This window comes from Rhipicephalus sanguineus, chromosome 8 (genome assembly GCF_013339695.2).
Source record: "Rhipicephalus sanguineus isolate Rsan-2018 chromosome 8, BIME_Rsan_1.4, whole genome shotgun sequence".
Classification (NCBI taxonomy): Eukaryota; Metazoa; Arthropoda; class Arachnida; order Ixodida; family Ixodidae; genus Rhipicephalus; species Rhipicephalus sanguineus.
The window spans coordinates 8,293,100-8,365,031 of record NC_051183.1 but is presented as its reverse complement, the minus strand read 5'-3'; the positions used below and the strand labels follow the sequence as shown (position 1 = coordinate 8,365,031).

At 45.3% G+C, this 71,932-nt stretch overlaps 2 protein-coding genes and 1 long non-coding RNA gene across 5 annotated transcripts in view; 2 read left to right on the top strand and 1 right to left on the bottom strand.

Moving 5' to 3' along the window:
• The window catches only part of LOC119401283 (uncharacterized), an 80,197-nt gene extending 77,384 nt beyond the window's left edge, over positions 1–2,813 (top strand). For 2 of the 3 annotated variants that reach the window (XR_007417307.1, XR_007417308.1), the window contains exons 4-5: positions 1,298–1,560; positions 2,352–2,813. This is a non-coding gene — a long non-coding RNA (uncharacterized LOC119401283). The remainder of the gene's footprint in view (positions 1–1,297; positions 1,561–2,351) is intronic. The other variant, XR_005185416.2, reaches the window with a different exon arrangement.
• Positions 2,814–22,776: 19,963 nt separating this feature from the next.
• LOC119402530 (uncharacterized) lies at positions 22,777–29,877 on the bottom strand. The gene is made up of 4 exons (XM_037669680.2): positions 29,281–29,877; positions 27,578–27,727; positions 24,200–24,379; positions 22,777–22,920 (listed from the first exon to the last, which is right to left on the bottom strand). The coding sequence occupies exons 1-4, from the start codon at positions 29,428–29,430 to the stop codon at positions 22,816–22,818; spliced, it is 585 nt and encodes a 194-aa protein (XP_037525608.2). The 5' UTR covers positions 29,431–29,877; the 3' UTR covers positions 22,777–22,815.
• Positions 29,878–39,813: 9,936 nt separating this feature from the next.
• LOC119401282 (transmembrane protein 62) lies at positions 39,814–70,105 on the top strand. The gene is made up of 14 exons (XM_037667970.2): positions 39,814–40,382; positions 40,942–41,053; positions 41,177–41,314; positions 42,382–42,427; positions 43,076–43,223; positions 50,703–50,821; positions 52,014–52,136; positions 52,920–53,075; positions 56,629–56,778; positions 59,121–59,244; positions 60,966–61,047; positions 62,976–63,104; positions 64,700–64,818; positions 69,670–70,105. The coding sequence occupies exons 1-14, from the start codon at positions 40,152–40,154 to the stop codon at positions 70,006–70,008; spliced, it is 2,016 nt and encodes a 671-aa protein (XP_037523898.1). The 5' UTR covers positions 39,814–40,151; the 3' UTR covers positions 70,009–70,105.
• Positions 70,106–71,932: the final 1,827 nt, after the last annotated feature.

Here is a 71,932-nt window from a genome sequence, read left to right as displayed (position 1 = left end):
GAAATCTTGACAGGTAGGATATGTAGTGAAGAGTTCGACGAAAGTTCGACTGGTCAGGTAACATTAGGATGAAGTTGCGGTCACTAACCAAGTCAAGGCGAAAACGCACGAGGGACGTTTACGGGCTTGTACGGGTTCCTTGATCACGCTAAAGCAGGCAGAAGACGTCTCTTATACTAAAATATGACTTAGAGAATTGGTGTCGTCAGCGGACAGATTTCCATTGTTCCTGTTGGCGGTGTTGTCGACTGAATAAAAAATTTAGAAGTATTCTAGTTGCTAGATTTTTCTCCTTAGCTGTTGTATTGGAGTCATCCAAATCGATGCGGTGACCGCGAATGTCTGCATGCTCAGCCAGGACGTTCGATGCTTTCTTGTTGCCGATTTCTCTCTGACGCTCCTTCAATATCCTCCTGAACTTGCCAGTTTCGACGATGTAGCTGCAGTCTGCACATGGTACTTTGTCGACAAAAGGGAATTCTCGCTGTTTATCGGATCCCCGACGTTAGCAAGCTGATTTTTCAGTTTGTTGAACGGTACGCGTGGATTGTGGATGTCGTATGTAAACATGCGGTTTAGAGCTTCGCTCACACCTGGAACGGACGGAACACCGGTGCGCCCTGCAGAAGGCCTGCTTTGAGACGGCTTTCGATAAAACGAGAGATAAAACAGCGGAAGGCTTCTGGCAAGCCTGATGGCATGAATAGCCGGTATGAGTCCTTCCGGGCGCCGAACGAGAGTCTGTTCCTGTTCACTCACGCAGACGTGGAGGATGGAAAGGATGTTATCCAACTTGTATTCTGCAGTGAACTGTTTATATGGTGTTGAGAAGATTCAGGAGACTTGTTGCGTCTTACACTTGTATAATGCTGAAGCAGTCGTCTACATAACGGACGAAAATATTTGGTGTGGGCGCAAAGTAAGTATTAGGTGAGGGCGCAAAGTCTGTTCCCAAATTGCCGGTAGTCATGGAATGGAAGATCCCATGGCAATTACGACCGTTTGCTGACATAACCGTTTCCTGTAGGAGGACTATGTGTTGTTCAAGCACATCTCAAGCTCCCTTACCTGTTCACTTAGCCATTCCCGATTAAGTAATTTCCTGCAGTAAAAGAGCTCAATGTGGTAATTTTCAACATGACTGTTATCGCAAGATTGGTCCTGTAATGCAAGGTTTTTGGCTTGCAATTCCAAGGAGTTTTGTTAAGCCACCGTATAGCATGATTTCTCCTTATAGAAGCAATGGTGTGGTTTTGTCTTTCCACTGTAGAAATATGCGTGCTCGTCTCCTTCGCAGGATCCGGAGAGTAGCAGAATTCGCGATGTGTCCTGCGCTGCCCAGGGGTTCAGCTGTTTCGACAATGCTTCGCAGCGGCTCGGTTACCCATACCAGCGTACTTGGTGTCTTCTCCATCTGGTACTCTGGGGTTCTGTCGATCAAGTGTTCTGCACGACCGAGCGTGCTTTTCTGCGAGTTGCGTTCTCACCGCAATCGAGATGTTCAACCATTGCAGTAACGGTGGACCAAGAGCAGCAGAGTTCAAGGACTATCAAATGCTGGTGCGTAAATACATTCACCGAGGTGTATATTATCTATTGAGGACCAATAATTGCTTGCGTGTGGTTTCGCTTTTGAATTGTTCAATTGCGAAAGCGTATGCTCATTAGTTTGCACATTGAAACTCTTAATGAATGATGCATACGGAATAAAATTTCTGCAGGCTACATTCTATTACCACCGTAGGAGAATACTGGGCAAAAAAATTATACCTTCAGTTCCGTAATAACTTTCAACGAATGTTCGCACTAATGTCGTTGCGTGGGCAGTTGCCAACCGTATGCAGCTTGAATTTGACGTGTGCGGAAGTAGCGTAGACGTTAGGGTGAGTCGGGTGTAGCTCCATGTCGTGATGAATTGGCAACACAAAACCAACGAAAAGAACTGTGTTCTTTCTCCAGTGTGACTGCATTAGTATTTCGCGCCTAATTCATCACAACGTGACGGTTACTATTCGTTCAGAACTATAGGGGTTTAAGTCGAAGAACGCGTTGGTTCGTAGCGTCAAGTAGACTATTTAGGACCATACGACGTCAGAACTTGAGGCGGACGTAACGATAGCCGTTCGTTGTGTGAGCCCTGAACGCATACCAGTGCAAACTTGTGTTACGTAGTAGTGCTGCGTGAATATTCCGAGCAGGAAAGACTAAGATAGTGCACAAGAAATGCTGGTGTTGATTGTTTAATCACACTTTGAAGGACGTTCAGTTCAACTAAGCTTTGATTTGTCACACTTACCTGAACATGTGTGTTTACTAATAGGTATTGTGGTTTTTTTTTTGCACTTAATTAGGGTGAAGAGGAGAAGGCTGGAGGTCGGCGAAAGTGAAGGTGATTCCGTGAGCGGCTCCTGCGGTGTGCGTCTGCTTCGAAGGAGAACTCGCTCAAATCGGGGAAGAAGCGTCGATTAAAGGCAGCCGCGACGTCAACGAGTGCTTACGCGAACGAATGCGTGACCACCCTGTACGCATTGGATATGCCCCTAGACTCTGCGCTATATTTATGCGCTGGACGTCGTATATGTACATATTTGTCGTGATTATTTTGGATTATTTTGTACTGCGTTATTCTTTTTAGCTGGTCTTGTTATTGTTTGTTTAGTAGCACGACCATGTTCATGGATGGGTTAGCCGGCTAGAACATTGGCTGACCTGCCATGTTTTCCGTGTATAAGATTACAGAAAAGTTATTAAAAGGTGCGTGTGGTTGTTGGTGCGTCACTGTCGTTCTTCCAGGCTCAGCCAGAACAGGTTGGCGTAAGGGGAACCTCTGAACAACAACAACAACAACAACAACAACAACAACAACAACAACAACAACAACAACAACAACAACAACAACAACAACAAACTTAGTTTGCTGGCGCTTGACAGATTCGTCCTGCGCGCACAGCAAACTTCGTTTGCTGGCGCTTGGCCGACTCTGACTGAGGTATGACAGATTCGTCCTGCGCGCACAGCAAACTTCGTTTGCTGGCGCTTGGCCGCCTCTTACTGACTGAGTGATGACAGATTCGTCCTGCGCGCACAGCAAACTTCGTTTGCTGGCGCTTGGCCGCCTCTTACTGACTGAGTGATGACAGATTCGTCCTGCGCGCACAGCAAACTTCGTTTGCTGGCGCTTGGCCGACTACAGATTCGTCCTGCGCGCACAGCAAACTTCGTTTGCTGGCGCTTGGCCGACTGATGACAGATTCGTCCTGCGCGCACAGCAAACTTCGTTTGCTGGCGCTTGGCCGCCTCTTACTGACTGAGTGATGACAGATTCGTCCTGCGCGCACAGCAAACTTCGTTTGCTGGCGCTTGGCCGCCTCTTACTGAACTGAGGGGAGTATGTACAGAATCGTCCTGCGCGCACGCAAACTTCGTTTGCTGGCGCTTGGCCGACTCTGACTGAGGGGAGTATGTGACAGAATCGTCCTGCGCGCACAGCAAACTTCGTTTGCTGGCGCTTGGCCGACTCTGACTGAGGGGAGTATGTGACAGAATCGTCCTGCGCGCACAGCAAACTTCGTTTGCTGGCGCTTGGCCGACTCTGACTGAGGGGAGTATGTGACAGAATCGTCCTGCGCGCACAGCAAACTTCGTTTGCTGGCGCTTGGCCGACTCTGACTGAGGGGAGTATGTGACAGAATCGTCCTGCGCGCACAGCAAACTTCGTTTGCTGGCGCTTGGCCGACTCTGACTGAGGGGAGTATGTGACAGAATCGTCCTGCGCGCACAGCAAACCGCGTGTAGAATGTGCGTCGTTACGGCCTCACGAATCGACTGCTGCAAAAATTTTTGAAATCGGTCCGGTAGAAGCGGAGTTATAGTGATTTGTCGCGCTCGCATGATAACAATGAATGTGTACATGTGGACGTTTTCCGGGAGTTTCTTGTTGTGATTTTTTCTACTTTCTTATTTAAAAGGGCGCTTTACAGTATGACGTTCAGGTTGGTCGCGAATAGGGGCCAAAACTTCTTTAACTGGTGTATTTTCATTTTATAACTGACAGACTGAGTCCCTGGCTTTCGTGTGGCTCTGATCCAGATGAGCTTTCTAGCGACCGTCCGTCTCTCTTTTGTCCCTCTCCCACAGTAGTGAGGTTGTCATCGCCATCACAACGACAGGCCTGCGTTTTTTATCAATTCAGCGGGAAGTCACCCGCCAGTTTTCTTGAGCTGGTTTAACCGCTTTTAGGGTCCTTCAATGTTTCAACTCCCATCGCTCTCCCTTTGCAGTGAGGCAACGGCCCCAGAACTCAAGGGCATTTCTCGGCACACTCTGCGAGAACTGTTTTCTGATTGTTTACTTGTAAATTTACCTGAGTCTACTCTTTTCTACCAAGCTGTCAAGATGAGAAAGGGAACTACAGAAATTCAGCAAAGTAGGGTACTTGTAAAGAGGTATGGGAAGACATTCAACGATTTTGAAAGACACAGATGTTAGTATTCAGATTAAAATTAACCATAAAAATTTCCCATTTCATTACCTGATTTCTGTGCTGCAAATGCAGTGGCTTCTAGTTGTAAGCTGACTTTGTACACGATATGTTTCTTGCTCGTAGGGTGCTGCGAAAATCATGCCCTTCAAACTCATTACACCCACAGAAACACGAAATATGTTTCTGCATAGATAAAATGACGCCCCAATGCTTCTAGTTAGGTTGTACAAAACAATAGACGTAGTGAAGCGAGCCTTACTTCGCCTTCAAGAGTAGAACGCGACAGCATAATCGGGCCCCGTGCACATCGTTTTCAACCGTGCCGCGCGGAAACGAACGTTCGTGCGCGTAACATTGGCTGTTTCGAACTATCCTAGAATGTCTACTGCAAGTGCAGTTGCGAAGCGCCCACTACGCCATTATTCTTCCATTTGCTAATTTCCGAAGTACTCACTACGCGTCAGTTAAATGCCACGCGCATCTGTGCACTTTGTAATGGTTGGGCAGCTTTAAAGGGACACTAAAGGCAAATGTTAAGTCGACGTTGATTGTTGAAATAGCATGTCAGAAACCTCGCAGTGCTTGTTTCGTGCCAAGGAAATGCTTATTATTAATGAAAAAATCAGGTTTAGGTGGTCCGCACAGCGTTAGCGCATTTCAAATCATGCACCTGAGAAGACCTAACGTAGCATTTGCCTTGCGCAACATTGCCCGCCTTTACTGCCCGGCAGCGGACGTCGTGGTTTCTGCTCTCAAGGCCACATTACACAACATCGCATGGCCACGGCCTTTTGTCGGAGTCTCCGCTAGAGCGACTTTCACGAGCGTGCAAGGCACACACAGCAGTACGCGATAACGAAACTACCACTGAGACGCGACCGCGCGAGCGGAGCGCAGCCCGGCGAAAACGAAACTTTTGCACAACCCGTGTTGCACAACGTCTTGCAAATCTCGGAATGTTCTTTTTTATAATGAGTAGCTTGACTACTAGTGATAATTTGTACTCGGAACTCTTGAAGCCATCGGACTCGTTCCAAAACGTCCCACTGCTGGCGCATACAGTGTCCTACATTTACCTTAAAGGGACTGTCTACCGTCCTTCATCGCTTTTCTGTTTTGTACCGCAATAGAAAGCGTACCGTCTGAAGTGTCCAACCTTGCAGCGGTTTCTCTGGACAGTGAGTAGAAATTTTTAAAACAGAATTTTTCCATCTGCGTTCGGTCTTCTTCCATTGGCGTGAAACATGCCCACAACACTGGTTGGTGGACGCGATGACGATTGTTGTGCCGGTAAAAATTAAAACCGAAAGCACATCTGATTTCTGTAGGATTACTTTATTTTCGCTGAACACTATGAATGTAACAGTGGTTTTCAGCGCGCTAGTGGTTAAATAATGCCTTATTATACGATTACAGAACACTTGTTTTTCTGTAATCGCAGTCTATGCGTTTATTTTAGCTCTGCTGCCGCAATCCAAGCCAAGTCGATTCATCAAAAAGAGACAATATATGCGCGCCTTCACAGCGCAGGACATGTGAGACATCCTATCAACAATACAGCGGCGCAGTGCGACCAGCGCGGAGAGCCGCATGGCATAGCGCATGAGTTGAAGCAGAAAAAATCGAAGACGGCGCCGCAAGCAGCGCCACCGGGCGCCTTTTTGGATGCGTGAGGAAAAAAAAGGCATAAAATTACTCTCTGACGCAACCGAAAGGTGCCTCAAGTGCGTAAAATACAATTTCACGTTATACATGTTTGTTTTTAAGCAAAATGAGTCTACTTTCGAGGATTTCTTGTCATACCAGTGGATTGAACCACATCGCCGTTGGGTGACGCTAGCGGTCATTCTTTCACGATTTTCAACATCGAATTAATAATATATTTACTTTTTTGTGGGGCAAAAGCATGCTCGTTGCCGCCGATGTGACGAACGATCTTCTCATTTTCACCACAATCAGAAAAATTTTTCCGAGCGGTAGACACTCCCTTTAATTTCTTGATTACTAGAGCACTGCTATTTATAATATTGACGTTTTAGGCGTTCTCAAACATTGACCTTTCACTCTGACGTAAATTTTTATTTGCCTTTAGTGCCCATTTAAACCACCCTCTCTTTGCTCAATTCAGATAATTTGACGCCTGGCGCGATTCTAAAATTCTGCCACGCAATATTAGGGTAAGGCGGGGCAAAATGAGACGCGGGGCAAAACCCGACATTTTGACTTTGCCGCCCTCTACAGCTAATACAAAAAGTACCTTTTCTTCGTTTCTCTATTTCAGCGATAGGTGCCGGTAGTTTTCGACGTTTTTGTGTAAAAGTTGACGATCGCTCACAGCGTTCACGCGGGAAAAATTGCGCGGCTGATGTCAGCAGTGTCAGTGTGTTCGTGACCCGCCGAAAAGGGGCGTAATTTTGATGCGTGCATGAAGCTACTCCGGCGTCAGTCCAACAACGCAAATATTTACGTTGTTAGGTACATGCCCCCAAAAGTTTAGTTCATTCGGTGCCATGGGCCAAAGGGGAAATATTTTTTGAATATGGACATGTGAGAGGGGCAAAACGCGACAAAAAGACATTGAATTGTCTTAGAGAGTGTCTTATTGAGTGAACCATTTATTTACGCTCATTATGTATAATATTCTTTTGTTTAGGATGGTGCGGACGTGCACCAGGATATCATCTAGAGCTTCCTGCGTAGAAAACGACTTGAAAAATGAACTGAATGTTGTTCGAGAGTTTTGGAGTAACACAGCGCCGGGTTCTATTGATTCAATGCGTGGAGTGCAAAGACTGTGTTCATGAAGACTGCGTGAGGGCCCACGGAGTGAATTTCATGTGCTGTAGTGTAAGAACTGAAGGGATGAAATTTTTTCACACCGTCTCGTTTCGCCCCACGCAGCGTCTCGCTTTGCTCCGCAGATTGGGGTAAAGTGAGACATCTGGTGCATTTTTGTTTCATTTTAAAATAAACTTTTTTCTTTTTAAATAACCTTTTGTTTTCTTTTTTTGTGTTCTTGTTTTTTTTTCGTGTTTCTAATATGCTTTCATTATGCTATCAATACAATATCGCTAGGAGGTCCTCCTGACAGTGTTTACTTCGGGACCTCCTTCTGTAATACTTATGAACCATGTCACGTGTATTTTCGTGATGTTAGAATAAACTTCAAACTTCAACAGTCCCAACATCGCCATATTTATGTAGCACATACCTCGTACCCAAAAGAAAGTTCGGGCGTTGATGTTTTATGGTGCGTAACAAGTGAAATAAAAAATAATATTCACTATTTTCACATTTTTGTCGCATTTTGCACCGCCTTACCCTACATGTTTTAAGGCGACCCCTCCCAATACATGACATTCTTATAGCGTTATTTTACGAAGCAGTTTCAAGCACTGGTGTGGCTTCGTGGTTGAACAGCAGCTTGTCATGCACAAGGCCTGGGTTCGATGCTCAGACGGGCCGAAGATTTTTTATTATTTACTTATTTGCATCTGTCTCGAATTTTAGCTCACGGACAACGACGCCGCCGCCAAAGCCGACACCGACACCGGAATTTCTGTGAAACGAGCTCTTTAACGCTGTCGCGTTAACATTGGGGCAGCTCCGTACTATGGTGCGAAGACTGAGGAAACAGCGGCGCTGGTTGCATTACCCTCCTCCTTTCCCTCCTCTTCACCTTCTCTTGCCTTTCCCGCACCTTGCTTTACTATAATATACAAGTATATTCTATGCTTTACACTCTGCCATCCTCCTTACCCTCAAATCACTCCTCCTCGTCCTCACTTTTCTTTCTCACCCCTTGCTATACTTTTCCATACATTGCTATGCTATGATTACCCTCTCCCCTCATCCTTTCTCCCCTCCTCACCCCCACATATCACTCCTCCTCACAATCACATCCCTTTCCGGCCCACTTGCTATATCATACTATAGATGGCTACGCAATGCCTTACCCTCTCAGAAGATCTTCTGTAGGGATTAGTTAGAACATAATGGATGAAAAAGTCAGCGATTCAAAGTTCACAAAGAAGGCAGACACGAACGATGAGACGAAGCGCATCCAGCAACTGATTTAAAAGTAGACAAGAAGGGGTGGGTAAAAACATAAAAGGATAGGGCACTGTTGGCAAACCGCGCATGGGCAAACGTGATTGCTAACAATTGTAAAAACCCTTGTATTTTTCTTGGAAATTTACGTTACCAAAATGCCAAGTCAGAATCCAAGATGAAAGATGTACGGCGACCAAAATCTGTTTCACTAGAAATGCAACTTGCTTGTCTTTAAGTCCAACGGACGGAGAGCTCACGCATGCGCCACACTGCCCCGACGGCATAGCGTACGCTTCTACAATTGTCTTTTTTTTAATTCGGTTCCTGCTGTGTCAACATAGTTTTGGCACTGAAATTCGGGTTACGCTTACAGGCAGATCAGTGCTGAGCGTGATTCCCCTCGATTGCAACTCTATTACACATATTCTTTTGTTCCTGTAGCCTTTCGTTGAGGCACCTGCCCGTCTGTCTAATGTATAATGAGCCGCTGGACAGAGGAATCCTATAAACTGTATACTTTTTCCTTGCACTCAACAAATCACTTGACACGTTTGACGTTACATGTTGCTTCTCGGGCGTCTTCACCAGTGCTCTACATGTTAATTTTAGACACAAACCTATCGATTTTTTGGGTGCCGAGAATATCATTGGCGCATCGCACCGGGAAGCCATTATTTTTAATCTGTGCGTTATTGTGTGCAAGAACAGCAACACAACCACCGGATTCCTGTTTATTTTCTAACACGAAAGTGCTTTATGCCGGGGTCCACTGAGACTTTCATGACGTATTTCCGTCACTGAAATACGTCGGCAAAATGAAGGCCATGAAATGGCAAAAAAAAAACTGTCAAGAAGTTTTGATGGCAGGAGTCGAACCCATGACCTCTCGGTCCGCGACGATGGCTGGCAGGAGTTTAGCCCGCTGAGCTACCGCCAAAAAAATAACGGAGGCTACATGAACGCGCCTTTAACTTTCACACTTTCCTCTCTCAGTGCTCTTGGATGGATGCTATGGGCGTCCTCTATATAACGGGTCGGTGAGATGTGTGCCACCAGGTTAAAAAAAAAAAAACGCGCCGTTTTTTCCAATGTAAACTGGAATGGTGCGTTTACACTGGAAATGTAATGTCTTCAACGTTTTAAACACCGCGGGGTGGCTTTAGCCCGTGCCTCGCTCATAGCATCCATCCATATCGACAAACAGCTCTCCGACGCTCGCCTGGCTGTCGCAACGCTTTCCCTGCTCGCCCTGTGCGAATTAACGGCCACGCTAGAAGACACGATGCGCGTAGCGTTTCTCTTCTCGTTTAACGACGTTTTGAAGGAGTGCATATCAAGTTTCAGTGTTTATTATGTGCCCGTTGATGCCATATATGCACGGGTTTCACCATATGCGGTGTCCACATATATGTTAAGAACTTCAGCTGCAGCAAGGGTTAAATCATGATCATGGGCGTTAGTCGTAGGTACGGTGATGTGCCACTAGGTGTCAACGTGAGTGCGTCCACATCAAGCGGTGCTATGTCTCCCAAACAAGCTCTGACATACCAATGCACTATAAACAATCAACTGCTACTGGGACGACACGTTTCACTTTCGTGTTATACCGATTCCTATGACAGAGGGATCAGCCATCTTTTTCTTTAGCTTTACCGGGATTGTTTCTTTAGCTTTACCGGGAACACCTAAGGGGTGGCACTTCTCCGGATCTTTAAATAAAGTTCTTCCTACCGTACCGGGAACACGCGAACTTACGCAGCTGTTCAGTGTGTTGATGCTTTTGCTGATGATGATGCTTAAATATGTCTCAGCGCTTTGTAACAAGTGGGCCTTTAAAACACGCACTCATCGTGTAATTCACATGTTTTGACGCCTGGTGCGATTCTACGTGTCTGCCACGCAATATTGCATGCGTTAAGGAGACTCCCTCCACTACATGACATTCATATAGTGTTCTTTTTTTTTCGAAGCAGTAGAACACGTGGTAGAACACGTGCTTCCCACGCTGACGGCTTGGGTTCGGTTCTCACTTGAACCCGAAGATTTTAATTATTTATTTTATTTGCATCTTTCTCGATTATTTATGTAGTGTTCTTTTTTTGTCAAAGACGTTTCAAGAAATAGCGTGGCTCTGCGGTAGATTACCTGTTTGTATCAGACGGCCTCGGTTCGATTCTCACTCGAAACCGAAGATTTTTATTATTTATTTTATTTGGGTCTTTCTCGATTTTTCGGTCACGGACAAGATGCATCATTTTTCGCTCACAACCAGCGACGCCGTCACCGACGCCGACACCGGAATTTCTGCGAAACGAACTCTTTAACGCTGTTGCGTTAAATTCCTGATACCATGAGAATAAATTGCTTGACTCGTATCCCACGAAGTAAAATGCACTCCATTGAAACATTTCACGTGCAACAGCAGCGCCAGAAGACAGCCTAGGGAGCAGAAGCAAGATCGGAGGGGCGGAATAAACATCCGCCGTGGTAACTGGAATACCTCATCGCGAAGCAAGAGCGTCCGTAATCTGAAAAAGTTCACATGCTTGCACTTATGCTTGCAATAGAACATTCCCAAGCTTAATTTCGGCGAAGCTTAGTGTGTGACACTCCCGCGTTAACGACGAAGCATAAATGTGTGGTTGTGTTCAACGGGGCGTATCTTTTTGCCCCCCAGTGACCCATGTCGGCGACTTTGGACTAATAAATGTTAGTACTGCCCTCTGAATTTTGTGAAGTGCTTATTGGTAGTATCGCATGACTGAATTTGTGAAGATGAGGGACAGCGTTGTCAAAGGCACCGAATAGGTGCGCTATAGAGGTTGTCTGAACAGGAAAAACTCAAGGGTTCCTTATGCAATCGCCTAAGACGACTCGAAGGCGAAATCCATTTTCCTGTTCTTTTTATTCTCGGTCGACGTGCTGATCCTCCCCTCCCCCGCCATATTCAAAAGCTTTCCGAACTTAAAGGGAGGCTGAAGCACTTAAAAAAATGTCTTTGGAGTGTGTAATCATAGTTTGATCCTGCTGCATTCGAAAATCAATGTAATAATTCACAGATGAACGCAAATAGCATTTCTTGGCAAAAACCGCGGCTGCAGCCGCAGGGCTTCTTGAGATGCTGAGTGAACGCGGTGACGTCATCTTCGGCGTGCCGTGTCATTGGAAACATCAGCACAGTTAAAGAAAGCATGGCCTTGCGATCAGTTCCACAAACGCGCCCAGCCGGAACTAGTCACGGAGGCCACGGTTGAAGATACGACTGTGCTGCGCGGCTCCGCCAAAGCTACCGACGATGACGTAGTTCCGGTTAGTTTCGGCGCGTTCGCGTGGGCGGAGCAAGACGAAGTTTTCTTTTGCGTATTTTAAAGCTCCTGCTGCCAAAACAGCGGAAAAAATTACGCCATCGTCGACAATAATGTTGGTCCTTCTTAACAACAATGTTTTACCGAATTCTAAAAGCTCTACAGCTTCCCTTAAAGGTGGTTTTGAACATGCCTCCAGGATCGGAGGCATTGCAAGCTTTCTGCTCCTCACAAGGTTTTGCAGAGCCTCCGTGATTGGCCCGCCTTGACCAAGCAACGATGTCCTTCGATGTCGCCACCAAGGTATATGTAAACTGGTAGCGTAACTTCCGTAGAAGCCCACGTGTCAAGCCGGTGGCTAGTTGTTGCAACAGTCGCCATCTATGTGAGGAGGGGACAAACAGAATTAAAAAAAAAGAAAAAGATGACGTCACAACCGGAAGCGGAAATGACGTCACGTTTTAACGCGATGGGCGCGAATTTATGGATTTTTTTGACAGGGCGCCGCTTCTTACTTTTTTTTTATAGCTGCACGTTCTTTTTCTTATCACTATGACGGCTCCATAATGGAAGCCTGCAAGATAACGGGAAGACGAAAAAGACAGATTTGATAAATAAGGTGTATTTTATTGGCGAAATATTGCAGTTGAACAGGATATTACCCCAAAATATATAACACAGAAATCAGAAGTAGCATAACAATTCAACGTGCACACAAACCTTGCACACGTGTTGCTCTTGCATCCGTAGACAGCGCAGCGTTTCTTCGCGTAGCGTGGCGGACTCATCGTCCCGAAGGGCGACAGCACGCCGGCCGTGCGCTGGCAAAACACAGTCACTGAAACGGTTCCCGATGGCTGCGATGGGCTTTATTACCTTCTGCCAAGTACCACGACTAGAAAACAACGCTTATGCGAGGAAATCACCTACGGACGACAGGCACAAACCTACTGCGCAAAAACGAGCGACGCCATTTGCATCTGAAAATGCGCAAAACCGTTGGCCCATGTAACCAGACTGCCTGCATGTGCCCGCTGTTTCTGAAAATAAACGAAACAAATTGGCCACTCAACCACATACCCAAGACTAAACTTTGATTAAAATAATCTGCTAATTTAATTCGTGACAAATAAAATTAAAAGTAATGAAAATAAACGCTTAATTACTTGTTTGTTTTCATTATTTGTCCCCCCCTCACCTAGTAGCGCTATAATCGTCACGCGGGTGTTGATGTTTGTCGCAATAGGTTTCCGACCACTTTTCGTTCCGACTTTCGCGACCTATTTAGATTGACCTTGGTCGCCACTACGATGTCTCAAAATCTGGCGATCTGTGACGTCTTCATGACGTCACAGAATGACGTCATTAATGATGTCATGTTACACTGAGGTAATGTGACTTTTGGTACGCTGACTGCACGTACACGCACGTACACAGGCACGCGCATATTCACGTGAGCATCACGTGACTCTAGACCCTCAATTACTTTTTTTGCATCCTTCGACGCCGCCGCCGGTCTCGCGAAGTATCGTCACATGTCGCCAAATCTCGAAGACGCCGGCAGTCAATTTTCGCGTTTGATGAGACACCTAAGGCTTTCGCCTTAGAAAGGGCCTCATACCAGTTGGCTGATGTTTCTATGGGCGGTGTATTCGTCAGGTGCATCATAAGCGCGGCATGAAAGTCATGTCGTACATGATATGCATGTCCCAATTTTCATGTTAGGACCTGTCGTTTATGTTCTTTATACAATCATGTCATGCCATATCAATATTGGTATATATCCAATGAATGAAACGGCCGCGAACGCACCATGAGCGTGGCATGTAAATCATGCCGTACATGGCATACATGTCATGATTTTAATGTTATTACTTCTAATTTATGTTCGGCATATAGTCACGTCGCACCATACAAGTTTTGGTATCTATCAAACTAGCGAAACGGCTGCGAGCGCACCCTGAGCGTGGAATGTTAGTCATGCCGTACATGACATGCATTTTATGATTTTGATATTACCACCTGTCATTTATGTTCATCATGCAGAAATGTCGCGCCATACGAATTTTGGCACATATTCATTTAATGACACGGCCGCGAGCGCCCCAACGCCGTGTCTTGTAAATCATGATGTACATGACATGGATATCATGACTTGCGCGTTACGACCAGTCAATTATGTTCGTCATACACTCTTGTCACGCCTTACCAATCTTGGTATACATTTAATTAACGAAACGGCAGGAAGAGGACAAGACCGTGGCATGTAAATGATACCGTTCATGATATGCATGTCAAGATTTTGACCTTATGACCTGTCATTTATGTTCGTCATGCAGTCACGTGATGCCACACCAATTTTGGTGCACATCCCGTTAACGAAACGGTCAAGAGAGCACAAAGTCGTAGGCGGCTTGATAGATAGATAGATAGATAGATAGATAGATAGATAGATAGATAGATAGGATAGATAGATAGATAGATAGATAGATAGATAGATAGATAGATAGATAGATAGATAGATAGATAGATAGATAGATAGATAGATAGATAGATAGATAGATAGATAGATAGATAGATAGATAGATAGATAGATAGATAGATAGATAGATAGATAGATAGATAGATAGATACCATTATGAGGATGACCATGATTACTAAATAAATATAGATGTCAGTGCTATTATTAAAACGCTACAACGCCATTTCGGATACTTTTCGTTTGACAGCACTGAACACTAGGTTGCATATAATTAATAGATAGTAATTAATCTTGATTACTAATCAAGGATAAAAATGAGCAGTAGAAATCCATTATATGAAATTATGATCTATCATCTGATCGTAACTATATACCTTGAAATACCATCTATACAATACATGTGCTTCTACACTATGAGCTTGCGCCCATAAATTTCAAATAAATTGTTAGATTCTTTATTATTATTTATTACTATTACCAATTTCCTATACGTCAGCGTGATAATGTGCATCGCATCTGCAGATTTTTCTGAGTTTTAACGTGATCAACATGCACTTTCTCATCAATTTAGCGACAGGCATTTTTTTACCCCTGTAGGGCTGCTTTCCCGCAGTAGAATTTAGAAAAACTCTTCGGGAAAAAAATCCAGCCAGCGCAATCATACCAAACTGCAAGCACATGGAAGGGTTGTCGTACTGTACATGCCACTAGAGTGCAATTAGCGAATAGATGATCGTTGCGCTACAATTAACTTTTGAAAAATCACCCCATGCATTTTCAGCGGATCCACGAAAGTGTCTCGGGAAAAACATCCAGCCGGCGAATTCAAACTAATCGCGATGTACAGCATAAGAACGTTGTCAGCGTTAAGTCCCTTAAGTGCAATTTGCGAAAATTAAGGCATTCTTCAGTAATCAATTTTTAAAGAACGCTCTCCATAGCGTTACGCCGAGCGCTTCCCCTTAGGGTCGACTTTGCCACAGCACTCTATGTCCCAGATTGCTGGACATGGATACCTAACAGGGAAACAAACTCTCAGAACCGTCGTCCATATTTGAGTCATTTTGGAGGTAGATATGTCGTTGGAATCCTGGCGCAAAATCCCCATCAGAAATGACCCCATTTATGAAATATGGGAAAGGTCTTTCACATGGCAACACTAGCTGGAATTTTGTACAAACTATTCCTACCCGCCCCCCACTCTTACCTTCGTCACTGTGCCCTGGCCCTTGCGAGAGTAAATTTACGTGACTGCGGCTCGTAAGCTGAGGTGAGTTTGAGACCCCTGGCATAAATAGTGAAGGTGCAGTTAGCAAATAAGCGCGTCATACATTTGCTATTTGGTCAGTCGTCGAAAATGAAAGGTTATACGGTAAAAGGTCGCTAATTCGCACCCCGTTAATTCGGCGAATCGGATAATTCGGACGTGTTCTCTGGTCCTGGCAAGCTTATGCATTGTTTAATTTTATCGAACTCTCGTTAATTCGGCCATATTTGACCGCAACCCGGTTAATTCGGACGATCCTCGGAGCGCTCCAAGCACGAAGCGCCACAAATGCTCGACTCACAGGAGGGAAAACAGCGTTCGTGAACAACTCAAACGGCTGCGGTCCTTCATAAAGGCGTGGTCGCCATCTACGATCTAGCCATAATCGCGTTATTGGCGACTAAAGACTTCGACGGCTGCGGCCCACTTGCTTCATCTTCGATTTTACTCGGCATACGCGAACTGCGTGGGCGATATATCTATGATCGTGTCTATAGCGCCTGCGGCAACTGCGGGTCAAAGCTGCGACAATCAATAATTTCGTTTTCACCGCGTCGCTTCAGAACTGCGTAGTCGCCACCCATTATTGTGCATTAGCGAGCCAGGTTTATTCAACAGCGGATGCAGTGCTGAGCAGTTTCGTTTCGACTGTGGGCGCAGGCCGCGCGCGCGCCTTCGGAACTGCGTTGACGCTGTGATCCCGTCTTAATTTAGCAACCACGCTTTCATCCGCAGCGGACGCGGCACTCGGTAGCTTCGTTTTGACTTCGGGCAATGCGCGCGCAATGTCACGCAACTCGAACATAGTGGAAGCTGTTGAAGATGAAGAGCTTCAGCCGCAGTCCACGTGCTGGAATAAAATTCGGTTGCGGCATTATGATGAATGAACGCTCATTTGCCGATCATTTTTCCGGCGAAAATGTTATCATCACGTGCGCGTGGGTGGTGGCGGTACGTAATAAGGAAGGGGGGCAGAACACGTTTAGTGTTAAGACACGGCTGTCTCGAGCCGCGGCCACATTGTGAACGAAGTCACGAATACATTTGCGGCATTTACATTGCTATTATGTGCCAAATATGTACTATGAATTTACGTAATCATCAAGAAAAGGCAAATGCATTGATGTAATAGACACTTGTTTATTGTTTTCTTGATCCTTTCGATAATTCGACATTCGGTTAATTCGAAAATTTTTTCCGCGGTCCCGACATCGCATACAAAACACACACGTAGGGCATCTCTCTTGCACGAGTGTTACCATCCGCGGTGTGTCCCTAATATTCATTGCAAATCTGCACGTTTGGATATAATCTCTCTTGCACGAGTGTTACCATCCGCGGTGTGTCCCTAATATTCATTGCAAATCTGCACGTTTGGATATAACGCGAATATATGAGAGATCATCTTAGATGCGAATGCATACAAGACGTCCAGTGTGAGAGACAGATCTCAATGAGACCCGGCGAGGTTGAGTGGGTGTGAGCGGTAATGGTCGAATATGGGAGCTAGTGGGCGTGTAAACGCGAGTATCTGTGAACGGGAGTGTACTTCAGTATGAACGCATGTGAGTGTGAGTAGAGCGGAATGCTTGGCATGTTCATTCATGAGTAGACTCATTTCAAAGGCGTGAGTATGAGTGAGTGACGAGGGATGTGAGCAGACATGAGTATGAAGGTAACATACTAGTGTATGAATGTGAGAGTACCCATGGGAGTGAGTAGCCATGAGCGAACGTGAGTACAAATGGCTGTGAGTAGGTGTGAGTAGGCGCGAGTGAGTACTTACCAGTGTGAGTGGGCGGGAGTAGGAACTGAAGGCGAGTGAGTACCGATGGGTATGAGCAGGTATGAGTATGAACGTAAGCGATTGCCCATAATTGTGAGTACACTTGAGTATGAACGTGAGTACTTATGAGCGTAAGTGGGCGTGCACGTATGAACGCGAGTGAGTACCAATTGGCGTGAGCAGGCATGAGTATGAACGTGAGTGAGTGTCTATGAGTGTGAGTAGACGTGAACATGAACGTGAGTGACTGTCTATGAGTGTGGTAGGCGTGAGCATGAACGTAAGCGACTGTCTATGACTGTGAGTAGGCGTGAGTATAAAAGTGAGTGAGTGCCTATAAGTGCGAGTAGGCGTGAGTATGAACGTGAGTGAGTGGCTATGAGTGTGAGTAGGGGTGAGTATGAAAGTGAGTGAGTGCCTATAGGTGTGAGTAGGCGTGAATATGAACGTGAGTGAGTGTCTATGAGTGTGAGTAGGCATGAGTATGAGCGTGAGTGAGTGTCAATGAGTGTGAGTAGGCGTGAGTATGAACGTGAGTGAGTGCCTATGAGTGTGAGTCGGCGTGAGTATGAACGTCAGTGAGTGCCTATGAGTGTGAGTAGGCGTGAGTATGAACGTGAGTGAGCGCCTATGAGTCTGAGTAGGCGTGAGTATGAACGTGAGTGAGCAACTATGAGTGTGAGTAAACGTGAGTATGAGCGTGAGTGAGTGCCTATGAGTGTGAGTAGGCGTGAGTATCAAAGTGAGTGAGTGCCTATAAGTGTGAGTAGGCGTGATTATGAACGTGAGTGAGTGTCTATGAGTGTGAGTAGGCGTGAGTATGAACGTGAGTGAGTGTCTATGAGTGTGAGTAGGCGTGAGTATGAACGTGAGTGAGTGTCTATGAGTGTGAGTAGGCGTGAGTATGAACGTGAGTGAGTGTCTATGAGTGTGAGTAGGCGTGAGTATGAACGTGAGTGAGCAACTATGAGTGTGAGTAAACGTGAGTATGAGCGTGAGTGAGTGCCTATGAGTGTGAGTAGGCGTGAGTATGAACGTGAGTGAGCGCCTATGAGTCTGAGTAGGCGTGAGTATGAACGTGAGTGAGCAACTATGAGTGTGAGTAAACGTGAGTATGAGCGTGAGTGAGTGCCTATGAGTGTGAGTAGGCGTGAGTATCAAAGTGAGTGAGTGCCTATAAGTGTGAGTAGGCGTGATTATGAACGTGAGTGAGTGTCTATGAGTGTGAGTAGGCGTGAGTATGAACGTGAGTGAGTGTCTATGAGTGTGAGTAGGCGTGAGTATGAACGTGAGTGAGTGTCTATGAGTGTGAGTAGGCGTGAGTATGAACGTGAGTCAGTGCCTATGAGTGTGAGTAAGCGGAGTAGGAACGTGAGTGACTGCCTATGAGTGTGAGTAGGCGTGAGTATGAACGTGAGTGACTGCCTATGAGTGTGAGTAGGCGTGAGTATAAACGTGAGTGAGTGCCTATAAGTGTGAGTAGGCATGAGTATGAACATGAGTGAGTGGCTATGAGTGTGAGTAGGCGTGAGTATGAACGCGAGTGACTGCCTATGAGTGTGAGTAGGCGTGAGTATAAAAGTGAGTGAGTGCCTATAAGTGTGAGTAGGCATGAGTATGAACATGAGTGAGTGGCTATGAGCGGGAGTAGGCGTGAGTATGAACGTTAGTGAGTGCCTATGAGTGTGAGTAAGCGTGAGTATGAAAGTGAGTGAGTGCCTATAAGAGTGAGTAGGCGTGAGTATGCACGTGAGTGAGTGTCTATGAGTGTGAGTAGGCGTGAGTATGAACGTTAGTGAGTGTCTATGAGTGTGAGTGGGCGTGAGTATGAACGTGAGTGAGTGTCAATGAGTCTGAGAGGGCGTGAGTATGAACGTGAGTGAGTGTCAATGAGTGTGAGAGGGCGTGAGTATGAACGTGAGTGAGTGCCTATGAGTGTGAGTCGGCGTGAGTATGAACGTGAGTGAGTGCCTATGAGTCTGAGTAGGCGTGAGTATGGACGTGAGTGAGTGCCTATGAGTCTGAGTAGGCGTGAGTATGAACGTTAGTGAGTGCCTATGAGTCTGAGTAGGCGTGAGTATGAACGTGAGTGAGTGCCTATGAGTCTGAGTAGGCGTGAGTATGAACGTGAGTGAGTGCCTATGAGTCTGAGTAGGCGTGAGTATGAACGTGAGTGAGTGCCTATGAGTGTGAGTCGGCGTGAGTATGAACGTGAGTGAGTGCATATGAGTCTGAGTAGGCGTGAGTATGAACGTGAGTGAGTGCCTATGAGTGTGAGTCGGCGTGAGTATGAACGTGAGTGAGTACCTATGAGTGTGAGTAGGCGTGAGTATGAACGTGAGTGAGTGCGAAAGCGGTAAAAATTGGGGTGAGTGAGCATGAGTGAGTATTCTCTTACAGTGCCGACCTATGGGCAATGGTGATGCAGACTTCGCCGCCTTGTTTCGCTCCTCTGCCCAGCACATCTGCAGCGTTTCGCGTTCGGCGCGCTCCGAGAATCGTCCGACTTAACCGGGTTGCGGCCAAATATGACCTAATTAACGAGTTTGATCTCATGAAACAATACATATTTTTGCCGGGACCAGAGAACGCGTCTGAATTATCCGATTTTCTGAACTAACGGGTGTCGCCTCGAACTTTGGACACGGAAGCAGGGGCGTAGCCAGAAATTTTTTTCGGGGGGGGGGGGGGGTTCAACCATACTTTATGTATGTTCGTGCGTGCGTTTGTATGTGTGCGTGTATATATACACAAGCAAAACTGAAAAATTTCGGGGGGGGGTTGAACCCTCCCCCCCCCCCTGGCTACGCCCTTGCACGGAAGTGAAACTGTGTCGCGCTAAATAATTTATATAAAATTTCTAGCTCGAGCCATTACTATGAAACGATCTTTTAGGGGCGAAGCTCCTTAAGGCGGCACCCGTTCGTCCCTCGTAGTCGTCGTGGTCGTAGTAGTGAGTAACAAGTCTTACGCTTTGACCTCCAAGGTGGTGCCGGTGGGAGATTTCTCCTGTGCGTTGTTGAACAATAAAAAATTCGCAGCGTGCGCGTTAACTAAAAGCCGAATTCTTCTGTCTCTCATTCCCCATTAGCAGCCATTGGCATGTTCCAGTAGGAAACGTTAGTAGAAGTAGAAGTGTAAGTGTTAGCTAAAAGCCGACTTCTTCTGTCTCTCATTGCCATTAGCAGCCATTGTTTACCTCCAAGGTAGTGCCTGGTGAGATTTCTCCTGTGCGTGATTAAACAATAAAAATTTTGTTCAAAACGCCGTTGATTGATGAAATAAACCAACGAAAGACGCCAGATGTTTTGTAAAAGCAGAACGAAAGAACGCCAGATGTTTTTCTTAAAGTGTAGTAGTAGTAGTTGCATGTAGCCACCTCGCCCGATCGTCAACGGGCGAGGTGGACCGGCAACGGCGCGAGGACCCTGCCGTACGAGAGTTAAATCACACTAAAAGACATACTTTGCGGGCGATACACTCTAGTGAGCTTTCAACTTTTCGTCTTAATGTACATGATAAAGAAATTATTTCTACGAAAAACGCAAGGCACACCTTGAGCAATATGTTTGGTTTTGGGACGCTAAATGGAACCATGAGGCGATGCGAAGCCGGAGCACTTGCACGATCGCGTTCCGTTGGCTTTCGTTGGGCATGCTACCGACCTCGCGTCGTGGAACGCGCGTCCTGTCTTCCCTCTAGCCTTGCCTTTAATTCGCACAGGGCGAGCGGGGATTGCGGTCGCTCTTGGCGCTCTTTCGCTCGGGAGCGGACTTCTTCCTTGCATTTCACCGATCACAAGTGATAATGAAGGGACCACGTAAACCAACAGTACAATAAAAGTTTGATGTTTAATATATACATGATGTTTCACACTCTTTATATTATGTACTGGGCGCATTTCACGGAAGAGTTTCACGGTTTACAGATGATTCCCTCCGTAGCTTCGCCCCACTCATCATCATTCACCCCGTGGATATGCTGTGATTTTTTTCTTAACATAAAGGCGTCGATCTTTCATGACTGTGATATTTCATTCATTTTGGTATGTCAAAGATGTTCTTACAAAATATCGAATGAGCTTGAGAGCTCGTTTTCACTATTCGCGCACTTGGCAATGGATGACGGAACATTACCACCGGTAGTTGACGGTATGAGCCCCTTGCTGCGGACGATAACGAAATAATTGTGTGTAATAGGGTTAGAGTTATACAGAGGAGGCATTTTCAGGATGAGCTTGCGCAAGGCAGATATCTCGCGTTTTGATCACCCAAACGTGCTGTATATTACTCTGTCCTACTGGTGCAACAGCTGAAGTTTAAATATTTACCGGAGCTTTCTGTTTCTTTAACATTTATCAAATAAAGTCTGTAACGTCTACAAATGTTACTTTCACACGTACACCACCTAACAAGTTCCCGTAGACACTTTCAACTAGACTCTACAAACACTTTTGGAAGAGACTGTATACGTGGAGGAGCATAGGGTAACAAATGTCAGCTTTCGTCTCGCTTACATAAAGCTTTAATTGCCACGAAAGCGTAAAGTCATCGTGCGTCTGCGCGTTGGTATGAAATAACGTACTTTAGCGGTAAAAAGCTGTCATTCACCGATAGCACCTCGGCAAATTAGCAAGCTCCTTTGGTTATGGATTTTTTTTAAGGTGAAAGCCTTAGATGCCTGATCAAACACAAAGTGACCGTCGGTGTTGGCGTCAACACAAGTGACGCAAAAAATCATCATGTGATTACATGCGCTTGTGCTGTAGCCTTCTTCGTCTTGTCTTACGTTTTTTCCCGCTATTTTCATTCATCGTCACCCTATGAGGTCATCATGACGTCACAGATTACCAAAATTCGCGACGTCACATGATGACGTCATCACATTACGGCGTTGCTTAGTCATGGGTGGGCAGATCTCGGAGGCACGTGAGGTGGAGAAAGCTTGCATTGCCTCCGAACCTGGAGGCGGTGCAAAACCACGCTATAGTGCTGGAGCTATCCTGGTAAGAAGACCGAGAAGAAGAAGATGGCTTTCGCCTTCGAGTCATGTTAGGCGAATGCGTAGGGGACTCCGAGTTTTATTGTACACTTCAATAACATGAGGTCCTGTTTCAATTCTTGATTGCGTGAACATATTTTGTATAACTCTAGATCTGCGCACACATATGTGAAAAACAAAAAGAAATGAAGACCACTATGCGATGGTGCTAACCAATATCATATCCTTCACTTCCGGGCCGAGCATAAGTGGCCACAAGAAGTACTGCAGCGAAAATAACGGAGCGTTTGTTTTTTTTAAAGAAGTATATTGAAAACAAATTACTACCGACATACTGACGTTCCTGTACCAGATTAGGTAATAAGATGAGTGCTGACTTCCGCACGGTAAATGTCGTGTTGCGTGGTCACGTGTCGACCCGAACAGTGTCGTCTGCGGTCATCGCGCAGCGGCCATTGGACCGGCGTGCTTCTTGCAGCACTTGCAGCGGAAGTAGCACAGGTCGAAGAAGTTGCACCCTTCGTCCACGCGCCAGTCGGACGCCTGGGCACACCGAGAGAAGCGTTATTCCTAGGTCGGAGGAACAAGCGCGCTTCTGTAGGGAGCAGCGACTGATATGAGGCCAATAACGCCACATCTGTTCGAAATTAATGCAGGCATAGGCGAGCTCAGTGGCGGGAATGCTGCACTGTAAGTAAATAATGCAGTCCGTGCAGGTCAGCTTTTTTCTGAAGGGCGGCGAGGGATGTACAAATCTGCGCATATAGATCCCTGAAGCGGTCCTCTTAAAGTGACTATAGATGTGAATGTACTCATCTGCGCAGATGTAATGTTCGCATCTACATAGTTACTGTATATGGTCCCTTCCAGGGGTCTTTTACAGTAACCTTAAATTAACTCTGTTACCTGTATATTAACAGTAACTCTAGATTAGCTGTAACTCTAAATAACTATTTCATAAACTCTAGAAACGGATCCTATACAGTAGCATCTAGATAACCCTAACAGTAACTCTAGAAAGGGAACCTATTCAGTAAAGCTAGCTTAAGTAGATTAAGTCTAGATTAACTCTAGACGGACGCCCCGCCACGGTGGTCTAGTGGTTATGGCGCTCTACTGCTGACCCGAAGGTCGCGGGATCGAATCCCGGCCGCGGCGGCTGCATTTTCGATGGAGGCGAAAATGTTTGAGGCCCGTTTACTTAGATTTAGGTGCACGTGAAAGAACCCCAGGTGGTCGAAATTTCCGGAGCCCTCCACTACGGCGTCTCTCATAATCATATCTTGGTTTTGGGACGTTAAACCCCAAATATTATTATTATTAAACTCTAGACGGACAGCAACTCTTATGATGATTAGTGGGGTTTTGTGGCACAAGGGCCATGGGTGGCCAAAGAGCGCCATGTCTTTTATGTGGTGTTGGCGATGACTAATGATTTCGATGACAGGGTGTATTATGGCTGTATAGAGGCCTAAAATTACGCGCTATGAAGCAGTGTAAAAGGTGTGTATAGAGTATAAAATTATGGCAGCGATACGTGTTGTGATCTATGGGTGTGGATTGAATTACAAGTGAGCAAGGTATGTACAAGCGAGAGATGGGAGAATAGCACGAATGACTCCTCAAGGCCTTTGAGGCCAAAGGCAGGGAGGCAGGTGTTTTCTTTAATTTAGCTACCGCTTAGATAACTCTAACGTTACTCTAGGAAGGGAGCCTACGTACATTAACTGTATAGTCACAACCACTCAGCCACCAAGGAAGATGCTGCGATTGCGATCGCTACCTCTAGTGCTCTATATGACGAAGCTGATAGTGCGCATACCTCCATCTCGGTGTCGGTCTCGTCCCAGTAGCCGCAGTAGGACTGCTGCAGGAAGGTGACCTCTGTGACGTGACCCTCGCTGTGCGACCGCTTGACCACGGGGGGCTTGAGCAGGCTGAAGGAGACGCGCAGCTTGGTGCGTATCACGTACTCCTTGCGAAGGATGAACGGCAGGTAAACCTGCAAGGCCGCTCTGTCTTCAAGGGACACTCAAGTGGAACGATGAATCGGTTCATACTGATAAGTTGTACTCGCAAAACTCCAAACCTAGTTAATTCAACTTTCATATGTCTATTAATTGACGAGAAAATCAAGGTCAAATTCGCACTTTCAAATTTCGCGCCGGAATCTCCGCGCTTAACGTCCCGGATTTCAAAGTGTTTACTTCGTATTTTGGCGATACTGACCCAACGAAATTTCCTGAAACTTGGTATGTTAAGTCTATGACCCCTTCCGAGGACAATTCACTCCATTTTCATTAAATAGGAACTACGTAGGACTTAGTAGATGTCGTCAAAATCTATGACGTCACGGCATTTGGTGCGGGAACTTCAAGGTGGCGTCGCCACCCGCATTTCGCCTTTTTAGCGTTTTCTCGCTTACCAAGCCTCTTCTAGCGGCAAGCGTGGCGATTTTGGAATTGTGAAAGAATAATTTACTAATATGAGAAAAATGGCTTTTTCTGACACATCCTGAAGCGCACACCAACTTTACGGTTAAGAAAGGCGGACAGGGAAGCGTTTCAGCGCTGTCCTGTCCGCCTTTCTTGACCTTTCGTCTGCGTGCTGGCTTACCTCAAGACCTATTTAATATGAATTTTTAACCAATTAACCCGCGCGTCGCCACCCCGCGTGTCGCCGCAGTCATTCGTGGTACTAACACGCATCGCTTCTGTCTAGGCTGTGACTCCTGCAAACGCAGATGCTTTCGCGTTGTACTTCGCTTCTGATTCGTCGGAGAAACTATTTGCCAGAGTATTGCTCGGAACTAACGAAGCAGAGAGTAACATAAATTTGTATCTACTGAAATGCATTTTTCTTTCTATTTTTTACATTAACTACAACGAGGACAGGAAACCATTTCATGTGTCATTGATGAAGGTATTCGGGTCCGCCATGGTGTTATAATAGCTACGGTGCTCGACTGCTGACCCGAGAGTCGTGGGTTCGATCCCGACCGCGGCAGTCGCATTTTGATGGAGGCGAAATGCTAGGGACCCGTGTTCTGTGCAATGTCAGTGCACGTTAAAGAACACTAGATGGTCTAAATTTCCGGAGCCCTCCACTGCAGAGTGCCTCATAATCATGTCGTAGTTTTGGCACGTAAATCCGCACAAGTTATTATTACTACGAGGGTATTCGGATGATGATGATGAACAAACTTTATTTAATTGGCAGAAAGATCCAACATTCGAATATTTGCCTCGAATACTGCCTGCCCAGTTCTAAAACTGTGAATGGAGTATAAGGGTGCCTCGGTCACGAAAGCTTAGCACAGTGGTTCTCAAATGGGGGTACTCTGACCCCAGGGGGTCCGCGAAGCAATTTTTGAGGGTCCGCTAAACCCATCGTACAAAAAAAAAAAACGCGTTTCTTTGAAGTCACACTATGTCCCATGACAGTAGACCCTTCCAATTTTTTTTTATAAGCTTCACCGCATAACACGTTTGCATTGCGGCGGAGCTGACTTGTTTTCCTTTCATGAGATGGTTGTAAAGCTCTCGTTGCAGTTTTCTACGAGATATGCAAGGGAGCATACCTTTAACAGCGAAGCTGTTTAGCAAATCGTTCCTTGTCGGACGAACCAAAAAACTATCATCATCATAAACGGGTATGTGCCACAGAAACTGGGTACATCCCACTGCTCGCCACTGGTCCACTAAAAATGAAGAAGGCAACAGTTAGCCAAACAACATAAATGGGACCCAGAAATGAAGTTTCGTATGCCTCACAAGCTGAAGCGAAAGATGACATGCATGATTCACCGCATTCGTCTTGGTGTGGCATTCACAAGACGCTATGCCCACTTGATCGGCTGCAGTGACACAGGTTCCGATTGTGGTCATTGTCAGTTACCAGAGACACTTGAACATATATTTTGCGCCTGTCCAGCGTACGCACGAGAACGACAGAAACTTATCTCATCGATTGGGCAATATCATAGCAGGCCAATAACCGATGAGGTTGTCTTAGGTCCTTGGCCTGACGTCAGCAGCACAAGTGTGGTTATAGAAGCAGTCGTAGCCTTCTTACAAGCCACTGGACTGGATGCACGTCTTTAGATTTGCCCCAGCGTCATGAACTATATTCTCATCTCCCTACCTTACCATCGTCATTCATCACTCTTTCGCCCCCCTGTCCCCCCTCCCCAGTGTATACAGTAGCAGGCCAGAGCAAACTTTAGCTCATGCCGACCTCTCTGCCTTTCTGTAAATAAATTCTCTCTCTCAAATGGCTGCGAAACGACGGCGGCGAGCCGAAGATCTCGAGTACGTTCAGCGAGAGAATACTATGTAACGGGAAAGGCGGCTGCAAGAAGACCTTGAAGCGATGGAAGGCCTACGCCAACGACGACGTGCTCGTAGATCTATCAGAGATGTGAACGCTTGTTTCCAGCGCCAGTCTCCGTCTCTGGAGTTTGGACATCCGTGTCGTGTCTGTGACTGTCTGTGGTTTAACTCGAACCTCTCTGCAGTGAGAATCAACATAGAAACAACCTAGCATCACCTAGCTAGAGCCTAGCAATGACCTAGAAGCAACCTAGAAACAACCTAAATCACCTAGCTAAGGCTAGGAACAACCTAGAAGGAACCAGATTTGTCTTCAGAATTGTCCAATTTCGCTGTTTCAAGCCTTGCGCGGCTTAATGCAAGCTTCGCCAATTTTTCTAAGCTTGCATATTTGAAGAACAAACACAGGTAGAAACAGGCCGAAAGTGGCTGCAGACCACACAACTTATTGCCAAGCTGTTGAGATCGAATTGGCGTGGCACTTCATTTTGACCAATATTTGCCAGATAGGAATAAAAGATATCTATTTCACGCTGCATGTTGTGTTAATTTATGACCCCCCCCCCCTTCCCCTTTCCTCTCACCAGAAGGGGTCCCTCATCACTTCCAATGGTCCACAAGGGGTCCCCAAAACATCCATGACTGAGAACCACTGGCTTAGCAGCTAAAGTTCTGCACTGCTAAGCTCAATGTCGCGGGTTAGGTTCCCAGTGACTGTAGTTCGATGGGGCTAATAATGCAAAAACACCCGTGCGCTTAGATTTATAACCCGCATTCTCTCACTGCGGCATGCCGCTTATCGCGGTTTCGACACGTAGAACGCCAAATGTTTCCAAGTATATAGTGCAAGCAAGAGTGATCCTGTATACCGTGTCGTCGGTCTGCAGAATCAGCCGGTTTCGCAGGAACTCCGGCGCCGCGGCCTCCTGTCGCAGGTCGGGCAGTGAACGCGTGCGGGTCAGCCGGAACTTGCGCTGCGCCGGCGTGTGACTTGACGAAGCTGCCACGGGGGGCTCCAACTGCGTTGTTGCATATGGCGCACTTATAGCCCGAGCTTCGTGCTATATATATACACCATATATGTTCGGCTCTCTGTCAAAGCTCTGACTCGTGTTATCGCTAGGCGCACTGCATTCAGGCCACCTCTGCTGAATGCAGTGAAACCTTCTTGAGTGTTGGCGAATTCTCTGATGAGATAGTATGCACGATGTGTGTGATGGAGTTAATCCACAACTAACACGAGCACCAGCGATAACACCGGAGTACACGATCACACATTTATAAAATCAGACGTGTTTCTCTGACGATCAGATTGTCGGCGGCCAACGATCGTGCTCGCCGCTATCATTGTACTGCGATTATTACTTCCTTGTATTTTGAGCATTCAGTATAACTTTTTCTGTGCCAATAACCACCTGAATATTTACCCGTTCCACTGCTTGGTTCTTAACCGTCACAACCACGTGACAATATAATGACGGATGAACGAAGAGAACGGAACGAAGAAAGGAAAAAGACTACGAGGGTAGCTAGCCTCATCCGGCGGCGCCACACAGCATCTGCGCAGATATGCACGTGATGTGACGATTTCTGTACTATTTATTCGCAGAGACTTTTGTTGTTGTCGTTTTTTGGTATCGTTCGTGGAGCTTGTGCATATATCGCATTTCCCCGCAGTAAACCAGCGGCTTTTTGTTCACCGCCCCATCTCTAGCACTAGTTGTTCCGCTCTTGTGGTTGTTGACTATGCGCACAGCTCGTTCAACAAGGCATCAAATGCATACAGTCTGCGTATAGCGTTGGAGAGAGATCGAATTGTAATTAAAGCCAGACGAAAACTCTAAAGAAACTGTTTATCGGGTTTTGCTTCTTTGCAATGGCAGTCTTTGTGAGGAGAAGCCTAACTTAGAGTTGGTCTTAGCTCCACTTATCTGCGAGTTGGAAACAAACATGCCTGCGTGCATGGGCGTACGGAGGGGTGTGCAAAGGAGACGCTCTTGCCTGGGTGTGCTGCCGAGAATGTATACAGCGACGGTGAGAATAGTGATCAGAGAAAGGTTCGTTATGCGCGTGGCGCATCGTTTTATTTGGTAAGAAAATCCAGCATTGTAGTGAAACTGAATATGACACTTTCGCACATTTTGCCTTTCTTGAAGTATTAGCTGCGGCGTCCTATTTTTTAAATTTCTTTGTCTTTGCTTTTGTTTTGTATGTTAATATTCGCTGTTTTTTATTTGTTTACTTATATTTTCGTATTGTTTATATCGATCTGAAATATTCACTGTACCCCGTTAAAGAATGGCAGTGTGTGCTCGTAAACCCGCCGCGGTGGTTACGGCGCTCGAATGCTGACTCGAAGGTCGCGGGATCGAAATGCGGCCGCGGCGGCCGCATTTCGATGGAGGCGAAAAAATGGAGGCCCGTGTATTGAGATTTAGGTGAACGTCAAGGAGCCCCACGTGATTGAAATTTCCGGAACTCTCCACTACGGCATCCATCGTGGTTTTAGGACGTAAAGCCCCAACAAGTGTTATCGTGTGTTCTCGTAATGCTGTCGCTGTGTTTAGCTCACGACAAATCCGCTGCCGACGTCGGGCGGCAGCGCGAACGGGCACTCGGTCATCTCCGGCGAGCTCGTCAACGGCGCGGGCGACACATGATCGTGCCAGTTGGGCGTCGACACTGGCGGCCGCTCGGGAGATGTCAGGTCCAGGCTGCCCATCAGACGGCGCAGGTCGCCCTTCACTCCGCCCCCCGTGGGAGGGGTGCCTGGGCAGCTCGGCGACGGAGTGCGCAGGCGCAGGTAGCCCGAAATGCCCGGAGAAATGTGGCCCAGGGTGTTCTGAGTGTAAGACGAAATGATTTCAGTTTTGAGATAGATAGATAGATAGATAGATAGATAGATAGATAGATAGATAGATAGATAGATAGATAGATAGATAGATAGATAGATAGATAGATAGATAGATAGACAGACAGACAGACAGACAGACAGACAGATAGATAGATAGATAGATAGATAGATAGATAGATAGATAGATAGATAGATAGATAGATAGATAGATAGATAGATAGATAGATAGATAGATAGATAGATAGATAGATAGATAGATAGATAGATAGACAGACAGACAGACAGACAGACAGACAGACAGACAGACAGACAGACAGACAGATGGATAGATAGATAGATGGATAGATAGATACTAGATAGATAGATAGATAGATAGATAGATAGATAGATAGATAGATAGATAGATAGATAGATAGATAGATAGACAGACAGACAGACAGACAGACAGACAGACAGACAGACAGACAGACAGACAGATAGATAGATAGATAGATAGATAGATAGATAGATAGATAGATAGATAGATAGATAGATAGATAGATAGATAGATAGATAGATAGATAGATAGATAGATAGACAGACAGACAGACAGACGGATAGATAGATAGATAGATAGATAGATAGATAGATAGATAGATAGATAGATAGATAGATAGATAGATAGATAGATAGATAGATAGATAGATAGATAGATAGATAGATAGATAGATAGATAGAGACAGACAGACAGACAGACAGACAGACAGACAGACAGACAGACAGACAGACAGACAGACAGACAGACAGATAGATAGATAGATAGATAGATAGATAGATAGATAGATAGATAGATAGATAGATAGATAGATAGATAGATAGATAGATAGATAGATAGATAGATAGATGCTGTTATCGCTGACTTCATGTAGTGGAGCGCCTCAAGGCTGTAGTTCTTGGCAACAATTAATAATAATAATAATAATTTTATTTCTGCCTCAAGAAATACATTGACAGGGGAGCTGCAGAAAAAGCTCCCCTGTCCCTTGTACTTGCTCAGAGTTACCGTATGTACTCAATAAAAAGAGCCTATTTATCCCCGGTCGGCTGCATTTTTATCGGGTCGTGTATTCACTATGCGGTAGACCAACACAAAGAAAGCACGAAGGCAAAAAGCTGAGAGTCTGGCTCTTAATCTGCTTTCATATATCATAACAACGCTACACCAAGAAGAAAAAAAGAAAAGCATTCATGATCATTTACCGAGACACGTCCCAATATACTAAGTCGTTTGTTGTATGGAAGGCTATCTGAACTTCGTTCGTTCCTAGTGCATCAGTTATAGTACCCCGCATGCTCTCACATTACGCCATTCTAGATTCACCTTCTACGTTATTTAGACGGTCCCTTATAAGTGACACTTTGTTTCTTCTTTTCGGTCGCCTCGATATGTCACAAGCTCATGCAACCAAGCATGACATCGCTACTTAAGAACCACTGACTGTGGTCTCCCGGAGAGGCGTCCTGCGCTGGCGATTCTGGTCGATGGCTTGCAGTTCCTCCATGCCCTGGTGCCTGGCGAGGCCAGCCGACGCTTTGGTAGGCACTCTGTACAAACAAGAAAAAATATATCTTGGTTTAATGATGTTGATTAAATCTGTATGTATCCTCTGCTGCTCGTGCGCATGAATACCGTGCAACTATACATAAGTTATTGATATACCAAATCAGTATGTTTAGAACAGTCTGAGAATTTCAATATTCCTTTGCAACGCTATGAGCCGAATAAAAGCCGGCTTAGTGCCCACCTAAGCGATTTCTCCTTGACCGGGCATTTAAAAAAGGAAGCCTCGCGAATGTATGCAGTAGCAGTAGCGCGCGATGGGCGAAAGCTGCAACAAAAAGCCTTCCGGTTAGTGTTTAATCATGGAGTGGTAACGCAAAAAGAGCCTATGAAACATTTTTATCAAAATTTTTCAGTCATCAGCTCCGACGAAGTCGTGCACGCAACGCAGACTGCAAACAGTGAAAGGAGTGGTTCGTGTTTGTGCTCTGCGGTTCGCTGCACATGCGTCTCGGCTCGGGGATGCCTAATAATATACAGATTAATGTTAAGCACCGAATTGTGGTGCGTCTAAACAATAGCAGACTACCTACAGCAAGGACTCATTTGCGCAGTGCCAAGGCTTGACCGCGGACGTGCCGGTTTTTGTTACTTTCAAACGCAATTTAAAAATACAAATTATATTTAGATATGAAAAAAGAGTTGTCTATTCTGTCACTACAATTCACAGACCTTACACTTGCACCAGTGTGTTGCTGCTTGCTCCGACCAGTTGTCAGTCCCTTCAAGAATACCTGTGTGGAAGCAAGCGCGTCCACGCGCCTGATGCGTTTACACAACGATGAAGGTTTTCTCAAAAATTTCATTTTCGTGCTGCAAAGTGCAGCGTCTTGAGGCGCTCGGCACGTGTCCACAACGCAGACAACCATCGAGTCGCCGTTATGTTATTTACATTCACAGCGATAATTAACACCATTCAATTTCTGCCGTAGGTTCTTGTTTCTTCTAGTAATAAACTTCGTGCCGCCTAACAGCAGTTCCTTCAGGCAGCGCTAACGAGAGCATGGGCGAAAGTCTATGCTCTCACGAGACACTCATTAAATTACTTTGACGTTCGGTCGATTGCATTGTCCCCCTAACCCCGTCACCCCTTCGCCTACCTCCCCGTCCCTTGAGGCTTCGTACACCTCACCCGGTGTTGCACTTATAGGCGTGCGCACAGGGGGGCCCCCCTTAATCATTCTAGGGGGGCGCCAAGTCTGACTCACACATGTACCGTCATTCTTTAAAAGTTATGGCCAAGCAGATTTTAATGGCGGCCGAGGATGCATTCCAATAACTGTCGAATTCCAAGAAATGTCGAATTCTCTCATTTAATCCCGGAAAGCCGGAGCCAAAGGCAGGCCGTTGTGAGAAGCACGTGACTGCTTAATTTTCATTCTTGGCAATTTCTTGCATCCGCTGCGAAGCTTGTTTTCTTTCGGACTCCATCAACGGGGCGAAACTTGCCCCCCTTGCGGAGAACCCTGTTGCTCTATACCTCTGGAAATCTACGTTTGACAAAGCGACGACGTCATGGAATGGCGTAATGACATGATGTCATGTGACGCCGGACACCGAATTATTTTACCCATGAGACACATAAGCCTTAGTAACGCTTTATCTGCGGAATAGGCTGTATTTAGCGACTCTCGTTTTTTGTAATAGCCGTGTGTCCTCACGTGGATGTGTCGGCGTGGTCCGGAGTGCGGACTCGAGCCGGCTGCTGGTTGGCGAGCCCAGCATCGACGGCCGACTTGTTAGCCTCGCTCACGGAGCCAGTCGTGTCGGTGTTCGTCGACATGACCGCCGGCGTACTGGGCGCCGCCGACGGCGATCGCAGCAGCTTTCGAATCCTCGCGCGTTTGCGCTTGCGATGACTGAACGTCGAGGGACTGGCTACCGTCGTCATTGCGGGCTCCAGGGCCGGCGGCGAACGCGGCTGCGAGCTCGCCAGCGACACCTTGCGATGCGACAGCCCTTCGGTTGGCCTGCGCGGGAGAACATTTCGAGCGTTCCATTCAATCTTTCGTCGTTTATTCGGGGATTTTTTAACGCTTATTAAGAATAAAGCATTAGATGCCTCATCAAACGCGAAAATTGACCGTCGGCGTCGTCAGCACGAGTGATGAAAAAGATCGTCATCACGCCATGTGACGTCATCATGACATCACAGATCGCCAAAATTTGTGACGCCATCGTGACGTCCCATAACGTGACGTCACATGGTGACGTCATCACACGACAACGTCGCTTGCTAAAAGGTAGCTCGATCATTGAGACAGTGCAAAACCACGTTTGGTGTAGGCGAGTATCAATATATCAACTAAGAACAACACAAGCCTAAGTCGAAGGCTTTCGCCTTCGACTTTTCTTAGGCTAGTGCACGGGGAACCCTGTGATTTTTTCTTTTCTTTTTATCGGCGTATTCTTACAGCAACAAGGTATCAGAAGAATAGCACATAGATACGAAAATTACGGGCTGTGCAACAAGCAAATAACAATCCTACATATTGATCTTGGTCCATTAGTTTGTACCGAAGTTGGTGTATACGTTAATTAAACGCAGGGAGGCAATATTCTGGTTGCGATTATGAATGGAATTGCGTATTCCATGTGATGATAACTGGTGCTCGATTATTGTACCAGAATGGATGACGTAGGCAAAAAAGTCAATAAAAAGGCAATAAATTGCATTTGAATTTTTTTTTTGTGAGGGTCTGAGGACGGAATATAAATGCGTGGCGAGCACAGAGCAAACATCTGCGTAAATTCCGGCTTCTCCGCAATAAGATACTTAGTGTGGGAAAGCCCGCTTAACTCGTTTTTTTCTTCGTGAATTGGACACGAATTGTTGTAGTACCCTCGTTCCTCCTCCTCTAGCCCATGTGCTCCCAAGGAGAGAGGGGGAGGGAGGGTTGCGTCTGATGTAGACAAAATGGGCAAAAAATAGACAAGAAAATGGAGACGACGCAGCTAGCGGAACTCGCTCAGGCGATCACGCTTGCCTCGCGGTAATGAGGTGGCGCTACTGCCCTATGACGTAGACCCATAGGCGTGCGCAGAGTTCCCCTTCAGGGGTGGGGGGGCGAAGGTTCGTCGCAGCGCCCTCCTCCCAATTATGTCAATGCATGGCGCTGACATTGCGCCCCCCCCCCCCCCCCCCCCCATGCGCACGCCTATGCGTAGACCACTGCGAAAACCAAAGAAGGCAAGACACCGAGTGTGATTGATATCATAGGTGTGCTCAGGGTGCCTCATCAGGGGAGGCGAAGGTTCATCGCAGCCCCTCCCTACTAAGTAAATGTATGGGGCAGACTTTGTATCCCCTTTCCCCCATGCGCACGCCTATGCTTGATATGCAGGATATCAAAAACACCTTTCTTGCCACGAAAATACGCTTGGTAAGCAAGAGAAGGCGCAAAAAGAAACGGGTGGCGACGCCGTCTTCAGGCTGCCACACCAGCTCGCCATGACGTTATAGACTGATGACTTCTGCTAGAGCAACACCCTCTAGAAGGTTTGGCCTATGTAATCCTCTGATGAATGCAAATAGCGCGAAAAAGCGTAGGACTAGACGAAGAAGGCTACAGCACAAGCGCATACTAACAAATGAACTTTTATTAGAAAGACGAAAATATATAGGAAGCCCAAACCACATGTTCACCACGAACACAACCGAAAACCTTAGATGTGCGCATCCAGGTATGTTATCTCTGCCTTATTTAACGCTAGGGAAGGCTTTGCCACACAGTCATCTCCAGCTTTCAAAATGAAAAAAGCCTCTACGAGCTCACGTGCCGTCTGGTCCCTATGACGTGCGAGCACTTTCGCATCAGACAAGCGAGGAGTACACCTACACTCACGGCAGTGCAGGGCCAAATTAGACGACGGCTGCCCATTCAAAGATCGACGGTGATCTTGCAGGCGCGCATTCAGACAGCGGCCTGTTTGTCCTATATAGTATTTACCGCACGTGAAAGGCACCTGATATACAACTCCCTTGCCACAAACCGAAGGGCTGTCCCTGTGTTTCACCTTACACTCGTGCCATTTCTGCGCAGTCCCATCCACCTTCCTTTCAACAGCGGCGCATACTCTACCCAGCTTATTCTTAGCAGAAAAAATATCATATCTGGCACCAACCTTCTTGAGACGATGGGAAACACCGTGCAAGAAAGGGATACTTGCGAGAGGCTTCTTCTCACGTACCCTATCATTTTCGACCGAGCCTTTCAACTCAGATTTCAAGGTCACGAGAATCCTTTCACATAGGCGGCCCAAATTAGCAGCAGGATAGCGCGCTTCTCGGAGCCTGTCCAGCTGCTTGTCGAAGCTTTCACACAACAGGTGCGGGCACGTTTTCTTTAACGCGGAAGTCAAACAAGAAACCGCAACGCCATTTTTCACTAACTTAGAATGACAAGATTGGAAGTCTAAAATTGGCTTCACTGAACGCGGGGCATACAGCCAACAAGTGTGAGCACCACCAAAACGAATGGTCAAGTCTAAAAACTGAATAGCACCTTCCCGCGGCACTTCAAACGTGAAATTAAGGCCTGCCCCTTTCTCCTTAAAAAGTTTGAGAACGCTCGTCCTAGTGGAAACACACCGGCAGGAGTCAACTAGAACAAGGTAATCGTCCACATATCGAAAAGTTCTTACAGCAACATCATTCAAGTCAGGTTCAAGTTCCCGGTCTACCCTGCTCAAATAGATATCGCTCAAAACTGGGGCGACCCTAGAGCCGATGCACACACCCGACTTCTGCGTATACACATCACTCCGCCACCCGATCACTGTAGACTTCAAATACAGACCAAGCAACTGCACAAAAGCCCCCACAGAAATGCCACATTTGTCCTGGAACACTTGCTCATCGTTGTCCTTTACAATGCAATCATGTACATAGGACAGTAGCTTATCGTGCTGCAGAGAATAAAACAAGTCCTCTACGTCAACGCTGAACCCAGAGACGGAAGAGCATGAATCACTCTGAAGGAACTTGGTCACCTCAGACGAGTTCTTGACTCGAAAGAGATCCGCGATGTGTAGCGCCTACAGGTGTTTCTGGAGGAACCCAGAAACCGCGTGTTGCCAAGTCCCACGTTCTGACACAATCAGGCGGAAGGGGTCACCATTCTTATGGGTCTTTACGGTAAAAAACACGTGGAGTAGAGAACCCTTTTCATTCCTTACCGAGGCCGAAAGGTTGTGTAGGTTAGTATGTGTTAGTATGCGCTTGTGCTGTAGCCTTCTTCGTCTAGTCCTACGTTTTTTCGCGCTATTTGCATTCATCATGAATTACCAACTCGCCCGACAATCAATCCTTCTATGTAATCCTCTATCGTGTAATGACGAAGAACGGCATGGTGGCTCGGGCGCGCGCGCTGCGACCAAAGGGACGAATAAAAACAAGTCAAAACATATGGCCCAGTTAACGGGTGTCGTGTCTATTTCTGTGCATGACCATCGGTTAAAATAGATTACTTAGAGCGCATGGTATGTTTCTAAAACTTTCACTGAGCCGACATGGCCGAATGTACGAGAAATATACCTTGATGTCCATCACATTACACGGACGTGCAGCGTTGTTCTGGCGCGAAATTCAAGAAATTAATAGGCTGGTACCTTCATTTGCTGGTCTAATATAATGAACCTGTGATCACGACACAAAATACACATTTGACTTCCAGTTGAGATATTCCCGAACTGCGAGAGACAGTTTGGAAAACTGTCAGCTGGTATCTCGAAAGCGCTCCAAGGATTTCTTTTGAGCTAGAGGACGTGAGTTGACTGCTGCTATGCTTGAATCCTGCTATTTGAACATTGCCCGTTTAGGCGAGCGTCAAAGTCAAGTCAACCTAAGCAACCTTGATCAAAAGCCTAACGAAATCATGTTTCTCATGCTTACATGCTTTTCTGTATTGATTTCTGTTGTACAATATAGATACAACATGTTACATGCATGTAACATGTTGTACGACACTGCATTGAAGTGTACTTAAATATCTGCTTTGTTAGCACAATCCTTTCATGTAATTGCATATTTATTTAGACATCCTACTAGCCAATAGCTATGGGTCTAACCTGTTGTGTATTTTTATGTATTAAGAGAACTTGAAATAAAAGAAAACTCACAGGGTCCCTCATGCTTTCACTAAAGACGACTCGAAGACGATAGCTTTTTCTTCTCACTATAGAAGTGCTGGTCCTTCCCCGCCCCCCTCCGAAAGCTGTCTACGCCTAACGTGGTTTCGCACTGCCTCCAGGAAAGGAGGCATTGCGAGATTTCTGCATCTCACCTGGATTTGCACTGCCTCCGTGATCAACCCATCTTTGACCAACCGACGATGTCATGTGATGACGTCACAGTAACGTCATGATGACGTCATTGTGAAGTCACGAAATTTTAGTGATTTGTGGTGTCATGATATGACGTCATACGGTGCCGTCATCGCGTGATTATTTTTTTTTTTCATCACTCGTGTTGACGCCAACGGTCAATTCTCGCGTTTGATGAGGCAGTAAGGCTGTCGCCTTAATAAAAAATGAAAGAATTAATGAACCTTCGGACGTCGCCTTCGTCATCGGTGTCCTCTCCGTGGTGCTTTCCGTGCAGCGGCTTGTGGACCCCCGGGAGAGAGGACTGGTCGGCCAGCTGCTGGAGCTCGGGAGTCGACGAGCGCGGAGCAGGGGGCGACGAGGTCGAGCTCTTGCGTCGGCACCCCTCGGGTTCCATGGTCGGAGAAACCCGAGAAGCGACGACCCTGACGGGCGACACACGGCACTTCTTCATCGTCTCCTTCTTCGATGGCTGTCAGAGGCACGAGTTCACACGCTTCGGTCGGGGCTTGGCTCGAGAAAGAAGGCGGGAAAGGCGTTGTTTTTCCTTTAGAAAAAATGATAATTTTTTAATGCTAGTGAATAGATAGATGGAAAATTCTATTGAAAATCCCGAGGCGCGTGACTCAACGCGCAGCGCGCCGCTCCCACGTTGGGACAGTCAGGCCAAGCCCGACAGCCGCATCGTGGAACCTCTGGACAGCCCACGGTGGACAGCCCGGACAGCTCTGGACAGCCCATGGGGCTCTTGATAGCAGATAGCCTGGATGCCTGGTCCTGGTTGATATGATCCGTGCCTCGTAACGAGGGTCAACGCCAGATCATATTATGGTCTAGGCTGGCGAATTCGTTGTAGTACCGGCAAAAGCTACTGGGATAAGCGTCGGGATAGATTTTGTGTCCGGACACAGAGATTCTTAGCACCCTCCGCTGCGTCGCAGGTCTGACCGCCACCGTGGTCATAAAACACAACATCCGTCGGACATCCGAAACAACTCCGAACATCATTGGACATCAACGGACTTGCAAGGGATGCAGCAATGCAGTCGGAAATCTAGTGCAATTTGAGTGGATATGTCCCACAAAGGATACCCTAAAAATATCCTGTCTCGGACGTCCTGAAAAAACGTACTTCGTAAGCATTTTGTGTTCTCAATCTTCTTTTGCAATGCTTAGGCAAATATCTGCTTTGGCAAACATATGTCTGGTAAAGCATGGCAGTGTTTCGTATTAGCAGTTGTTTCAGGCCGTACAATTCAAAGCAAGTTTATGTTTAGGACAGCAAATAGTCGTGTTTAGTGTAATTAAATGTTGGATTAACTAAGCTACTTTGTAAAACATATTGTTGAAATGATGATGTGAGTGTACTGCTTTGACTTTTATGAAAGATGACACATAGGTATTGCTTTTGTACTATCTTTTATTTTAATCTGAGAAAATAGCTATTATTTTTTAAATCGGTTTTTTCTTGCTCCAATGAGCACGAATTCTTATTTGTTATGCAATGTCTAGTCACAGTATGCAATGTACAGTCGCGATCATAAGTTTGGAGACCACGCGATCGCGTGGCAGTGTGCATGCGCGCGCCATCTAACAGCTCGTTACCTGCACTCGAGAGTCTCGCAGTGCAGTGCGCATGCGCGGCCATTCTATCTCGCCGGCCTGCTTGCTCGCTTGCTGCACGCCGGCGCGCGGGCCGATTATCGGAATTAGCGATCGCTTCCGCCAGTAATGCTGACGGCACAGCAGCCACGGCCCAAACTCGGCCCTTTCGCGATAACTGGCAGTGTCTCCTAGCAACGGGAGTTGAGACGTCTGCCGAGAAGGCAACATTTCGCGACGCTTGTAAAAGCGCGCCCTCCGAGACCTCCTTAACACATTGCAGATCTGGCGCTGTGGTAGCCAAAATGCGGCCAAAATGACCTGCGAGGGATGTACGCCGGAGTTTCGGAAGTTCAGTGGATCAGTGGATATCCGAAATCCTGTCGGGGGTATCCTCAGGGCATATGTTGCTTGTGTCACTGCAGGCACATACCGGTGTCTCCGGCTCCCTGGCACCTGTGCGACACGGTGGTACAGTACAACGTTTTTCCCGAACTACCACAATTTCCAAGCAGCTAACTTATGGCACTAAACTGCTGTCAAGAGTGACATCATATACGACTGCGCAGAGTGCTGATTGTCTTACGCAACCAAGGTGGCTCAGTGAAAACGCAAGCCCGAAACTGAAACCGAAACCGCAGTTGCTGCAGGTATGACGTAATCTTTGATGAACGAACACAAAACAGCTACGACGGCTGTTCTTGGCAAAATGCGGCAGAGGCGGCAGAGGTCCCTCTGGCCAGGCTGAATATTTTCCTCCCTTCACGCGGTCTACCGTAACTGCCACGCCTGACTGCAACGGCGCTGAACGCAAACGCTCTTGTCACATGCGTCATGTGTCACAGCTGACGTTGTCCGACTCGCTACGGAGCGATGACGGCGGCGACGGGGCAGCCGCTGGTTGTTCCTCTCGCGAGGAGAACAGTGCCTCTTCTCCGCACTAAATGCGAAAAATTGGCTTCCACATGATCATCTTTCTTCGTCTTCCTCGAACGCTATCGGTCACGCCCGTGCCGTGATTGGAGAACAATGCGCCCCTGTGATTCATGTTGAATTCGCTCGAATGTCCATCGGGCCGCGACCGCAACCACCGGAACCGCGGGGGAGCGCCATGGCGTGCACCAAGCGACTGCTGGCGGTCCTCTTGTTTTTCGTACTCGTGTCCCTATACGTGGCGACCATCGATGACGACCCGCCCCGTCAAGAACAAATGTGGCCCGTCGACGTTGACGACCCGACGGCCGACCCCGTCGTACCCAACGACGAGCACCGCCACCTCATGTACTTCGTTCAGGTCGGTTACCTAGCACATGGACGTCAAGGTTTTCATGTTTAATCCTTACACGGTTGATGACAATCCTTACAGGGCGAGTAATAATCCGTTATAAAATATTTTGCGAATGTGCTGCCCGTCGGCCACAAATACTGCCCGTACCTGGCTCGTTACCATCTACGCTAGGATAGATTATCGGTACTTTTGCCCACTCGTATTTTTCTTTAGCCCGTACCAGCCGGCTAGCGAAAGTTGGAGCTTCGCATAATAAGAAGGGGGCTTCAATGGGCTGATGCGTTAAGAATGGTTAGAGAACAACTCAAAGGATACGCGCTCAACGCCACAGTGCATGTGCCTGGTATAAAAGCTCATTGATTCCGGGTATTTTGCTTTTAAGGATTAACAGAAGTATCTTCTGTTGAATTCAAAGTGGCATATGTGCACAACGCCGGAGGAATATCTCTGCAAATACTTTCATTAGTGACCTAGTTGTTAACTCTCGACTATGATCATGAGGCCTGGTGTTGAATTTTCAAAAATAGTGCCTGTGCTGCCTTAAATTACCTGCATTTTCATGCAGGTCAGTGACACACATCTTAGTGGCTCGGTACCGCAGCGCGCAGTGCAATTGAAGGAGTTCATTGCTGAAACCATAATGAAAGTCATCAAGCCACCTGTTATAGTGATGACGGGTAAGTCTCTGCAATACCAGGTTACTATGACGAAGCTGTCCCTGTGAACCGGTCAGCATTCACTGGGACGCTGCAAGACTCTTGCATCATTGTGTCATAGTAGCGTGCCTTTGTTTTCGACAGGTGATATCGTAGACTCGTTGGGCGCTCGATTCTTGGACTCTGGTCAGATACGTGAGGAGTGGCAACAGTATTGGCGGGCCATCTACGAAACTGGTGTTACACGCAAACATATCTGGTTGGATATTCGAGGAAATCACGGTATGTGCTGTACTTTTACAACTTATACACTGTTCACAGGGACTGTAAATGGGAAAACATTTGGCAGATAACATGGTGAAATAAATGTTAAGGGGACGGACAACCAATTTTTATGGTACCTGTTTTCTTTAGTGCAGCGGAAAGCTTACCAGTCAGAGTGTCTAACCATGGAGTGGTAAAGTGGAAAATGCCATGAAACATTTTTATTCAAAATTTTTCAATCTGCAGCACCGACAAAGTCATACACTCAACACATGCTGCAAACAGTGGTAGATGAGCGCGGCAACGGTTCATGTTCGTGTGGTGTGGTTTGCTGCGCATGCATGCATGCCGCACTCATCTACTGCATTACAACATGGTACCACTAGTTGCCGCAAAGGCAGTGCCGCTTCTGAGCATCAGCTCCTTTTACTTTGCTATTAGCATGGAACAAAGCAGGGATGCCTGTTTAATATATAGACTAATTTTAAGCATGAATTGTGGTGCGCCTAAACAACAGCACATTACATAAGGAAGCAGATGCGGTCATTGACCAAATCAAGGTGAAAACAGAGTATATGTACCGAAACATGTTTCTAGTTAGTGTGATCAAGCAACCTGTACAGGTCCCAAAATGTCTGTGTTTTCACCTTGACTTGGTCAGTGACTGCATCTTCCTCATCCTGTTACCTGACCAGACAAACTTTTGTGGAACTGTTCACTACATAACAGCAGACTACGTACAGCAATCCGAACGACTCATTTGCGCGGTACCGAGGCTTGTCCGCCAAGCGATGCAACATGCCGCTTTTTGAAACGCAATTTAAAAATACAAACCGTGAAAGAATGCTCGATTCACCGTCTTTCACCTTCCACCAGTGTTTTGTGACATTCTGGCCGCTTGTCAATCCATTGAAGCAATTGTTTCTTTGATGTTCATGTGAATGTTAAAATTAGCATTTTAGGAGGCAACCGGCAAACCAACACCCTCAAATCGGGGGACGAGGCAATGCAAGCTCCATGTTAACAGATCAGTGTACCTCTCTTCACATTTCCAAGCATTCACGTATCGTTTATATTTTTTACAGATAATTTAAATCTTGCCTCTGTGGAGGACGAGCATAACTTTTACAGGTAAGGCGCTTCCATTTTGCTGCTGTTACAGCATTAAATGCTTCCATAATACTAGCAAACAAGCACAAAGACTACACAAGACAACCACTAGCCATTGTCCTGTGTCATTCTGTGTAGTCCTTGTGTGTGTTCGCTAGTATTATGGAAGCATTCAAGCAGTACTAACTAGCCCAGCTATATGCTTTAATGCTTTACAAGATTAAACTTATAAAACTACTATGACTTGCATGTTTGCAGAGTTGTCACTGCTAATACTTTTGCTTCAGTAATGAGTAGCAGGCCAGGGCATACTGACCTCCTTGCTTTCCTTCAATGAACTCTGTCTTGCTGCAGTAAAGCTCCAGTGCTACTTGGAAAGAAGCTTTTGTTCAAAGAGGCACTAAAGTAAAACAGTGCATCGATTCAGACTGATAATTTAGTCTTTGAAAACTCGCTTACCAAGTGTCTTTTCATGGCAGGAGCGAGACTTTTGGTATTGTGTAAGCATTATTTACTAATATGAGAAAAATTGTTTTTCTCATTAGTGTCTTTTTAAGGTGAAGTTTTATGTCAATGTAGGTTTAAACTGTGCACTGCGCACAACTTGCATAACGTTTGTCCTAAACGAGCAAGAGCACACGAATGTGTCTGTTGACTCACTGTGTGCAGGGTTTACTCTGTGCAAGGGCGGCAACATTTGCATTCGTATTCGTACACGCACCATGATGGTGACGATCGTTACACTTTCATTGGCATCGACACCTGTACTGACCCCGGTGTCAAGCGACCGTTCAACTTCATCGGCTCTCTGCCCCAGGTGAGAAATGCTGTCATGCCGTGTGGTGTACTCATGTGGCTTTTAGTGGATCATGGATGTAATCATCAGCAGCATCACCATCATTCTTTCATCATGTCATCTTTCTTGCGCCATCTATATATATATATATATACAGGGTGTTTTTTGTAGACAATACAGATTTTTAAATAAAAATCCTATGACAGTAATCCTCTTGCCGTTTTCGCACATGAACTCTATATCGACGTGGAAAAGCTTTGCTGCAGTTAAAATGATACTGTTGCCACTAATTAACAAAGACTCATTAACTAACTTTTAATTAGTGGCTTGAGGGCAGGTGTTTATATTAAAAAATTGTAGTTCGTGCCAATTTATGGCACACCCATTTTTTAAAAATTACGAAAGTTGCACGTAGTTCAAAATATTCATTGAATTTCAAGGGTGAAACTGAAACTGATTCCGCCCGGTGTGCACAAAGTGTGGCGGAACACCGGGACGGCACGTGACAGGGAAGTGACAAAATTCAAATGAAGGCGCGCAGAAGCAGAATCTGGCCAGAAAAATTGGCGAGCATTCTGAAATACACAAGTAGGCAGCTTAATGTTTGTGTGCTATGGGCGGTGCTTATGTGATTCCTTCTTAAAGTATAAAGAGGCACGAATAACTATTTCGCGTGTCTGCAAGAAGAAGCGCTGAAGTGGCAGCCCCTGAGCTTTATGCTTACCAGACGAAGAAAAGGTTGATATTACGGTTTTCTTGTGCACATTTCGAAAGAAACGGATAAGCACCAAACACTACGCACGAAAATGAGGTGATGCGCGGGCACAAGTGAGATGATTTGCAGCTTTTCGCAAACACATACAGCCGCGGCGTGCCTTCATTCAAATTTCTTCGCTCCCATGTGACGGGTAGTTCCGGTCTTACATAGATGAATGGTCTCGCTTCGTGCACGCTTTGCGCAATCAGTTTCGATTTCACCCTTGACATTTGATGATGAATATCTCGAACTACGCACTTGCAACTTTTGTGATCTTTAAAAAATGGGTGTGCCATAAATTGGCACACACTGCAACTTTCTAATATAAACACCTGCCCTCAAGTCAATAAATTAAAAGTTAATTAACGAGTTTTTGTTAATCAGTAGTAAAAGTGTCGTTTTAACTGTGGCAAAGTTTTTCCACCTCGACGTGGAGTGCGTGTGCAAAAACGACAAGAGCCTTACTTATATATATATATATATATATATATATATATATATATATATATATATATATATATATATATATATATATATATATATATATATACACACACACGTCCACACGCACACGCCTTTGTGGGCTTCTGCAGGCCCTATTTGCCTTATTCATTGTCTGTGTACAATTACTTACACTGCAATCTGCTAGCCTCCTGGTTAGCTCACGGTAGAGAGACCGCCTCAGCAAGGTGGTGGTGCTGGGTTTGAACACTGGGTTGCAATGAATTTTTTTATCAACAAAGCTTTCCTTCTGGGAAATACAGATTTTCATTGTGGCTTCATACTAGAAATGGGCAGGTGACATTTTCTGCCCTCTCATGAACCTTCCTACGTGTTTCATGCTTTCACAAAACTAATTTTCCATAATGAGTGCTTTGAAGGTTTCATGCCAGGTTTCCATGACATCATGAATTTTCACGCCAGCTGCTTGGGTCTGTTTAATTTTTAAGAGCGGATGCTGTTTAAGCCGGCCGTAAGAACTTTGGTGTCCGCAGAAAACCACAGGGGGGTATGCACCACAGGAATTGGGCTAGCCCCATTACCCATTACAGCAGGTGCGAGCGGTAAAGGAGAACTCTGCTCGGCGAAGTGGAGCACATGAAAGAGAGAGAGAAAGAAAGTGATAGAAATAAAGAGAAAAAATAAAGGGAATACAGGCATAAAAGAGAGAAACAGACACAAAAAAGAGATAGAAAAAAAAAAAACAGAGAGCAAGACCGAAAGAGGAAGGAAGAGAGAAAGACAGGGAAATAGATAGAAAGAGAGAAGTATAGATAGGGAGAGAATTAGAAAGCAACAGGTACAAGAAACAGAGAATCAGAAAAAAGAAAAAAGAATGAATAGAAACAAGGAAGGCTCCACTCTTCCTTCAGGCTTGGCACCCTTAGTGTGAAGCTGCCGTAATTTTTTTCTTGGTTCATATAAACTGTGTTGCATACGAGAACTGCTACAGAGCCACGACAGGCAGAATTTCAAAATATACAGTAGACTCTTGATAATTCAAGCTCTGATAATTCAAACTTTCGGTTAATTCAAACAAATCTTAAATTTTTGGTTGGCCCACTATGTTTTCAATGTATTTTATGGCTGCTTAATTCAAACTGCCTCACTGCACAAATTTGGTTAATTCAAACTTTTTGCTCGTCCATGTCTGGAAATAACTGCTGCCTTTGTTGCTTCTAGCTGAACATTCACGTTTTTCTGTTGCTAACAGGCACAAATAAAGCTGATTGCCTGCCTACAAAACGACCAAGCTAGCCTAACCTTGCGCACCAATAATCTCGTGCTGACCAAAGGAAAAAAAAAACAGTACGGTCTGGACTTGATCTATGGCATGCCAAACACTTCTTAAAGTCACTTTCTCTGCGGTATGCCATGCGAGAAAGTGTCCTAAAAATTAGAAGGGGCTAGCAACTGTTGTGGGACGCAACACATTTCGTCCCTTAATTACACATCCGTGCGTGCCTTGTATAATAACAAGTACCAGTATTATCGCTGATGTCTAAAAATTTTACTGGCAGTCATGCAGAGCAGTCTATGATGTTGCTGTGGCACTAAGAAACGATAAACATCACAGTGTTAGTCAGTGTGTTGCCCTGAGTCATATTTATGAGAACTTCTGATAATTCAAACTTCTGATAATTCAAATAAAATCCTGAGGTCCCCTCAAGTTTGAATTATCGAGAGTCTACCGTACTTCGTAATCCATGATGTCTTAGACATATAGGCACTGGGGTTCCTGCATGAAATTTAAAAAATGAAAATTGTACCTTCATTTTTGTTTCTTGGCAAAAGTAATTGACCTATCATTAAATTAACGGAAATGTCCAGAAAGAATACTTTAGTCCGCCTAAACTGATTGCTTCTCTTTAACATCAGGTGGCACTGCGGCCCATGCAGAGCAGTCAGAACAGCAAGGAAGCTAATCTACATGGAAAACAAATCATGCACAACATCTTCGTGGCAACCTGTGCGTGGCCAGCCATTTGTATTCGTAGGCAGCATGCCGTCCAATTGCTTATGAAAGCACAGTCACTCGGAAAGAAATCAATTGTCGCAGTGGGGCATATTTTATTCATTTGCGCATGCATGGTTTGGTACTATTAGTTCTGCTCCCGACATCAGGATCGTTTATTTGTATGCTTGACTAATTTCTAATGATGAATATCATGGCCTTTTCTTGGTCATTCCGAACCTTAGAACAATATTAATGTGCTTTTCATTACTGAAAATGTAGCCCAATGCAGTGCTTACTCACTAGACAATCAAAGGCAGATGTCTTATTTTTTCTGCATGTCTCGCTTTTAAGACCAACTGCAGGAAAATTCTGCGCTGTGTAAGGAGCCCAGCTTCAGAGCAAGCTCCATGCAAAATCTTGCTGTCTCAATAAGAGTGGATGCACATGCAGATTTTGCAAAACAGACATATTTATTAGAAAAAATTGTTCACGGTTTAGCTTTGCCTAAACATGAACTATTGTGCGTTAGCACCGTACCTTCACCCGTTGAGTCCTTGGAGCTTGAACGCTGGTGTCTATGCAGCGTTGTCGCTGTTCACTTTTGTTTGCCCGCCTGTTTTCTGTGGTCTTGTCATCAGTGTCAAGATGGTGTTCCCTCTGTGCAGGGGCATGGCCAGACAAGACTCCTTTCTAGTCTGGCCATGGCAAAAGTTTATTGCCTCCACTTCACTGTGCGTCCTACTGCCTCATGCTCACGCAGCGCATGGCATAAGATGTAGACACGGGATGGTTTTTGCTGGATTGGAAGCTCTAGTGCTAACACAATAAATATTGCCATTACTGCTCCATTACTAACAGGAAATCCAAAACGTTGACAATCGGCACAATCCTTTAACCTAGGGCCTCCAAAATTAGGAGGCGTCTGCAGTGGACTGGAAATCTTGAAGGTCATGCTCTGCAGTTTGCACTGTATCCACTAATCATGGATTCACGTGACAAGACAGACTGCTAGTTCAGCCTGCGTGTGAGCATGACTTAGCCTAGTGTTGCCGAATTCCCTTATGAGCTGTTTGTGGCACGGTTTGTTGCAGCTCAGATGTCTTACACTTGTCTGGTGATATGTCCTGCTGTGTGAATCTCGGCCATATTGAGGTGCTACTTAAAGGATGTTGATGAGGAAATTCGACAATAACTAGCTTTGCCAAGATGGCAACAATATTGTCTACTATTTACTTTTAACCAGCCAAGGAAAGGTTTTGTTGTAGTTGGCCTTCAAGCATTCATTCGACTCATGATGTGTCCACATATATGTTATGTCGACTACTTATAAATGGTTTGCCACAGCAGTAATAAATTGAGGATGTGTGAAGTAGATGTACGGCATTTCTCAGAGGAATGCTGCACAAAGGTTGCAGTTGCTGTTCTCCCAGCCAAAGCTGTTTTGGGGTGGTTGTTAAAGGGGCCCTGCAACACTTTTCCAAGTAGCATGGAATGGCTTCATGAAAGGAGCTTATTGCCTCACGAATCACCTGCCGCAAAAATTTTTACAATCCATCCAGTACGAGCGAAGTTACAAAGATTTGTTGCATGCTGTAATTGCTTCCTCTCTTCACTCATCTCGGCGAAAGCGCTGGAAGCTAAGCAGGGAGGGATGGCGTGGGGGAAAGAAGAGGCATCACGTGTGCCTTGTGACCTTGAGCATTTTTTTTCTTTTCATTTTTTTTTTCAAACGCGCGGCGTACGCGATTGTGTGTGAGCAAGTGGCGGCCTCCCGCGGTGGTCGCAGTAACTACCGAGCGCGCCATGTTCAAATCAGCCAATGGCGTGAAACTTGAGTCAATGATGGCAGTGATTTTGTGTAAATAGCATCATTTGTCGAGAGAAGAGGAAGAGATTTTTAACTGACTTTGAGAAATTATTGTAAATGCCAGGCCGCGTGCTGTGCTATAATGTTTGGCTCGCGTGTTCTCGGGAGCCTCGACTACCGATCGGCAGTGTTTTCTGACCATGCTGAAAAAGTGTTGCAGGGCCATTGCTTAGGTTAAGTGCTAGTTCAAACTGTGAACATTAAAAGACATATTATGCATAAAAGACATATTATAGGAAAGCAGACATAAAACAGCAGTAAATGCAGCGATGTAGTGAATTATGCACACGTGAATTTCGCTAGAAAAATAGCAGCAAAAGTACAAAAAAAGAGAATAAGCAACATATTGAACAAGCGTAAGTGTTCGTGCGTATTGGTGCATGTTATGTACCAGATACTGTCACTATGGCATGGATACATTGAATATGTGAAACTGTTGTGAAAACATTGTTAAACTTTTTTGTCAGTGACATTTTTTTTATCAGATTAACAGTGTTATAAAGTTCCTTATTGCTGGTGCATGACATAGCTGCCATATCGAAAATTTCAAAGTGTTCTCGGTTATATAGCAAAACAAGCATGTCTTGTTATGTTATCTGCACGATGCAAATAGTGTTTTACATTTCCAAATGAATGCAAACACCAGCAATTACATTGGAATGAACAACCTAATGAAACCAGCAGACATTGAAGCTAAGGAAGATATAGGGGACATTGCTTGTGTGTTTTAACTGTAGTGCAGTAATTATGACGCAAACGAAATTAAAGAGGATGAAAAATGAACTTGCCGCAGGTAGCGACCGAACCTACAACCTTCGGATAACGCGTCCAATGCTCAGTTGGTAGAGCATAGGATGCATTATCCAAAGGTTGTAGGTTCGGTCCCTACCTGAGGCAAATTGATTTTTCATCCACTTTAATTACTGTCCATCTATGGTTTACACTAAAGTTAAAAACTACAAATAATGTCCCCTATGCTTTCCATGGCTTCATTGTATGTTTGCCTCATGAGGTTGCGCATAACAAACAGAAACGAGCTCAATCAATCGCTCCTCTTTGGAGTGAACGGTGAGACATGTATTGATAGTGTAGTTGGCCTGTGAGTTTGGATTTCTTGACCATCAACTGTGCTCACTGCTGTCATTGTTATTAAAGTGGTGCTTTTCTGAGGGGCATAAGTTCACCCAGTTAGAAATTTGGTTATTTCGTTCTTGATCATCACAGCTGCATAACATTACTGATTGGTGCTGCAGGCAGATGACTCCAATGATGGCAGACTTAAAGGAAAATCATTCAAGACATGCTACTTTCACGAAGATGATCAAATTGAAGGACAATACGATTAGGAGCAGGCATGAGGCTCTGTGCTGTTAAAAGGGGCCCTGCAACACTTCTTGAGCGTGGTTAGAAATCGCTGCCCATTTGTAGTCGAGGTTCCCGGGAACATGTGAGCCAAACATAGCGCTAGCAACAACTTGTAGGTTTGGGCGAGTCGGTTCATGATGCGAAAACTAGAAGCAGCGCGAAAAAAACGACAAAAATAGGAACACACACAACAGGACTAGCGCTGTACTGCCAACTGAATGTTTATTGAAAAATCACCACTTATAGCTATGCCACCAAAAACGCCTTGTCACACAAATAAACATTCAATAAACATTCAGTTGGCAGTACAGCGCTAGTCCTGTTGTGTGTGTTCCTATTTTTGTCGTCGTTTTTTTCGCGCTGCTTCTAGTTTTCGAAACATAGCGCAGCACGCGGTCTGCAATTAAAATGAATTCTCAAAGTCTGCTAGAAATCGCTCCCTCTTCTCTCGACAAATGATGCCATATACCCAAATGACCGTGCCATAAGCCCAAAGTCCATGGCCATTGGCTGATTTGAGCATTGGGAGCTGCATAGTTACTGTGGCTGCCACGGCATGCCACCACTAGCACGTGCATGCTCACGCTCGCGATCACACTGAAAGTAAGCCGTGCTTTGGAAGGAAAAAAAAGAAAAGAAAGTGCTCAAGGTCATGACGCGTACTGACGAATGGACCCCCTTTTCATCCCCCCTCTGCGTATCTTCCAGCACGCTCGCTGGTACGAAAGGAGAGAGAGAGAGAGCATTTGAAGCGTGCAGCAAATCCCTGTAACTCCGCTCGTACTTGACAGATTCTAAAAAATTTTGTGGCAGTCAGTTCGTGAGGCAATAAGCTCCTTTAATGAAGCCATTCGATCATTACTTGGAAAGGTGTTGCAGGGTCCTTTCAAGCCAATTGTGCACTCTTGGGTGGTTTTTCCTGGGCACTATAAGTACGCAAGATTCAAAAGTTCACTAGGCAAGTTGGTGAACAGTGTAACTGTGCTGTAGATAAATATATATTTTAAGGTTTTACAATTTTGGAATGTGCTATATGTGCCATGTATTTTGCAGGCTGAGCTGAGCAGCTTACAACGCGTTCGGGAGGAGACACGGGGAAGCAACCTGACTATCTGGTTTGGTCACCACCCAACACGCAGCGTGTCTTCTGATGAAATCCACGAGTTGCTCAGGTGGGGATTGCCCACTTGGGGGCTGGGATCCAGTGATGCTTGGGCGAGGTTCAAGAGCTTATAGTTTGGCGATTATGGCTTATAGAAGATCATTAGCACTAACTTCTGTCTAGACAGCATGGTCAAAGGTGAAGTCTTGAAAAAGTGTTATCTCTGACTCATTATTTCACTTGCACCAAGACATGCACTGAAAGCTAAAAACTTGGAGGACACTTGGACTTTGCCTTCAAGAATACAATGCGATAGTGTAATTGGGTCACGTTCGCATAGTCTTCTCAAGTGCTAGCTTGGCTTTGCTTCTTTGTGGGCACCTAAACTAGTGCCGCTAGGAATGAATGTCTACTGCAATTACAGTTGCAAAGTGCCTGCTACACAGTCCGTAAGGCAACACTGTGCAGTTGCGCAGCTGCACACTTTGTTAATGCTGTTACTGATAACAATGATTAATTATGCCTGTGCGCTTTGTAGTTGGTGGGCTTTTAAACCAATTGCTCGCTGCGCAATTCACATGTTTCAATGTGTGGTGCAATTCTACGCTTGTGCCACGCAATATTACATGCATTTAGGAGACTCGTTGCACTACATGCATTCTTGTAGGGCTTTTTTCGAAACAGTTTCAAGTACGGGCAGGGCTCTGTGGTAGAATGCCTGCTTGCCACGTAAAAGTGCTGGGTTTGATTCCCAATCAAACCCAGCACTTTTACAGAGCGGTATTCCCAATCAAACCCAAAATTTTTTTTACTTATTTATTTGCATCTATCCAGAATTTTCGCTCACAACCAACGACGTCGACACTGGCACCGATGCCGACAACAGAATTTCTGCGAAACGAGCTCTTTAGATAATGCTGTTACAGTAGACTCGTCAAATGGAACCTGAAGGGATCAGGAAAATATGTTCCATTTAACGGGAGTTCCATTTACTGAGAGACGAACAGGGACACCAAGTGCAAGTACGAAGCCAATCCTGTCAGGATCACTTGTTCCATTCAAGCAGCAGTTCTGTTTAAGAGATTTCCATTTACTGAGAGAGTACTGTATGTTAATATGGCCCTTCGAGCGGTACTGTGACTTTCTTTTGTGAGTCTTGCAGCTGGCCACTAGGTTCACAGGGCCTGCATACTGCCTTGCTTAGTATTGTCATTGTGCAAGTATCTCGGGGCACTGTGTTCAACGTTATTTTATCACTGCAGGCTTGGTGGCCCATACCTGTGCGGCCACTACCACAGTCTGCTGGGTTTCTTCCGAGGCATGTATGCCCTGCAGCCATCGGGGTTTCTTGAGCTCGAGCTGGCCGATTGGAAGACCGGCCGCCTGTGAGTGTCTTGGTGCAGTTATCAAGCGAAGCTTGTATTCACTGACCTGCATACCTGGTGATGTTCCAAAAAACCCTCCTCCCCCACGACTGGACACACCAAAGAAATAATAAATAAAACAAAATATATTTTCTTTCTGGGCTGGGGTTTGAATGTGGGTCCCTCTGATGTCCCTCTGGTCTGAAAGTGAGTGCCTTGGCCATTAGGCCACACCCCCATGCCTGTCCACTGTGAACTAAACTGAAGCATACAAATGCATTATAGAGACGATGCAAAAAACAATTGGGAAGCAGTACACTTGCTATGGGCACGTCGTCAAAAATATTTTGTGTTGGCGGACTAAAAGTGATCTGCTGGACAACGTGTAAGGTCGATATCAGGAATTGCACATCTCCGGAAAATTCCGACTTGGAGAAAATCGAATTCCTAACCCACGTTTCCGTGATTGCATGATGATCTTTTCATACTGCTGTTCTAGAGGCTGATGAACGCTGGAAAAAATGTGAAAGATGCCATGCCGATGCAGCTCGAAAACTGCATTCTGTGGACGGCCACTACCTATAATAAAACTGAACACTTACGTTAGGAGGGAGCATTGTGAAAGAAAAGCAGAAGGTCAGGCACGCCAAGCTTTGCTTGCCCACATTTTCCTCGAAGGGCTCCTGAATTTTCTGTATCCCTTCTCTTGTAACTTCTTTTCTACGTTGCATGCGTGCTAATCACTCTACTTTTCTGTCGTTCTAACATTTGAGTGGGTGGCTTTTACACCTTGCCGTGCTCCAGGTTCCGGGTCGCAGCAGTGGACCATGGTCTGTTCAGTTTTGTGGATGTACGTTTCCGTGAGTGGCCCATAATACTGGTCACAAATCCAAAGAGCGCAGTGATGGCCATGCCTGGTGTGGAGCCCTTGCACCGAATCACCCATTCCACTCACATCAGGTTTGTGTTCCTCAAGAGGTTTACCTGTCTGTGTTGTAATGTTGCTGCAACCAGCACCTTCAGAAAACCTTGCTCACCTGTAAGTAATACTATAACCTTGAAGCTGTTTATTGTGTCAAACGTGTATATGTTTGAGATGAAAGGAAAAAGAAAGGCGCTTGCAAGTTTGAATGGCTGTCAAGGGAAAATGGAAATAGGGAAAAAATATTTGGAACGGGAACAGAGTCAATGAAATCCAGGAATATTATCAGCAAATTTCCTGCTTCATCGTCAAAGTCAGACGACAAGTGTCATCGTCAAGTGTCAAAGATCGCACTCACCTTAACACCATGGCAACCTTGGCAAATTTGACCTGTTGCTAGTAATCTAGCTAATTTACATATACTATGTAGAAAGTGCATTGCAGCACAGATAGTCTGCAGATGCAGAATTGGACTGAAATCTGAAAATTGGTATTATCAGTTTCACAAATCTAACAGTGCTTTTATTCATTGAAACTAGTGAGACGTTTTTATTGTTAGCATGACGATTTTTTTCATCTACTGAATCTAACATGGTAACATTTTTCACTTGCTACAAATTTGTTTGTGAATTTGCACCATGTGTCTCATATCTGTGCTTATATGATGCATTCTGCATTGTCTCAGTGTATAATGGGTTCTAATGGTGTCTACGTGTTGTGCTCCATTGCTTTTGTTGAAGGCATGGTTGCTTGGCTATTGTGAATGCCAACAAAGGGTCCAAGGATTCTCCCAAACTGCCACGTAATAGCTTTTGACCTTGGTCCCTTTCACAATACATAACTATTGTTTAAAACAAACCATGAATCATTGAATTAATGAAGTAATTAGTCAATGAATGAATCAATGAATCAGTCGAAGAGACGTTTACCGTATATTGCTGATTATAAGTCGACGTTTCTTTTTTTTCATAGAATGACCTTCCAAAGTTCGGGGGTTGAGCTATAATCGGAGTCGACCTATATGCGGAATCATAAAGTCGACTTTTCTGTGGGGTCCGACGAAAGGTCGTCGTCCTCGGATTTCCTGCTATTCGATGCATCAATAACATCAGCCGCAGAGGCAGCAGAGTCGCGGCAACAGCTATCTCTCAACGCGCGTGCCGCTTCCGGAGCCGGACATTTTTGCGATCTGCCACGACGATTGCGAAACTATAGCGAAACCACGCGAGGCGAAACTACGGAGCGCGTTTAAAAATCACCGCCACGCGGCATTAATGTGAACTGCTTGGGAAACAGGGTCTCGAAAGCAGCATTTCAAACCTTTGATAGAGGGCGAACGATGCTCTATGAATAAAGAGGAATTTGTCTTGCGATGCGCCCTGCAGTTTTGTTTTCATACAATAGAAACGATTCGTTGACAAACCATCGGCGTTCCACAGAAAAGCTGTCAGCGCCGTGTGGGCTGGCAACACTTCGCGGGGAACTAAACCACATGACCAGTCACATGCGATCACAAGCGTCTTCGCGTCTTTTTGCACTCACGCCTGTTCGCCATTACTGCATTTCGCTTCGCTTGCGAGCAGTGGTGTGCACGATTTGAGACGCTGCCAAACGGACGCCAAGATGCCACCGCTGCGCCGGCAACAGTACAGCGCTGCTTTGAAGAGGTAAGCAATCCTCTACGCAGAGTCGGAAAGCAACGTTGAAGCAGGGCGCAAGTTTGATGTGTCAGAAAAGTGCGTGAGGGAATGGAGAAAACAAAGGACCAAGATCTTCGCGTGCACTGCTAAACACAGTTCTTTTCGACGGACCGAAGTCTGCACGATATTCTGCCGTTGAGGAGGCAGTTCGAGATTGGGTTCACGACCAGAGAAGCAAGAGCCTGAGTGTTTGCTACGATTATATTGAAGCAAAAGCACGTACTGTCGCGAAGGATATGTGCATCCCGCAAACCGAGTTCAAAGTATCCAAGAAATGGGTTAACGATGCCTGGTATGGACTGCCAACCAACACGCTCCACACGGCGTTTTCCACGTGCGGCATCTCGGTACCACCGGCACCCGTCCTGACGGCGAGCAGCAGCAGTGGCTCACACGATGGCAATGACCGTGACTGCGTGCTTCTCTCAAGCGATGATGAGTCGTAAGCAATGTTTCACGGGCAAATAAATGTTTCTTTGCATCACTCCCTCTTCTGAAAAACTTATTGGTGAGCTATGGCCGCAGCATGAGGCTGTGTTCGGAGTCAACTTTTTTTTTTTTCCCTAGAAGGGGTTGCAAGTTGGGGGGGGGGGGTCGACTTATAATCGGCAATATACGGTATTTTATGAGCAACTGGTATAAGTAAATGGTCTTTTATATAAGTCTGTTTCTGTTATGTTGCTGTGCATCGTCTGCGCAATGTAAAAACCCTCCTGGTGGCCATCATATATCTATATGGCTTCAACATAACTAGTATTATTCTGTTTTGTTGAAAAATGAAAATACAGGAAAGGCTGAACAGCACGTTTTAGAGCCTCATTTATGACACACCCTTTGTAGCCACCAAAACTTTGCTTTCTTCATCAATGCTGCACGAGGGTTTGTTGAATGTCCTCTTGAGTTTGTCATCTAAGACTGCCCAGGACTATTCAAGGTGTGCCTTTCAGCTAATGAGCATTTCACCTGCTGCGGCAGCTTGGCATGTAAGATGTCGTGCTGTGCAAAGCTTGAGGGCGTGAGTTCGATTCCCGGCCACAGCGTGGGGGCCAAATGCAAAGAATGCCTATTCACTTGAATTTCGGTGCACGTTCAAGAACCCCAGGTTGTCCAAATTAATCCGGAGTGCCCCCACATGGTTGTGGCGCAGAAAACCCTAGCAGTTATTAAAGCAAGAAAACCTCGGACAGCTCATGAAGAACGTCTCTCAGTGAAAAGTTGGCATATGGTAAAAAAAAATTAAAATATGACGCGTTGCTCGAGCCGTGCAAGCTGTGTGCTCAAGTTATCTTTGTAGCGTTTGCATGACAAAAGAATTTTTCTTTAACAAAGTGGCAGTTGCATGATATAAAATTCACAGTGAAATAGCCTCACTGTGGATGGATTTTTCCTTCGAGTCGTGCATGACGAACCCTGCAAGTTTTTATTATTATTATTGCTGTAAAATTGTGAGCAAGCGCCCCCTTTTCTTTTTCTGAAAATTTGAAACATGCTACCAATGATTGAGCAAGCGCCCTGCCTGCCTTCCTGCCATTTTCACTGTTTCATTCACTGTTTTTATTCGCTTGACAAGGGCTACTAACGTGCATGCCTATGCATGCCTATTCCATAATGCATTTCATTGGAAGCATGCGTGACTCTTCCGCCACCATCTTGAACTTTGATCCGTGACCGAGCAAGGCCCCCCCCCCCTCCAAATCTTGTCGGATTATCTTTCGCTGTAGGGGGGGCGCTTGTTCGGGATTTTACAGTATATTATAACGAGCATTTGTATACACGGCATCTCAGTCATTCCTGGGCAGTTTGGCACCACAAATTGCAGAAACCCTGTGGTCATCGTGCTGTCTTGTTTCTGTTTGTGTGTTGTTTGCATCACATCAGTCTGCCTGTTCAGGGCCCTGGTGTTCTCGCCAACGCCGGTGTCGGAGGTGCGCTGCAGTGTGGACGATGGCCATTGGCAGCCCCTGAAGCAGGTTGGCCAGGGTCCCCTATGGGTTGCACCATGGAACGCCAAGGAGCTCTCGCCAGGGCTGCACACCCTCATGTGAGAAACACTCATTGTTGCTCGAGCACATTTTAAGGTGAACGTTTTACGTGCTGTAGCGAAGAGTAATGATATAGTGGGGCATCCTTTCCAGCACTATCTAGTGGTTCTGCCTCTACCGTGCATTGCTCATGGACGCTGCTCGTGCTCAGAATTCGTGATTTGAGCCCTTGGTAGGGCTACCGGTAGACCCTTATGCCAGCGTTCAGTAAACGCCTTTACACGTCTCGTGTCAATGTGGCCTTGAACGAAACGTTGGCAGGAGAGAAGTGAAACAATGAAGACAACATGATGTCTAGGGGAGTGAAAGCCATACAAAAGCCAGTGAGAGCATGACTGTGCATATACTGTACGATGATAAAACAAAGTGGTGAGTTAATTACTAATTTATGAAAATTAATTAGTGAAAGTTGATATGGTTATAATCAAAGCAAATGAAGTGATGATTGTGTCAGTGAGTTAATTATATGTAGGTTAACTGCTACATGTAACTACTAAAACTGACATTGGTGACAGTTAATTAGTGAATGTTGGACATTGATATAAAGTCCACAGCAAATTTGCCACCCTGGATGGATGGCTTTTGCTTTTGATTTGATTTGTCTTAGGCAAATGCATAGGAGACCCCTGTGAGCTTTTTTGCTGGCACCTTTAGAGCTGCTAGCCACTCTTGGCAACAGAACTGCCTCTAGCACTACAAACCACCTCTGGATACTCAGAATAGCTGATGGGAAGGCATTACAATGAGCTTGTCCTATTGTAACATAGGTTGTGTTGTTTAGTGCTTGCTTTTTTTTAGCAATATCACGTCTAGCTTTATTGAAGTTGGCACACTTGACGATCGGCAACCACGTTCACTACACAACCCTTTATTGCCCGCACCACATGTCTGACTCCTTGTGTCCCTCTCTGTCTCTCTTCTCCCGTTTTCCCTGTGCGCACGCGCACCCTCTCACTGTTCACTTGACACTCACGCTAGTTCCTCTCCCGGCAACTACACACAGCCTCAGAGACTTCACACATGCACTCTTCACTCCCTTTCATCTCTCACACTATTTCGGTAAATGTCGATATATATCTTATAGTGCTTCCCAATCTTCATACTTGCTGTCATCCTTTCACGTGCACGGAGTTAGTGGTGCAGTTCATACAACTTTGTATATGGGGTGTTTCAACTAAGAAGCACTAACTATTGAAAAATTAAACGTAGGCACTACGCGTCTCCAATTAGCGCAGTATTGTTGTGAGTCATTATAGAGCACGTCAGAACATTTCTTCCAATCCACCAAGCTCAGCAATTACAAAGATTGCTTAATAAACTTTTTAAATTGTAACTCTAAGAGAAAATCTTCAACACAAGAGTAGTGGCGCTTGTTCAAAAACATCGAATTTTTCAATCTCCCCTGCTTAACTTTTTTTTCCGGCCTTTCTTTAAAGCACGCGAGTTTTAAAAGATACCACATGAGTGCCACCTAGCACGCAGCACATTTAATGCCCTCAATTGTAAGTTGAATGAATTATCAAAGGCTGCTCCATGTACGAAGGTCGACTGAGCAGGCTCTCGGTGACTGTGATGGACACTAAATTATGGTAGGGGCATACCGTCGAAGAAAAGAAATCTACAAAAGAACGGCCGCCACGTGTGAATGAATCTTTTATCTCGTTCCTTCATCAAGCTGTCACCCTCGCTCCTTCCAATGTTTCTTCATTGGTGCGAAAAGAAAAGAAAAAATGCTTATGCTGCATCAAATGCTGCCTACAGTCTTTTATGGCATTTGCCTGTGGCTGCCACATTTTTGTTGAAGAATTTTTGTTATTGTTGAAACTGTATGCTCCTTTTGTCACTTAACATCCATCGCAGTCACCGATAGCCTGTTCAATTGACCTCCGTGCACGAAGCAGCCGTTGATCATTCGTTCAACGTACATTTGAGGGCACTAAAAGCGCCTGTGCATTAGGTGGCAGTCACGTGGTGCTTTTTAAAAACTCTCGTGCTTTAAAGAAATGCCGGAAAAAAATAAGGCAGAGGAGTTATCTTACCATAGATTACAACATTTGTATTGAAGATTTTTCCCTAGAGTTACTGTTTAAAAATTCATTAAGCAATGTTGATTGCCAAGCTTGGCAGATTGCAAGAAATATTCTGATGTGCCCTATATGGCTCAGGATAATGCTGCACTAATTGGAGACGTGTAGCGCTTGTGTTCAATTTTTTAATACTTGGTGCTTCTTAGCTGAAACACCCAGTATATGTTGGTAGTAGTGCATTCAAATGGCTTTCTTGTTGCAAACTTTACGGTCTTTAGTAATGAGTGAAGAAACGAACCAGTTCCAATTCACAGGGTGCAGGCCATGGACCACGAAGGAATCTGGTCAGAGGCTCATGTGGTGACCTTCTCAGTGGACGGCACACAGCCCCCTCACAATGTGGCTATGCGAATCCTTATTCAGGGCGGCATAAGAGCGGTGAGTCAAATCACCAAGTCTAAAGGTCTAGTGCCACTGCCGCAGAGCTATCCGAATAATCGGGCACGTCTGAATTATCGGTGTTCGTATTGTCAACTCAGACACATAGTGTTTGAATGGGCACGGATGTACTTAGGATGTCACCTACCATGACTGTGGAACAAAACAATACTAATTTATTTATTTTATTTCAATGTACCTTATAGGCCCCATGGAGAGCATTGAGTAAGGGTGGGCATCATGAAATAAATGACAAAAAGAAAACCGACACATGACAGCCCAGAATGTTTGCAATAACAACGTGCTAGTAAAACAGTGTTACAGATGAAATTTAATTAAGAAGCAATGCTAAGAATATACGTAGTCAGGAAAATAATGGAAATTAAAGTTTCATGGCAACCAAAAAAAGTGGCCCATTGCTCATGCATTCGTAAAATAACTGCAAAAAAATGCACGTAACTCGAGCATGTAAACAAACAATGCATAAGTTACCATGATCTGCTTCCAAAGCAAGGCTAAAACAAAAAAAAGAGGGAAACACGACAGAAATTCATGTAGTGTTGTAATGTTTTACTGTCACTGTCAATGCATTGCCCTTTGGGCAAAACTGTGGCTTTTCATTTATTTATTAGCATTGTTGTAAACATCTTAATGATACTCAGCAGTATTTGTTTATACGAAATATTGTTGTGGGTATGTGCCGACTTGGGATACTATAGTGGTAATATTTTTTGTGCATGCAGGCACAGATCTGTTGCAGTGAGGGATTTCTGTTCTGCATGTACACAGAATAGCTGCAGTTCAGTGTGCAGGATATTGAAGGGACACAAAGCGAAACAATGAATCAGTTCAGACAGATAAAGTACCATATTTTCCTCACGTATAACCTGCACCAAAAAATGGAAAAATGTACTTAAGAAAGTGGGGGTGATGTGCAGGGGTTATATGCACACTATTTCTTTTTATTTTTGTAGAGTTAAAGTTAGGGGTGCAGGTTATATGCAAGAAAATACGGTATTCTTTGAAAGCTCTACTGTCATTAATTTCACAATCATATGTTTAATATTAGAAGAGAAAATGAAGATCGAAGTTTCATTTTCAAGTTTTGCACCGAAGTTTCCGCACCATGAACGTCACGACATCAATGACGGATTTCAAGTTGTATTATTGTGATAGCAATTATATGGACACACCTGGAGTGTCTTTGCTTTGCCATCTTCATCGGTGCCGGCGTGATGTTCTGTATAAAGTGCAAATTGATAACATCACCTGTGCGTGGTATGTCCCATGTGTGAGTGAAAGCGCGAGTGCAGGCGACGAATACTTATCTAGTGGAGAGGCCGTCTTTCGTTGCGTGATGGGAGCAGCTGCTGGCTTCGCACTTTGCTCAGCTGGGTGCGGTCGCGTGCGTTTATCTTTACAGGCATCAGCAGATGGCCTCTACCTTTCTTGCTCTGTGAAGTCCGTGACTCCCTTGGAGGGCCATGTATATCATTTTTGCCAATTAAGGCCCCTGTAGACACCATCAAATTCTATGATGTCATGGCGGTTGATGCAGGAACATCAAGCTGGCATCACCAACTGCACTGATGTATCGTGTGTTTTCCCGCTCATCAAGTGTCTTCTTGTAGCGAGAGTGGTGTTTTTGGTATTATGAAAGGGTAATTTACTAATACGAGAGAGATAGGTTTTTCTCTTTAGTGTGTGTATGCTCTTTGCAGCTGCGGATACTGTTCATCCTGGTTGTCCTGGCATGTGTGCTGCCCCTGTGCTGGATCAAGGCTGTCCAGACGTCATCATGGCGTAAGGAAATGTCTTCGTCAACTCTTGTACTTGCTTCTCTTCTGATCCCTACCCAACCACTAGCCAAAACACGTTTGTTACACATGCCCAGCCAGTGGAGTGTCAGGGGTTATGCAGTGAAATTTCGAAACTGTCGAACCCACTTATAACGATCCCACATATAACGATCTATCGGTTATAACGACCATATTTGGGTGCACTTACGATTTTCCTATGCTAACCATTGAACTTGCGTCCACGTATAGCAAACATTTTTTAAAGCCTCCTACTTTTACAACGAACACTTCAGACACAGTCGCGGTAAAAAATATAGAGAATACGAAGCGAAAAAAAGTTAAAACAGGCCTTCTAAAGCATGAGAGGTGCGAGCGCTCGCGCGTGCCCCGCTCCAGTTTACTCGCGACTAAGGTCGGCGAGCACCGCATGCAGATTTCGGATGCTGCGAGCGAGGTCGCTCACTTTCCAGCTGTTTCTTCAGTGACAGAATGGCCGTGAGGAAAAAAAATAGAAGGCAGCATGAAGCCTTGCGGTCAGCTTTCACAAGGTAACCTTTCCTGACGCCGTTCTCTGCAGCTACGACTGCCTACGATGAACCAAACAATGCCTTGGAACGCAAGACATAAATGCAAGAAGTGATAACCGCGATAACTTTCCATCGCATAAAGGTTCACTGCGTTCCTAAACTCGTCGACGCCACAGTGTGCCACAAAAGGTCGTCCGTCTTTTCGGTAACGGCAGAGACCGGTCGATCGGTGATTACGACTTCTGCGCGATTGCGGCGATGCCTTCACGGATAAGCATCAGAAAAGAGCGAAGGCGAGGTGGCGGCCGACGAAGAACGTGCCATTGTGACTTATGGCCGACAACCTTATCACAGTCATCAGTAGATATCTGCTCGGCTGCGCATGTGGCGTACGCCGTACACTGTGCGGATTGACGGCGGTACGAGAGCGCCATGCTGCCGTTTGCAAGTTCCCCGCGTCGTGCGAGATCGCTTTAAAGTGCGCGTCGCTTTCTAGAAATAAAAGTAGCTTGCTGTTGTTGAGCGGCGCGGGCACCAAGAAACGTCGATGCACTGACAGCGAGCGCGTATACTGCGTGTTTGATTAGGTGACAACTCAGGTGCGCCGCGCGTCGTCGTGCAGGGCCGCGAGAGCATCGCCGAGACGTAGAGTGTGCGTTCCCTGCAAAATGCTTTTCTTCGCCACATTGAACGAACAGGCTACTTGCCGCACCCGTGCACGGTCGGGAGTTAAGCAGGCACGAAGAATGTACAAACACGCGCATACGGCATACAGCAAGCGGCCCAGCAGTGACTCCGCGAGCCGAGTAGGTGATGCGCTGCATGCAACTAGCCAGGGATGATAGGCTCCATGTGGCAGTACCGCGCTTTGGTGAAACGGTGTCGGTTCATTGCAAAGGCGGTGAATTCACCATTGAGCACGCAGCGGGCATCGCTTCACGATGAAAAAGGCTTAGCTTGTCACCGGAGGGGGGCGGTTAGCACTGTAATAAAAGTGCACAGAAAAAAAAAACAGCTTGGCAGCTAAGCGAACGTTTTTAAGGGTGAGTCCATATACAACGAACTACTGATATAGCGACCACTTTTCGCGACACTTTCGAGTTCGTTATAAACGGGTTTGACTGTACCACCACAGGGGTGGGAGGAGGTGGATTCCATCCTGGAATTTCCCACACCAGTTCAGGCATAGCTAATTAATTGCAGCGAAAGGTAATTAATGTCGTTTCATGACTGCCAAGTCTAGTCTTCAGGCAGCCACTTAGCTGAAAAGGTTACATAAACCTGGTGCTCCTGTTTATGCAATGCACAGTGCACTCGAGATTGCATGTGCCACGAGACAAGCTTTGAGTTTAAAATTATGGTTTTAGCACATTGTGTACTGGTGTGTCTTGGTGCGCTTGTGCAGTGGGTCCTCCTGACCTGAGTCCAGGCCGTTGTCTGTGCTGTGGCTGCTTGACCAGGTGCCTTCACCTGCTGGTCTCGGTGGATGTGCTGTTCTGGCCGTTGGTTGCCCTGCCTCTCTACTTAGCCATAGGTATACAATCCTCTCTGGAACAGCCCTAAGCCTTTTCCATTTATTAAGGGATTGTAATGTGTTAAAGGGACACTAAAGTGAAGCAGTAAATCAATTTAGACTGATGAATTAAACTCCGAAAACTCTAATGTTGTTGATTTCACTGTCATAGGTTTATTAATAAAGGAGAAAATAAAGGTCATATTTTCATTTTTACGCGAAATCTAAGCGCGTGACATCACTCTTTTCAAAGCATATTTTTCATATTTTGACGGCATTGGCTCAGCAAAATTTCCTGAAACATTGTATGTGAAGTCCATGGCTCCCTCAGAGGACAGTGCACTTCATTTTTACTGATTAGGAACTATGCTGGACCTAGTAGACGTCAAAATCTATGACGTCACGGCGTTTCGTGTGGAAAGTCCAAGATGGCGTTGCCACACATATTTCCCTTTTGCGCGTTTCTTGCTTACCAAGCATCTTCTCGCGGCATGCGTCGTGGTTTTGTAATTGTGAAAAAGTAATTTACTGATACGAGAAAAATGGTTTTTATCTTTAGTGTCCCTTTAAAGCACATAGCTGTGCCAAGGTGAGAAGAACCACATGCACTTGACCGGAAATTTGTTAGGGAAAGATTCCGTGTGTAGTGCTTGTTGCTTTGCTAGTCAGTTCATACAGTCTTGCAGACCATAAATACACTCAAACTTCGATATAACGAACACGGATATAACGAATTATCGGTTATAACGAAGTAAATGAAGAATAGTTTTGTCATATATGCAGCGTTACAAATATACGTTTATAACGAATTTTCGGATATAACGAACTTATTTTCGTATCAGATGCGACTTTGTTATAATGAGGTTTGAGTGTATTACGGCCACATAGTATGTCCCGACGAAAATAAAGAATCCCTGTATCCCATCCTGATTCTCCGAGTTGGGGTTATTCATACCAGGGATTGACAGAGGTCGTGTGACAGACTGTAACTGGTGACCAAGAAATGACTCGCAGCAACAGACATTCACCCTGGCTAACTTGACCCGCCCGTTACAACGCAGAAGCGCCTCATGATTTGTGCCGTTGACGTCTACCTTGTACCTTGTAAACTAACCATCACCTAGCAGACATCCTCTTCATTATAAAAACAGTGCAGCAACACGAGGACAGAATGAAAGAAACAACGGGACGGGCGCCCGTCCCGTTGTTTCTTTCATTCTGTCCTCGTGTTGCTGCGGTTTCTTATTGAATGCAAACCAACTTGCCTAAATTTCCGTTCTCTTAGACATCCTCTTCCAGTTCATCTGTTTGGTTCGCAAGCTATGTATGTACACTGATAAACTAAGTGATCAAAAGTTTCTTGGGGTTGCACGGTCGCTACTATTATCGTAATCACAAAAACACCTAAAGCATTGATCAAGAAACTGCACAATATCTTTGCAACTTCGAGGTTAAAACATGTTCATAATTCAGTGTATTATAAAGATTTGTGCGGTTTGAATATTTCAAATACATTGTAAACAAAGTGTCTTTCAGATTTAATCGAATTATGGATAATTTGATGTTTTGAATTTTATGTAATTCTCTGCTAAGGACTCATTGACTTTTGTGCGCAGGACCCTGGTTTGTGGGTGAAATGGTTGAGGGCCACTTGGGTGCCTGCTTTGTCTGGGGCATTGTTGTCTATGGCACATTCCTGCCCGGTGGACTCTCCTACTTCTATGGCATGGTTTTTGTGAGTTCTTCTCCATCCATGCAGCTGTCATCGTTTGTAGTTAACGCAACCTTTTTTTGAGCATATGAAAAAGAATCATGAATTTTTGTCACCCTAGCACGAATATACAGTGCACTGTGCACATTTTCACCAAACGATTACGAACTTTATGAAAAAGTGTACACTAAGAGACCTGGTATCCATGCGCCTTGAAGTTTTTAAGCCACTTTCTGTGTAAAAGAATCTTAGACTTGTAGCCTCATTATCTTGCTTTGGGGTGTTAACCTAACATTTAAATATGCTGAACCAAGGTGCGAGTCCTAACTAGTTAGTATGTTGACATGTTAAGGTGGATAGTATGGACAAAAAACATGAGCAGCAAAAGGAAAGAGGGCACACAGCACACTAATATAACTTGTAGCGATTAACTGCGGTTAATGATAATTGTGCTGTAATATACAGGGAACGTATTTCATACTTATTTCATGTTTTTGCCGTACATACACAAGTATGGCTTGATGTTCCACACTCTGTGTTGTTGTATGTTCATGCAAATCTGTACCTGTGTCACGTGGTTGTAACGGTGAACCAAGCAATCGCATCCGGTGAAGATGAAACTCTTTATTGGGCGAACTTGTGCCTGGAAAAAGAACGACACTCAAAGTGCAACAATATCTGCACAGACAATCATTGAATGATCTGATCAGCATTAAGGTGCATTGGCATTTATACATGTGGCATCAAAGATTCCAGGCCTATCATAGGTGGCCGCGTTAGGTCCAGAATAAACTTTACTGTCCGCATTGCACGCTCAAGCTTATCAGGACAAAATAATCAGGAATGTTTGACATTCCGGTGTGGTGCGCGCAAGACAGTGGTTACACGTGTAACGGGTCTGGTTACATGAAAATAGAAGCGTGTGTGACACCTGTGTGTTAATCCAAGTTTGTGTATCCAAGATACGCGCCACTTGTTCATGTGTATGCATGTTATTTCTGCATTGTTTTCTTTTTCATATCTTTTTGTAGAAACACCCAACTGACCCAGGGGTGCAATAACGTCAATCTATTCCATTCTGTTTCTATGCTGTATCGGGCAGTAGCACTACATGATTGGTTGAAATCTGGGCCACATCCACTGTGCTTGCTTGTCCCATATTGTAACAAAAGCTGTGGAAATGCCCCTTCACACTAATATGGCAGACAAAACAAACTTTTTTGGGTGACTGACCGCCAATCACTCTGGCGCCAAGCACTCGTAGCTGGCAAAGCGAGTGAAGTCATTCGTGTGTAACTATATTTTATGTGTTCCTACATTAGCTGTGATACCATTTCTCTTCACTCTGAACTTTTTAAATTTTGCTTCAGAATGGAGGTACTAGCTGGCCATTCCACACATTTTCAAGCTTGTTCAGTATAATCTAGCATAATCTCCAAGTACTTGGCATTTTGAAGTCATGGTTTCTATGTGATTTCCAGTCTCCACTTCATTGACGAATAAAATGAGTGTGGCCCAAAAATTTTTGATAGATTCAGCCATTTGGTGAGGGTTAATGGACAACTTAAAACAAAACCAGATAGTTATACAATTGCCTAGGACACCATTGCTTTCTCAAAGGGGAAGCTGCTTTTCTGAATAAAAATATCACAGAAGAAATTGATTTTTCAAAAATATTAATTTTGGATACTGCCGCTACTGGTGCATAACCTCAGCCATTTTTATGCATCCTAGATCATTATCTTAATGATAACAGCATCTTATATCACATCAGCTACTGATTAATTTTTGTTTTTGCTATATTTTGTGTTTCATTTTTTTCGTAGGCTTAAAGGGGGTACTGACACAAAAATTTTGGCCTCCCGTTTTTTTGCTGCAATGTGTTGCTGGGGGCCTGTTAGTCATAACACGACACGTCGTTTGCTGCAGCGCACGACAGATAATTAATTACAGGCTCCTCATTACCTACCAGTCTCAGTTAAAGTGACAAGCTGCCGGGTGCAACTATCGCCACCCAACGTGTACGATGCTCGACCATGTCAGCGCACAGAACTGTGACGCCTTTCCGTGCGGTTCGCAGCCAAGACAGCGCAAGGCAATCAAGGAGTCCTTTTAAACAGGAAACGGGAAAGCAGTGTCGCCAAACACAAAACTTTCAGCGTGTGTGCCGCGGCCATGGACTTGCGAGCAGCCGCCAAAATGTAGTCTGCTGGCACAAGCGCAGACTACTAAAGAGAAACTGAGACTATGATGTCATCATAATTTGCACTGGCTGCAGCGTGGTGATGTCGGGGAAGTAGGGGGTCACTGTCGAGTCACTTTCAAGGGTTTCAATGCCACGAGGTGCGGCGTATAGCGCTGGACCGCACACGTGAACTTCAGAATTCATATAAAGTACCTTCGAAGCTATATTCGCTGTTGATGTTTTACAGATAATATACGCATGTTCACGGGAATCGATCCCGCAGGCCGTCTCGGCCGCGAAATTTCGTGTCAGTACCCCTTTAAGTCTTCTGGCAAGCTTTTCCCAGCTTTGGCACACCCTTTTTTGATCATTTTTGTTGGGCTGAAAAGCTGAATGTTTAGAGAGTGCAAAAGCATGTCAACTGTTACTTTGGGAAGTTATAAATGTTTAGAAAGAGTGAAATAAAAACAATGCATTTTCTTGTTCATCCCAGTGAGAACCTTCAAGCTTCACAATGTTTCTTCTTGGAAAGCTAGAGTAACAAAATTACACTTATTGCACTCCTTGGCATGTGTAGAGTCCAGTGATATTTAATTCAGCAAGATTTGTGCAGCCAGTTTAATAAATATGTTATCAAATGACGTTTTCGTTAATAACTTGTTTTAAACTTAATGGCATAGTCTACGTAAAAACAGAGTTCAAATTTGATATGACCACATGAAAATACATAATCACTAAAGTTTTACATCATCTAGCTTAAGTGGGGAAGCTGCTTTTTGGGACCAAGAATTCCCAAAAGAATAGATTTTATTAAAGATGTTATTTTTGGATCCTGCCATTGCTGATGCATAACCTTACCAGCGTTCATGCATCCTAGATCATTGTTTTAGCTATAAGAGCCTTTTATATCACATCAGCAACTGCTGGTGTTTTGTTCTTTGCTATTTTCCTTGTTTTGGTTTTTTCATAACATCTGACGAGCTTTTCTCAGCTCTGGCACACACTATTTTGATCAATTTTGTCTTGCTGAAATGCTGAGTGTTTTGTGAGTGGAATAGGGCACCAAATGTTACTTTCATAAGTAATAAATTCTTAGAAAAGGTGAAACAAGGAAAAAGCTTTTTTCTCAGTCATTCAAATAACTTATATGCTTCATAACTTCTGCTCTAAGAAAACTAGGACCTTAAAGGGGCCCTGAAACACTTTTCGAGCATGCTCAAAAAGCGCTGCCGATCGGTAGTCGAGGCTCCCGAGAACACGCGAGACAAATATTATAGCGATGCGCACGGCCTGGAATTTACAATAAATTCTCAAAGTCAGCTGAAAATCGCTCCCCTCTTCTCTCGACAAATGATGTATTAGTCCGCAAAATATGACGCGGCTTGTCGGCAATTCCACCATTGGCTGATGTTATAATCATGATAACACCCTCATTATACTTTCGTTGTTAATTTGAGTTCAATAAGTAGATAATATGTATGTTTATATTCTGTTATCGCGTTAAAAACACCGAACAAACATTAATATTAGCACTTCCGGTCTCACCGACAGCTCGTCTGCTCGTAGTTTGCGTGGTCCGTTTTCTTCGCCATGCGCAGTGCCGAAAACGTGAATATTTTCTGTGCTTTTGACCATCGCCGGTTGCCGTTGAGAGTGGCAGCCGTTCGAGTGTTGCCTCGTCAGCTGGGAACTGCATCGTCGGCATGTTCTCACGACGTACCGAGGCCGGGGCGCAGCCGTGTCCTCCGATACAATGCTGGCGTCCGGTAATGGCGGCGCTCGGGGTCGTCTGCCAGTGCCGTCTTACGAGACGGTGTATCGGAGTATGGGCCGGAACCGATCTCAGCTGTCATTCGTTCCAAACGAGCGCGCAGGTTTGCTTCCATGGTTGGCAGAGTGATGAAAACACTACGGCGTTCGAGGTGCACACCCAACATTACCAAAACCGACGCGTAGTTTTCAAGCACGCGCGATACACAGTGCGGTCGGCTCCGCTCGACGAGAACGACGCAAGCCGACCGGAAGTGGCGGCACAGACCACGTGGTTGCGCCCAGACGTCAGAGAGAAAAAAATGAAGAAAAAAATTCCGCCGGTGCTCTTGGGCGGAGCCTCGCTCCTCTGCGCTCGCTCCCTCGACTCGCATCCTAGCTTTCCGCGCGCTGGCGGCGTTGAGTTGAGGGAGAAAGCTGCGGAACGTGATCTCTATAATTTGGTAACACCACTTAGACTTGACGGATTCGAAAAATTTTTGCGGCATATGACTCGTGAAGAGTCATACGTCAATAATGAGACTATTCCAATATAACTAAGAAAGGTGTTGCAGGGCCCCTTTAAGATTATCCTTGTTGCACTCTTTCATACCTGTAGAATCCAATTACATTTCATTCAGCAGGATATAAGTAGCCATTTCATTGAAAACATGATCAAATGAATCTTTCATGAATAATTAATTTAAAAATTCATGGTATGGTGCACCTAAATACGGAGTTGATATTTGATGTGAGCACATGGAAATGCATAAACACTGGAGTTTTCATCGTCCTAACGTCTGAAACTACATTGTTCTGAAACCTTTGTTATGTTATAAAAAAAATGTGTGCCACAATGTTCTCAAACCGTTTTCCTCCTTCATATAATATAACACTTTATGCTCAAAAAGCACCTCCCCCTTTAAACCTTGTGCTTGCAGATTGCGATGTGCTACGTGCCGCTGGTGTGCTGCCTGGGCTGCACGTTGTGGCGGCGGCGCCAGGCACTGCGCGCCGGCACTGCAAACCCAGCGGTGAGTGCGCTGCCACTGGCAGCTGTGCTGCTTCTCCAGTGCCTCTGGGCAGCCCTGTTCGTCCTCGCCTATGGCTACCTGGCGCTGATCTTTGGCTTCCTACTCGTCGGCGCTCCGGTCGTCTCGGTTGTCAGCTGGCAGCGGGCGCGTACGCTACCCTACCACCGGCTCGAGAAGTTCGAGCGGTTTGTGGGAGGCGGCGCAGCCAGCGATGGCGCGACCAACAGCAAAGCTGGTTCCAGCTGACTGGCACCCGCTTCCATTCCTTCTTCAGCGTAGCAGTTACTTTTTCAATTTTACCAGTTGCTAAATCCTCTTCATAAATATGTTGTTGTGATCTCTAGTCATCTCTTAGTAGATTAGACTGTGCAACCTAGTAGGCTTGAGCCACTGACAAAGGCTTGTGTTGACCATTTCTTTACTGTAGGAAATAACGAAAGTCGTACCAACTTTATCAGAAATGTAATATGCTGGTGACCATTTTTCTAGTACAAGAACTTGAGCAGCCCATATTGCAGAGTAAGGCTACAGTAAAATGTCATTATTGCAAATTGCAGACTAGTTTTTTTTAAACAGTTCCAGAGTAACAGGTGCAGGTAAAATCTCAATAATTTGGAATCCTCCTTTTCTATATTCTTCCTCTTAGTAGTATTATTAAATGTGTTAAAGGAGAGGTTGGTGCCTCTGTGTGGCTCTGGCTATTCCTCTTCCCTTAAATAATAGTTTTTATCATGAAGTTGTGAAAAATCACAACACAATACAATATTGACACATGAATGGAGATTCACATACCTAATCCCAGTACTACAACTCATAATTCGAATTGATGGTTAATTTAAACTGCATGGCTGTTTCCAACATAGTTGTATGTGGATTGAATATCAAGAAACTCCCCGCAAGTTCAAACTCTAAAAACTGCCTAAAGGTTATTTCGAACAAAATTTGTTTCAGGACCTTTCAGAAAAAATGTATCATCACATCCTCTAACATCAACGTGCCTCTAGCATCACTGTCTCCGAATATTTGAGATAACTGTTTACTTAGTTAAAAGGGCTTGTATGTGAGCTCGCTGGTATGAATCCATCATGAAAAAAACAACAACAGCGATACAAGAGAGACAAGTCAATTATTTTTCACGAATGAGCAGGTTGAACAGCTATGGCTATAGTAGCTTAGTCTTGAGGCTTGGCCACTGAACAGTGCCTGCACATTGCTGATTCCACGCAGAAAAAGTAGCACTACACTGGGATACTTCAAAGGCAGCAATCTTGAGTTTTGTGTGATTTTTGTAAGAATAAGGTGAGCATATGTAATTTAGCATAAATGACAGACCCGCTCGCACTCCGATGAAAGTGGTGCTGGTGGTCTAATGAAAGTTTTCAGCCTGGCTAGCACATTCTTGCTGATGAATGTAATTGCAAGTTAAAACAGCAAACAATGTAATAGAAAGAAGGAAACACTGATAATGCACATGCGTCACCATTGGTATTTTACTGTCTGTCTGTTTTTACACTGCATTGTTCTAATGCAACGTAGATGCGTATAATTGGATTAACACGTGCACTCTGAAAACAAATTAAAATATATTTGTTCTGGTGGTTCGGGACCCATACAAATTCAAGGGACTCCTGTGAGCTCGAAATGTCACTGAATTGAAACATCGAAATTCGGGTTATTTGGTCACTTCCAGCATCATGTTCACACTTCTTAATGCGAAGGTATGAAAAATTCGTGGACACGGGGTGTCGCTGGAGCCGACCTTTCAAGTAGCGGACTTTTCTTCTTCAAGGATGCAACCTTGAGTTGCAGCCTTGAAGAAGACAAGTCCGCTTCTCGAAAGGTCGGCTCCAGCGACACCCCGTGTCCACAAATTTTTCCTCTCTTCAAGCGTCCATCTTCCCCTGCACCTCTGCCGCTTTTGCATTAACGCAAAGGTGTTTTTTGGTTAGGTTGGTGAAAGTGCGCACCCAGCTGGCGTCCACAAAAGCCATGTCACTTTGCAGTGTTAAAGTGCAAATATCACATCACCGTGTAAGCTGCACATTCACTTCGTTTCTGCGGCATTTGCGTGACTAACAGAAAGTTTTTAGACGACGCAACGTTCATGTGGTATAAAGTGCACGGTAAAATAGCCACACTGGATGACTTTCATCTTCAAGTCATCTTAGTC

Coding starts and splice junctions, on each gene's coding strand:
- LOC119402530 (XM_037669680.2), bottom strand. CDS start 29,430: ATGGGCAGCCTGGACCTGACATCTCCCGAGCGGCCGCCAGTGTCGACG. Junction 27,728..29,280: donor ACGTCGGCAGCGGATTTGTC/GTGAGCTAAACA, acceptor GCAACAACGCAG/TTGGAGCCCCCCGTGGCAGC. Junction 22,921..24,199: donor AGACCGACACCGAGATGGAG/GTATGCGCACTA, acceptor CGGTGTGCCCAG/GCGTCCGACTGGCGCGTGGA.
- LOC119401282 (XM_037667970.2), top strand. CDS start 40,152: ATGTCCATCGGGCCGCGACCGCAACCACCGGAACCGCGGGGGAGCGCC. Junction 40,383..40,941: donor ACCTCATGTACTTCGTTCAG/GTCGGTTACCTA, acceptor ATTTTCATGCAG/GTCAGTGACACACATCTTAG. Junction 42,428..43,075: donor GACGAGCATAACTTTTACAG/GTAAGGCGCTTC, acceptor CACTGTGTGCAG/GGTTTACTCTGTGCAAGGGC.